The sequence below is a fragment of the Dendrobates tinctorius genome, unplaced genomic scaffold (genome assembly GCF_039654945.1).
Source record: "Dendrobates tinctorius isolate UK_male_01 unplaced genomic scaffold, ASM3965494v1 ptg000090l, whole genome shotgun sequence".
Lineage (NCBI taxonomy): Eukaryota > Metazoa > Chordata > Amphibia > Anura > Dendrobatidae > Dendrobates > Dendrobates tinctorius.
The window spans coordinates 9,403,016-9,475,104 of NW_027361758.1; the positions used below are offsets into that span (position 1 = coordinate 9,403,016).

The 72,089-nt window shown below is 43.4% G+C and overlaps 1 protein-coding gene across 2 annotated transcripts; it reads right to left on the reverse strand.

Annotated features, from left to right (window-relative positions):
• Positions 1–1,438: 1,438 nt before the first annotated feature.
• On the reverse strand, positions 1,439–40,535 carry CDK2AP1 (cyclin dependent kinase 2 associated protein 1). 2 transcript variants are annotated; one of them, XM_073586092.1, is made up of 4 exons: positions 40,243–40,535; positions 23,950–24,050; positions 18,208–18,334; positions 1,439–6,541 (listed from the first exon to the last, which is right to left on the reverse strand). In XM_073586092.1, the coding sequence occupies exons 1-4, from the start codon at positions 40,307–40,309 to the stop codon at positions 6,474–6,476; spliced, it is 363 nt and encodes a 120-aa protein (XP_073442193.1). In that variant the 5' UTR covers positions 40,310–40,535; the 3' UTR covers positions 1,439–6,473. The 2 variants fall into 2 exon arrangements, with proteins under 2 accessions (XP_073442193.1, XP_073442192.1); XM_073586091.1 differs by having other exon boundaries at positions 18,208–18,358.
• Positions 40,536–72,089: the final 31,554 nt, after the last annotated feature.

Consider the following 72,089-nt stretch of genomic DNA (forward strand, 5'->3'; position numbering starts at 1 on the left):
ATTAGGTTACTTGCAGCGTTTTTGTCTCCTTTTGGTATGTCATATTTTAAATAAAACTGCTTTGATTTGATACTTTTTACCTAGCTTTGATAACTTTTTATTGATAAAGTCATTTGCTGATTACATGTGCTTTACTGCTACAGAAGCTCACTAAAATACATAAGTTTTCTTTTCTGTGGATTTTCCTAATCTCCTTCAAGTCTATGGGGAAAATCTGCCTTAAAAAACCGCACAAGAGAAATTGAGGTTGCAGATTTTTTTTTTGTTTTTAAGGGGTAAAAACATGCGGGGAATTCCGCTGACGTCACTGAGGCTGCAGGAAGTCCCCGCAATTTTTTTACAACGAATTAACCCCTTAAATTAACACCTACAACTCCAAAATTTTACACAAAAACCCTCATCTAATTACTAGTGATAGACATAAGAAACAAACCATGAAATGGTTAATTATATGTAAAGCATGTGTCATTTCATGTCGGGTAGGGGAATGAATTTACAGAAGCCGGCAAATGTTACAGTGGCTACTCTGCTATGAAGAACTGCATGAATTATATATATATATATATATATATATATATATTCTATGTGTCTATATCTATTCTTTCCTTTGTGTTTGAAAACCTGTCATAGGGCTCCATTAGATGTCCATTTTGCAAGTCTGCGAGAAAATCTCGCCAGCCGGATGTCAAACGGATGGTTACATGCGATTAAAATCGGATGAATGAAGAAAAATCGCATAAAAAATGGATCACTGGTCAAGAAACATTTGTGCGATTTCAGACCGTTAAAATCGGACCGATTTTTTATTTGTTGTGTGTGACTCCAGCCTTACAGGCAACCCTGCATCTGTTTATTACCTTTCATATGGCACATTTGCTTTTTACTACTACACTACAATATTGATGCATAGCTGTCAGTTCAGTGTTTACATATTTATGTATTATTGCACACAGTTTGCATTATATGGTTTTTATCATTCTTTTGATATTTATATGTGTTGGGAGTTTTACAAAAATACTACAATCTTTGTATTAAGTTTGTTTGAGTACTTTGTACATATTACCTGGGTGGACCCACTCCATCTTCTTGTATACCTGTGGTGCCTTCCCTTTTTGATTATTGTTTTATATGTTGTTTTTAAAATGTTTGAATAAACTTTACATGTTTTAATTATTCATATAATTGGCCTCCTTGTAAAGCCTTCATTTGGTGTTCTTTACAAATACTGATCAAATACTGAATTTGTGAACGTGGCCTATTGGTGTAAATCTGGCATGGAGAAAGTCATTTAATAAAGTAGCTGATGAGGTTTGCAATAGAATGTAACTTTTTTTTTTTTCAATTCCAGCTATATATTGAGCACGTTTAAGTTTTTGATCATTTTTTTCTTATGGATATATGTTAATTAGTTGTAAAACAAGAGTACACCATACAGATCCTTAGTGAAAATAAGCTTTATTACACCAAGTAATAAATACATACAAAGATGCAAATTGTTAGACCTCATTGTTTTTTTCCTTTCATGGACACAGCCTAGTGTGAATCAGTAATAACTATTAGGCTATGTTCATATGTTGCGGTTTTGCTGCTTTTTTATGCAAATTTTCAGAGGTGTTTTACAGAACCAGCAAAGGCTATGAGATTTCAGAAATCTCATGCACACATATCGTTTTTTTTTCCTGACTGATATGGCAAATGCAAGTATCAGGTTTTATTGCATTTTTGGTGCAAGAACCTAAGGAAGTTGAATCATGTTTTTTTGTGCACTAAACTTTTTCAGCATATACAGGAGACAAATGCACCTGACAAAGACACAGTAAAAATACAGCAAAAAACTCAGCAAAACCTTTCTTTAAATGTCAAGAGACGCAACATGTGAACATAGCCTTAGATAGATTTTTAAATCTACCTATAGAAAAGTTTTTGTGCCCTCTTTCAGGTTAAAGCCGCATTCACATGTCCATGTGTCATAGTCCGAGTATGGACCGTGATTCACGCAGAGGCTGCGGGTCTCTAGACCTAAACTTGACAGCCTCACAGACATATATATGGCTGCTAAGCTCGAGTCAGGAGACTCGTAACCGCTCCTTGAATTATGGCCTGACACGGCAGTGTGAATGTGGCCTAAAGAACACATGAATGTTGAATGGTTAGCAAAGCGTTTACATGCAGGTGCATAGGTCATTGGTAGGAACCTATTAAGAAAAAATAGTATCAAGTGTATGCAATGACATTAATAATTACAGACTAAGAAAAAAATACAATGCATCAAAACGAAAAGTAACATACTTATCCTCATAGGTATCTTGCAATGGTTTGAAAGGAAAGCGATAATCAGAAAATGACCTATAGATTACATCAGTTTGTGTCAAATGCATTTATTTTTTAGGCAGTTTTTTTTCTTTTCCATGTTACAATCTGTATTAAAAATAAAAATCTTGCAATTTTCATACTAGTAACTGGGGACAAAACGTGTACATTACATACAATGAACAGACTCTGACCCGGTCTTTTAAGTTGAAGCATCCATTGAGCCTGTGCAAAGGTGATTGTGAAGGTAGGAGGAGCATGGTCAGCTGTGAAGTCGCCTATTGTGATTGGTGGATCCTGAAGTATCAACTGTGCATAGAGGTGTTACCTGTCACTATAATCCTGCCTCTGATGATAATGAAACTGCTGTAAACTATTCCTGAAAGAACAGGAAATAGGAGTCTAAAAAAGCCTCAGTGGCCAGTGTGAATATTGCAGGATTACCATTTTAGTTTTCTAATAATGATTGTGATTTGAGAAAATATTTTTTAACACAAGTAACAACACAAAAACCTGATTGAGGCAATATGGATTTTCTGATTATAGCTTGCTTTTAAAGCAGCTCTATGACTAGATTTTACTATGTAAACTTTATACATTATTAAATTGATCTCTTATGAGGCTGGTGTACTTCTTTTGAAAATTAATTTCAAAATGCCAGAACAATTCTGCTATTAAATTGAACATTTTATATAATATTCTCATTTTCATGTCAGAGGGAAGAACTTTGAATAAAAATTATAGATTCATTCTGACATGACTTTATAAAGGCAAGAACACCAGCCTCATCAGGTCCAAGAGGTATTTCTAATAATATATGCAGCTTGTGTTGTGAAATCTGGTGACAGACCTGCCCTGAAAGTAACTATTAGGTGATTCATGATGCCTAAACTAGGGCAGCATGAATCAAATACTGCTCCATCATTACACATGTCTAGGTGTCACTCATTTTTCATGTGGTATTCTTAAGTGCAAATACTTCTACAATAGTATACAAATATTTCACACCCCTTTTCCAATTTGTTTGGTCTGTTGATTTGCACTTTACGTAATAAAGCACTATTATAGTTAAGTTATTGAATTTATCATGGTTGACTTGTTGATCTATTAAAGAGATTTTCCTCTTTTAAAGGGGATCTGTCACCCCATTTTAGCCCTATCAGCTGCGGCCACCGCCATCAGGGGCTTATCTACAGCATTCTGTAATGCTGTAGATATGACCCTGATGAAACCTGAAAGATAAGAAAAAAGTTAGATTATACTCACCCCGGCGTTCGGTCCGGTCCGATGGGTGTCGCCGTCTCGTCCGGCGTCTCCCATCTTCATACAATGATGTCCTCCTCCTTGCTTCTCCCTCGGCTCCTGTGCAGGCGCACTTTATCTGCCCTGTTAAGGGCAGAGCAGAGTACTGCAGTGCGCAGGACCTCTCTGACCTTTCCCGGTGCCTGCGCACTGCAGTACTTTACTCTGCCCTCAACAGGGCAGATAAAATACACCTGCGCAGGAGCCGAGAGAGAAGCAAGGAGGAGGACATCATTGTATGAAGATGGGAGGCGCTGGACCGGACCGCAACACCCATCGCACCCGACCCTGCCCCCCGGTGAGTTGCCCCCTGGTGAGTATAATATAACTCTTTTTTCTTATCTTTCAGGTTTGCAGAATGCTGTAGATAAGCCCCTGATGGCGGTGGCCGCATCTTATAGGACTAAAATGGGGTGACAGATTCCCTTTAACTTTTATTCCCCCAAAGGCTCAGAACTATAAAAATACCAAACGGAGCTTCTCTGGTTGCACTGCGCCTATCCAACACGGTTATGGTCTTTGTTGATTGGCTGCAGCACTGTAAATAAGATGCCACTGCTGTAGTCACAAAGCCCATTGATTGGCTGCAGAAGGTACGAGCATGTAATTGCTGCAGGTGATCAATAAAGGCCAAAGCAACAGCGGATTTTCAATGGTGGACCTAGGGAGGGTGGTGTCCCACATACATGCTGGGATCGCTACATGATTGGCAAGTATCGTTCACTTTTTCTATTTATTAAAATATGACAAATGTATGACTGCATTTATTTTATCGTGTTGATGCCATGTCTGCTCCAAATGTCTCCCTGTCTACATATGTTAACAAAATAATATCACTTTCAATCCATGGTCGCATGCTGTACTGGTGATGGTTGTAGTACAGCACAAGACCATCAGAAGGTCAGAGCTGGATCTGCGAGGAAACCAAGAGAGGGGAGTATAGTTTTTTGTTTTCCAACATTTTCATCTGTTTTAAAACATTTTGGACAACCCCTTGAAAGCAAGGGTGTAATTCTGTTAGCCTTCAGAAAATACAACATTGGATAGATGACTACAAGAAATGTTTAGAGTCAAGAATTTTGGTCATAAGTTGTTGACTGACAGGCTGGCACTTTTTTTTTTTCTATTAAATTCAGCCAATAAACGATAATGCCACATTAAATGTTGAAGACTTGTTACACTTGTTCCAGCAAATTCTGCTGATTTTCAGTAGAAAATAAAAGAAAATAAGTAATGTAATTTGTCCAGGATGATGGTGAAAGTTTACTTTTGCAAACAACTCTATGTATCACTGTTAGGCTAAGTGCAGACGGACTTTTTAGCCCTGCGGATTTTTCCGCGCAGAATTGAAGAAATCCGCAGGTCAAATGACCTGCATTTCTCCTGCGGATTTCTTCCTGTTTTCTTGCGGTTTTCCCCTGCGGATTTGAAGAATGGAGCAGGTGGAAAACCGCACAAAAGAAGTGACATGCTGCATATTTTGAACCACAAGAAAACCGCGCGGAAAAATCTGCAGCGTCTGTACAGCGTTTTTTTTTTTTCTATTGACTAACATGCTACTGTACATCACAATGCGGATATGCAGCATTTCTGCGCAGTAAAATCCGCTGCGAATCCGCTGGATATCTGCATCGTGTGCACATGGCCTTAGGATTTGTTTGTGGTTGGGCTCAGTAGAGAATCGAGAATTGCGAACCACTTATACCCCAATGTGCCTACACACTGTAAGGCCAGATTCACACATCCTTGTTTCACTACTCGAGTATGGGCCATGATACACAGAGAGGCCGCAGGTTTCCCATACCTAACTTGACAGCCTCACATGCCTATGTAGCAGTTGATTTTGGATCAGGAGATCCGCGATTGGTCCTCTTGCAACGTGATTGGTAGTCGGACCACGAAACACGGTTGTGTGAATCCGGCCTAAAGGTCAAACAGGGCTAAAGAATACCCTTAGAAAATACCTTAAAGAAATTTGACTATGTTTTCTGACCATTTTGAAACCCAAACGGTTTGTATTGTCTTAATGAAGTTGCTCTCGTCTTTAAAATGTTGCCCCACAATCACAAAGTAGCACTTTTGAATTCTGATATGAAAATGTGAAAATCATAGGTAAAAAATGTCCTAACGCAGGGACCATTTATAGTCTCATGCCCCTTATTTGGATGAAGTGGCAGTCACACTCCTGTGTTGACACTCAATTCACTGTTTATGGGATTGATGACGATAGCGGAGAGAAGTTCTCGGCAACCTCAATCAGACCATAGAGCATGAACTGAGCTGCTGTGCATATAAGTGACCACCACTCCATTCAAACGGGATGCTGGACCTCCCTTCCTGTGAACGGTGGGGGTCCTAGTGATGGGACTCCCAGACATTTATCACCTATCCTGTTCATAGGGGATAAGTTGAGAATGTTGAGTGACTTTTTTAACAATTTTGATCACTACTGCAAACAAAATAAAAAGTATCAACAAAGAAAAACATGCGTTGTTCTTGTACGACCAGCAAAGGTAATAAGCATTAAATTAGAATGCAGAAAAGTTGTTAGAACCTGAATATCAATGTACAAGAAAGATAAACAAAATATATTGTTGCTTATGATGCAAGAAATCATCAATTTCCTTGGACTCTTAGAAAAAGAATCAGAGAGCCTTCAATACTTTACTACAAGTGGAAATTCTATTTGCTAGTAAAAATTGCATCTTGTGTTTAGCAGCTTTACAGTACATTAGAGGGATATCAAAAGTTAGTGAATCCCACTGGCTAAATATTCAGAAAGACTGCCCTGAAGTTTAAAAAAAAAAAAAAAAAATCCGGATTTAGCTTTGTATGCTTCAGAGAGGTTTCACTTGGCATGGCTAGGATCTGGCATTTCGCTCTGTCTCAGCCAAACATTCTCGTACTAAACCCCTTGCATGAATAATTCCTGAAGAAGAAAAAGAAGAAAAGTGTATTGTTATTATACAATGTATAAAGAAATCAGATTAGTGTTACACTTTACACATTTCTGCATAACATATACAAGCTAGGTACAGATTTTGCATGCAGTTTTGAATTGTAAATCTTCCTTAAATATTTTCAATCTATGAATATAAATACTAAATGCACCAAAAATGTATTGGAATAAGTCTTACAGTTTGATATAAGCATCATTTAAATGTCTTCAATGAATCACCAACAATCTAATGATTATTCGGCCTCCAAACAGAGGTCTCAGCTCACTTATTGTATAATAAAATAATTATATTGTTTAATATTGATTACGCTACTGCAATGTGTAGCGCTGACCTGAGAAAGATCACCAGAGTTCATAGCTGACCTCACTGACGTCATCGCTCGCTGCGCGATTACAGCTTATAATAGAAAGCTGATATCAACCCCGATACTATTACCCCACTTGCCACCACACCAAGGAAGTGGAAAGAGCAGAGGCCAAGCTCCAGAACTGGCGCACCTAAAGGATGCCCCATTTCTGGGGAGTCTGAAGGCTGTTTTTAGTCTGGGACGGGGCCAATATCCATGGCCCCTTCCTAGGCTATTAATATCAGCCCTTAGCTGTCTGCCTAGCCTTTGTTAGCTATTAAAAACAGGAGAACACTACGTCTTTTTTTTTGGGGGGGTCACCCCTTATTAACCCCTTTCCGACGTTGGGCGTAATAGTACGCCCACGTCGGAATCCCTCCCTTTGATGTGGGCTCCAGCGCTGAGCCCACATCTTTTGCGGCACATGTCAGCTGTGTTGCCCAGCTGACATGTCTCTAAAAGCTGCGGGTTGAATCGCAATCCACCCTCTGCTGTTAACCTTTTAAATACCGCTGTCAGAGACTGACAGCAGCATTTAACTAGCACTTACGGGAAGCGCACCGGAAATCCCGCCCATCAGTGACCTCTATGGTTGTCAGAGCTGGATTTATATGAGTGCTGCCCGGTGGTCAGCGGTCATAGCAAGTGAGCATTTAGATAGCCTGTGTGTAGCAGAAGCGATCGAAGTAGTGCAGCTTCTAGACTCCTATGGAGACTATTGAAGCATGCAAAATGTAAAAAAAAAATAATATAAAAAGTTCATATCACCCCCCCCTTTTGCCCTATTCAAAATAAAACAGTAAAACTAAAATCAAATATACACATATTTGGTATCGCTGCGTACAGAGTCGCCCGATCTATCAATATAAAAAATTAACCCAATAGCTATATGGTGTAATGAGAAAAAATTCAAAACGTCAGAATTACATTTTTTTTGGTCTCCGCAACATTGCAATAAAATGCAAAAACAGTCGATCAAAAGATCGTATCTACACCAAATGGAATCAATATGGAAACAATACAGGTCTCGGAAAATGGCGTCTTTTTTTTATTTTATCATTATTACCAAAGTTTGGGGGTTTTTTTCACCGCTTAAATAAAAAAGAACCTAGACATGTTTAGTGTCTATGAACTCATAATGACCTGGAGAATCATAATGGCAGGTCAGGTTTAGCATTTAGTGAACATGGTAAAAAAAAACAATTGTGGGATTGCACTTTTTTGCAGTTTCACTGCACTTGGAATTTTTTTTTCCCATTGTCCAGTACACAATATGGTGTCATTCAAAAGTACAACTCGTGACCAAAAATTAAAAAAGTTATATCTCTTGGAAGAAGGGGAGCAAAAAACGAAAACGCAAAAACGAAAATACATCTGGTCATGAAAGGGTTAATAACAAGTAAAGGCTAAGTAGACAGCTGTGAGTTGATTTAATAGCCTGGGAAGGCCTGTTTCACACATCTGTATTTTGGCATCCGCATGCATCCGTCAAAGTGTGAAAAAACGGATCCGTTTCCGTTTTGCCGCAAACTGATCCGTTTTTTTGACGGATCCGCGGTAGCCGCTAATGGAAGTCTATGAGACAAAAAACTGATCCTCCAAAAAAATGGCGGATCCGTTTTTTAACGGAAAACAACGGATTTAGACGGATTTTAAAAAACGGAAGTGTGATCCAGGCCTAAGCTCCATGTTTATTATCCCATTCCCAGACTAAAAAAAACAATAGCCCCCAGCTGTCTGCTTTCTCTCAGCTGGTTAAGAACAATATGGGGGACCCCACGCCATTTTTTCTTTTAATCCTTTAATATTTAGTTAATTACATGTACAGTAAACTATACACGTACTGCATTAATTATATATTTCACTGATATATTTTTATCTATGTATCTATCTGTATATAAAATTATTTTATTTGTTTGAAAACTAGCTTGAATTGACAGAATTACTGTATGTAAAAGCTGATGCTAAAAACGCATTGTATACGCATGTCATATGGATGCTAGGTGAGGGAAAAAAACATGCACTTGCATGGCATATGGATGCTAGGTGAGAAAAAAATGCATGACACTCCAACTTTTCTGGCTTAGAATCTCAGCTACTTTTTATATGCAGATTTGAGCATACCCTTAAATTTAGGCTCCCATAGGAACATTTAGACTTCCTGTTCCACACATCAGATGATTCAGCAAGTCTGAGTGAAGGTCACAAGATATAACAGCAGTCTTCTTTATGGAATTTCTCTACGTTCTAGGGGCAGTTTAATTTATTGGGATTTTCATTTCCTGCACATCATACTTGTACTTGATCAGATTATATATCATATTTCTCAAATCATCTTTAAGCTATGTGCCCACGTAGCATTTTTTAAACGCTCAGGAAACGGGTTCAACTTCCCAGAAAACGCGTATTTTTTCCCGCGCGTTTTTGCTGCGATTTTTGCGCAAAAAAATGCGCGTTTTTGATCCGCGCATCTTTTGGACTCTTGGAAATAGCCAAAAACGCGGACCTAAGCGGAAATAAATGAACATGCTGCGTTTTTGTACCGCTAAGCGTCTCCTTAGCGGTAAAAAACGCATCCATTGGCACAAAAAGGCCAAAATGCATTAAAATGAATGGGATGCTTTTTAGCGTTTTTGATGCGGTTTGACCCCGAAAAACGCATCAAAAACGCATAAAAAAAAGCTACGTGGGCACACAGCCTAATGAACATGTTGCGTTTTTTACCGCTAAGCGTTTCCTTAGCGGTAAAAAAACGTATCCATTGGCAAAAGAAGGCCAAAATGCATTTAAATGAATGGGATGCTTCTTTTAAGCGTTTTTGTTGTGGTTTGACCCCGAAAAACGCATCAAAAACGCTTAAAAAAAGCTACGTGGGCACACAGCCTTAAGTAATTTTTGCAAGGTTGTGTAACTTAAAGGTTAAGTTACAGAAATCAGAACTACTTAATATAAATTTACCGGATCAGGAGGTGGAGCAACTTAGGTCCAGTTTCTCTTTCCACTGGAACAAACATTCCATTAAATATTTGGGTGTCCGTATCCCAGCAGATCCTCAGAAATTATTTGAAATCAATTTTCTCCCGCTTAGGAGTTCGTTGGAGAAGGAGATGGGGGGCCTGGCAATGCTTACCACTGTCGTGGTTTGGGAGGATAAATGCCCTCAAGATGGATATCTTGCCTAAAATATTATACTTTTTTCAGACCATCCCATGGGACATAGAACGATCCTTTTTTTTGGGGTTTCGTAAAATGATGAGAAAATTTGTTTGGCATAACGGTAGCTCACGTATTAGTTATGCCCAACTGATTAGGCGTAAAGAAAATGGAGGAGCAGGTCTACCCGATTTACGCGCATATCATGCAGCAACCATTGGGAACTGTGTTCTAGACTTGTTCCATAAGGCTATGTGCACACGTAGTTTTAGGTGCTGCGGATTTTTCCGCGCGGATTTGGAAAAATCCGCAGGTAAATTCTCAGGTCAAAAGACCTGCGGTTTCACACCTCTACAATGGAGAAGGTGTGAAACCGCTGCGGATTCCGCACAAAGAATTGACATGCTGCGGATTTGAACCCGCAGCAAATCCGCACGGAAAAATCCGCAGCATGTGCACAGCGATTTTCAGTTTACCATTGAAAACAATGGTACTGTACAACGCAGCTAAATATGCTGCGGACCCGCAGAGCCTGAAACGCTGCGGATCCGCAGCAGAATCCGCAACGTGTGCACATGGCCTAATAGGGCATCTAAACTTTGGGTGGACACAACACGAGCTATCCCCGAACCTTTCTCGGGGAGTATTCTGGCTTCCGTACAATATTAACTTGGGGAAGATATCTATTTCCTATACACTGTATACTATTGCGTGGGCTTGGAGGCGATTTGCGAAACGTTTCTCAGTGGCAAATATACCGTTAACCGACCATTAACTCCTCTGGTTGGGAATCCTGGGCTCCCCACTGAATTGCAGCATCCAACTTCTATAATTCCCCCTGTTATTCAGGGATCTGTATCATGTATTAAGGATGTGACTAGCCAGACGGGCATCTTGTCTTTAGAAGTCATTTTAGGAGATAGGAGGCGGCCGCCAGAGCATTGGTTGCAATTTTTGTAGCTTCAGAGTTACATTAGGTCTTTAGCTTTGGAGGGGGGACTCGTACCACATGTCCACCTCTTTTGAAAGACTATGTTTCCTACCACAGGGGCCGGCACATGCTGTTTCTTTGATATACGGTATGATAGTGTCCGGGGGGATGGGGGTTGGGCCTCTCAGATGCACGATCCAGAGGCAGAAGGAATTAAACAGAGAAATTACATCTGAAATGTGGGCCAGGGTGTTCACCTCTGCACATAGGCTGTCGGTGTCCTGCAGAATCCAGGAGCTGAACTATAAAATATTGACACAATGGTACAGAACACCTGTTAAGTTGCACAGGATGTGTCCGACAGTCCCAGACTAATGTTGGAGGTGTAATGGGGCAGTGGGATCTATGCTACATATATGGTGGATCTGTCGGGGTGTCAGACCCCTATGGAATGAAATATTCGCACTCTATAATTATATTGCTAATAAACAAGTGGAGGCGACCCCAGAGATGGCATTGCTATCCATTTTCCCAGGCTCATTATCCAACATTAAGAAAAGTATGTTGCCATATTTCATGACTGCAATGCGTCAAATTATACCCAGGCTTTGGCGGTCTTCGTTTGTACAGGGGCGGACTGACTGGGTGGAGGCGGTGGATGTTCTATGTCGGATGGAGGAGATGGGGGCTTTTGATGAGAGGTCGGGTACCAGTTGGTTTGCGGTGTGGCATCCATGGATTCAATTTAAAGAGTCATGTCACTTTCAGTCCTGGCTAACACAAGGTACACTACCTCGTCTCCCATAGCGAACAACCATTAGTGGGGTGCTGGGCCTCAGGCATCTTATCAATATCTTTGTCTCGCTGTTCTCTTTTTTTTTTTCCCCCTATATTTTCTTCTAGTCTTTCCTTCTCATTTTCTTTTACCTAACTAGGTTTCTCTCCCTCTTCCCTTGATATAGCCATTTGAGATATATATGATGATGTAAATGGGATAGGTCAATCTTAATAGTGGCGAAACTGTTGACAAAGGTATCTCTACTCTATTAATGTGCGTTAAAAGTTGTAATGTTTGTTAATATTACCTGTTTAATAAAAATATATTTTTAACAATAAATTTTGCATTATCTTGAAGAAAAGCCCACTGTCAATATGGAATACCATCTCCATGAAGGGGTGTACTATGTCCTCAACAAGGTTTTTAAACACAAAAAAGCCAGAACCCTAGATTTCTAGAACAAGCCTAACGTATTACCCTGCGTCCTCTGGCTTGCCTTCTTCACATAGAGCATCCTGATTCTCTCTTTCTCAGATAAGTAAAGCATACTCTCCTAGCACCCTGGGCTGCTTCACAATCTTTGGCTAGCCTTGTGATGATTTGTAAATCAAATTGATTATCTTTGTTTTGTTCCTAGATAAACATAGTTTACTCTTAATAAATACATTTTTATTACAGATTTTAGTATACAAATACTAAACCACAATAAAAACCAAAGCAAGTGGGAAGAGCGAGGCTCAGCGCCAGATTTGGCGAATCTTATTGATGCGCCATTTCGGCAGAGGACTGATGTTATTAGTCCTTGAGGGGGCCAATACCCATGGACTGTTTCTAGCCTATTAATACCAGCTCACAGCTGTAAGCCTAGCCTTTGTTGATTATCATTTATAGGGAGAACCCCATGTCATTTTTTGGGGGGGATCCCCCATTTTAACAACCAATAAAGGCTAAGTAGACAGCTGTGAGCTCATATTAATAGCCTGGGAAGCTCCAGGGGTATTACCACCTTCCCAGGCTATAAAATATCAGACCCCAGATGTCGGCTTTCCCTCAGCTGGCTATTAAAAATTCAGCCATACATAGCATTCAGCAAATTTTTCTCCCCAATTCCAGGTGAGGAAAAACTTGCAGATGAGCACTGCCTCATTGACCAACATTGTAGCAATTGCAATGCAAGGTTTCCTCACATTGCACTCACCGAGTTTAAATGATGATTTGAGTGTACCCCAAGCCTCAGAATGGTCCAGGAACATAAGACCTGCATGTTGGCGTGCATGAGTTGTGAAGAGCAGAGAGAGGCAGAGTCACAAGAAGAATACGTAGAAACCTGCTCAATCTGGTGCATTGAGCAAAAAATGCATGTTTTTAATATGATACTAGTTCGATGTCTTTTTTGGGTAGAGAGAGGATGATGATCTGAGAATGGAGATTTTGAAGGTGAAGATGAGTGATGAGTGATAAGAGGTCAAAGTGGTGTATGTCATTATCTAAATAGAAGGCTTACTAATGATGTCTTTAAAGACTTTAGTCAATTCTTTTCGCAGTGGCCTAGCATCATAGAGATGAGTATGTCCACATAGGAGGACAGGATTACCTCGGGAGAAATGATTCACTGGAGTTGAAGCTGAAGGTGTCTGTAGATGATCCAAGCAGAAGTGAGTAATTGTTCAAAGGGGTGAGGGGGGGTTCTATTATGCAAAAGTGTTGGAAGTGGCCTGGTGCCCATGGCCCTGATTCCTTGATTTATTTTGTGAGGTGCTCAATGCTGAAGAGTGTTGGAAGGCAGGGAGACACTATACAGTTTGCTATTGCTCAATTTCAAAGGCTCACGCACTGCAGCCTATTGTTATTTGTACATTGTACAAGTTTGTTTGCTACTGCCAATAACTGTGTGTATATATAACAGGTAGTAGATTTATGGGCTAAAAATTGTAGTAATGGAAATCTGTCACCAGGTTTTTGTTTTTCCCATCTGAAAGCAACATAATGTAGGTTCAGCGACGCTTGTTTCAGTGATGTGTCACTTAGTGGGCTTTTTGCTGAGGTTTTGATAAAATCACAGTTTTCTCTGCTGCAGGTCACCCAGTTGTCTGAATGCTGAGCTGTGTATAACCCCACCCACACCACTGATTGGCAGCTTTCCGTGTACACAGTGCATAGGCAAAAAGCTGCCAACCAGTGGTGGGGATGTGGTTGGACTACACGGCAGCAGGTTTGCTAGTCAACTAGTGATAATCTCCTGCTGATGAAAGAGTGATTTTATATAAACTACAGCAGGCAGCCCAGTAAGTCACACATCACTGGAATCATTGTCTCTGTCTCTGTGAGATTAAGCTGCTCTTAGATTAGGTAGCAAAAACTTTTTGACAGACTGTTTTCTTCCTCAAATACAACTAGTAGACAAGTAACAGCTAACACCTTTACTATAAAGTGGCATCTAAATGTTTGGGCAGCCCTGGTGAAAATTACTGTTATTGTGAACAGTTAAGTAAGTTAAAGATTAAGTTATCTCTAAAGGGGCTAACGTTAAAGACGACATATTTCCTTTGTAATTTTAAGCAAAAAATATATACTGTTTTTTCGGACGCACTTTTTTTTCTCCAAAAATGGGTAGGAAAATAGGGGGTGCATCTTATAATCCGGATGTACCTGCTCTGGCTGTGGTGGAGAGGTGGGGGAGCAGCAACAGCAGAGCAGCGGGTCACAGGACGCAGGAGCCGGCGGCTGTTGTTATCTCCTGTGCCCGATAATAAAGAGACATGAATATAGGCGGGGGGGGGGGGGGGCAGTGATAATTAACCCCTTGCTGACTTTGTACGGTTTAGTATGTCCGATGTCAGTATCCCACGCTTTGATGTGGGCTCCGGCGGTGAACAGCTGACATGTGCCCACAATAGCTGCGGGCGGAATAGCGATCTGCCCACGACTAATAACTAGTTAAATGCCGCTGTCAAACTCTGACAGAGGCATTTAACAAGCACTTCCGGCCATTCAGCCGGAAATATGCTCACCAGTGACCCGTGTCACGTGATCGCGGGTCACCGGTGTGTCGACATGACAACCAGAGGTCTCCTTGAGACCTCTATGGTTGTTGATGCCGGATTGCTATGAGCGCCATCCGGTGGTCGGCACTCATAGCAAGTCTGTAATTCTGCTACATATATTTGATCTGAGCATCGCCTATATGTAGCAGAGCCGATCAAGCTATGGCAGCTTCTATCTTCCCATGGAGGCTATTGAAGAATGCCAATAGTTAAAGAAAAAAGTTCAAATCACCCCCCTGTCTCCCCATTCAAAATAACACAATAATAATAAAAAAAAAAAAAAATCACACATGCACATATTAGCTATCGCCGCGTTCAGAATTGCCCAATCTATCAATAAAAAAAGGATTAACCTGATCGCTAAACAGCATAGCGGGGAAAAAAATCAAAACGCCAGAATTACGGTCATTTAATCGCCACGACATTGCATTAAAATGTAATAACGGGAGATCAAAAGAACATATCTGCAAAAAAATGGTATCATTAAAAACGCCAGCTCGGCGCGTAAAAAATAAGCCCTCACCCAACCCAAGACCATGAAAAATGGAGACACTATGCGTCTTGGAAAATGGCACAATTTTTTTTTTCTTTTTTTTTTTTTTTAGCAAAGTTTGGAATTTTTTTTTACCACTTAGATAAAAAAGAACCTAGACATGTTTGGTGTCTATGAACTCATAATGACCTGGAGAATCATATTGGCAGGTCAGTTTTAGCATTTAGTGAACATGGTAAAAAAACAAACAAACTGCAGTTGGAATTTTTTTTTCTGTTTTCTAGTATACGACATGGTAAAACCAATTGTGTTGTTCAAAAGTACAACTCGTCCCGCAAAAAATAAACCCTCACATGGCCATATTGACGGAAAAATAAAAAAAGTTATGGCTCTGGGAAGAAGGGGAGTGAAAAATGAAAACGCAAAACCGAAAAAAGCTCCGGTCATTAAGGGGTTAATTTCTATTTAATCGCAGACACGCTGATATCCGCAGCCGCCGACTTCCAGCAGCTGCTGGGTGTTCACCTGTCCGCGCTACTTAAGGCAATGAATATTCACTGCTTTCCACTCCCACAGGCGTGGAATGCAATGAATATTCATTTTCTTTAGTAGCGACACGTGTGAATGCCCGGGGCAATGGTATGGTATGGGGCCATGCATACCAGGACGGAGATGGTGACCCTGCATACCAGGATAGGGATGGTGGCCAATCATAACAGAATAAGGATGGGCCATGCATAACAGGACGGAGATGGGGCCCTGCATACCAGGATAGGTATGAAGAGGCCATGCATACCAGGATTGGGATGAGGGGGCCATGCATACCAGGATTGGGATGAGGGGGCCATGCATACCAGGATTGGGATGAGGGGGCCATGCATACCAGGATTGGGATGAGGGGGCCATGCATACCAGGATAAAGATGAGGGGGCCATGCATACCAGGATAGGGATGAGGGGGCCATGCATACCAGGATAGGGATGAGGGGGCCATGCATACCAGGATTGGGATGAGGGGGCCATGCATACCAGGATAGGGATGAGGGGGCCATGCATACCAGGATAGGGATGAGGGGGCCATGCATACCAGGATAGGGATGAGGGGGCCATGCATACCAGGATAGGGATGAGGGGGCCATGCACACCAGGATTGGGATGAGGGAGTCATGCATACCAGGATTGGGATAAGGGGGCCATGCATACCAGGACGGAGATGGTGACCCTGCATACCAGGATAGGGATGGTGGCCAATCATAACAGGATAAGGATGGTCCACGCATAACAGGACGGAGATGGTGACCCTGCATACCAGGATCGGTATTAGGAGGCCATGCATACCAGGACTAGGATGAGAGGGCCATGCATACCAGGATTAGGATTAGAGGGCCATGCATACCAGGATAGGGATGAGGGGGCCATGCATACCAGGATCGGTATTAGGAGGCCATGCATACCAGGACTAGGATGAGAGGGCCATGCATACCAGGATAGGGATGAGGGGGCCATGCATACCAGGATAGGGATGAGGGGGCCATGCATACCAGGATAGGGATGAGGGGGCCATGCATACCAGGATAGGGATGAGGGGGCCATGCATACCAGGATAGGGATGAGGGGGCCATGCATACCAGGATAGGGATGAGGGGGCCATGCATACCAGGATAGGGATGAGGGGGCCATGCATACCAGGATAGGGATGAGGGGGCCATGCATACCAGGATTGGGATGAGGGGGGCCATGCATACCAGGATAGGGATGAGGGGGCCATGCATACCAGGATTGGGATGAGGGAGTCATGCATACCAGGATAGGGATGAGGGGGCCATGCATACCAGGATAGGGATGAGGGGGCCATGCATACCAGGATTGGGATGAGGGGGGCCATGCATACCAGGATAGGGATGAGGGGGCCATGCATACCAGGATTGGGATGAGGGAGTCATGCATACCAGGATAGGGATGAGGGGGCCATGCATACCAGGATTAGGATGAGGGGGATATGCATACCAGGACGGAGATGGTGACCCTGCATACCAGGATAGGGATGGTGGCCAATCATAACAGGATAAGGATGGGCCACGCATAACAGGACCGGTATTAGGAGGCCATGCATACCAGGATTAGGATGAGGGGGCCATGCATACCAGGATAGGGATGAGGGGGCCATGCATACCAGGATAGGGATGAGGGGGCCATGCATACCGGGATAGGGATGAGGGGGCCATGCATAACGGGATAGGGATGAGGGGGCCATGCATACCGGGATAGGGATGAGGGGGCCATGCATACCAGGATAGGGATGAGGGGGCCATGCATACCAGGATAGGGATGAGGGGGCCATGCATACCAGGATTGGGATGAGGAGGCCATGCATACCAGGATTGGGATGAGGGGGCCATGCATACCAGGATAGGGATGAGGGGGCCATGCACACCAGGATAGGGATGAGGGGACCATATATATCAGGATAGGGGATATTAAGTACAGAATTTACTATATTTTCTGTTTCAAAATTTTTTCTTATTTCCTCCTCTAAAAACTAGGTGCGTCTTATAGTCCGAAAAATACGGTATATTTTCATCTTTTCCATTTTAAAAATTACAAAAAGAAAAATGGGTCCATGCAAATTTTGTGTGCTCCGATAACTTTGACCAAGGTTTCACACCTTAGTGAGCCTGTTAGGGTTATGGCTTGTTCCTTATCATTATTTGGAAAGGCCAGGTGGTGCAAATTTCCCTACTTTATAAAAACCCGCCTCTTCTAAACTTGTGCCAAAAACTTGAGGCCTTTTAGAGATCATTTAATCTTCACCTTGCTTAACACAATAACAGTAATTTTTACCAGGGGTATCCAAACATTTACTTGACACTGTCAGTGAAACACATTCTTACCTCGTTTTAGTCTCTCCATTGCACTTTTACTGCCAGCATAGGTTGGTCTAATTTCTTTACCCAGTTCTTCTATGATGAGGAGGAGTTCTGCATACTTGCTTTGGGGTACCTGATTACTAGACGTGCCCTGCAATAGCATAGGAGATGGAAGCTGAACAAAATTCAGGATGATTTTAATACAAATGTAAAAAATAGGCAGATCATTGCATACAATTACAATAGAAACAACAATACTAATGTTTTAACTCAGGAAGAGTTCAGAAATCAATATTTTGTGGAATAACCAGGATTTTTAATTACAGCTATCATGTGTCTTGGCATGCTTTCCACCGGTCTCTCACACTGCTTCTGGAGCAAAAATGTAACCAGTTCTTCTTTGTTTGATGGCTTGGGACTATCCATCTTTCTCTTGATTACATTCCATAGGTTTTCAATGGGGTTCAGGTCTGGAGAATGGGTTGCCCATGACAGGGTTTTGATGTGGTGGTCTCTTAACCCCTTTCTGCCAGCTGACGCAGTATCCCCCGCTTTGATGAGGGCGTCGCATCAAAGCTGGGACATGTCAGCTGTTTTGAACAGCTGACATGTGCCCGCAATAGGTGCGAGTGCGCCTATTAACTAGTTAAATGCCACTGTCAAACGCTGACAGCGGCATTTAACAAGCGCTTCTGGCCGCCGGGCCGGAAATACGCGCATCGCTGACCCTCGTCATGTAATCGGGGAGTCAACGATGCGTTGGCATAACAACCAGAGGTTTCCTTGAGACCTCTATGGTTGTTGATGCCGGATTGCTATGAGCGCCACCCTGTGATCTGCGCTCATAGCAATGCTGTAATTCTGCTATGGCGCAATTTTTAATTTTTTTTTTTTTAGCAAACTTTGGATTTTTTTTTCACCACTTAGATAAAAAAAGAACCTAGACATGTTTGGTGTCTATGAACTCGCAATGAAGTGGAGAATCATAATGGCAGGTCAGTTTTAGCATTTAGTGAACCTAGCAAAAAAGCCAAACAGAAAAGTGTTGGATTGCACTTTTTTTGCAAAAAGCTCCGGTCATTAAGGGGTTAGTTTTTGCCACAGCTGTACATGTTGAACAATGGATTACAAGCCCAATTTGTTGGATCACTCATTATTAACAGAGGATGCAACAAATGGGAAACACCAATGGATCCACATTTTGCATAGCGGCTGCTGTGTTTTTTTAATCTACCATAATGTATTAACACTATTAGGTTCCAATTCATAAAAACATTTTTGCCAAAATTCTTTTGTAAAACAGTTTGAAATGTTGCTTTTTTTGCACATCTCAGAGTTGCAAAAATACTTGCAACTTTTGGGAACTTTACAGGAAATATGTAAAAAAATGTGAATTGATCAGTTGATTGGACCTATATTACAACTAGATAAATAGAAGAACGGGGGCGGACATATTGGTGCAAGAGGTAAGTGGGCCCATCTCCAATGCAGGTGGAAATGTACATTATGATGAGATATTGCCCTGCAAAGGGCTGATAAGCTGTTCTGACACAGGGTCCTCTTTAAAGAATCACTCTTCCTCCCATCATTTTTTCCCTCCTAATATATCGCAGACATCATTTTATATAGCACTGTGTACTTACAATTGTCCATTTTGCCCTTCCACTCAGTTAATTTTTATGCTTTAAATTAGGTCTATGACATCACAATATTAAAAATTGGCTAGGTGAATCCTTCTAAGCTCTATGTAGAAACAGGAGGTCATTTTTCCCTGTATGACTCATAGGTCACGGCAAAAGTCAATGGCAAAGGGAGGAGGAGCAGCTGGGTCAGAAGTTGAAGAGGGGGAATGATTTTTGCAGGGACAAGAGCATTCCTGTTTCTGCATAGAGCAAAGAAAAGAATAAACTGGGTAGGAAGCCACAGAGGAAAAAACTTTGATGGGAGTGCTTCTTTAATGATACTGTTGAGCTGTTTTTGGTGCACTTTTCGCCATAGGTTTCTATGGGAAACCTGAAAAAAATGTAAAAATGTAAAAAAACAAACAAAAAAAAACACTGTTGAAGTGCAGAATCTGACTAAGTGGTTTTGCATAAAAATAAATGGCATTAAAAATGCTGCTTCAAATCTGTACTTAAAGGACAAGTTCACACTAAGCATTTGTTCAGCTTTTTTATCTTGCGTTTTTTGTGGCAGTTTTGGCATGCTAGATTTGTCTCTTGTGCATGCTGATAGAGTTTAGTGTTGAAAAAAAGGCCCATTCCACAAAATCAAGGTTTTGGCACAAAAAGCGCACCACTCATGATGAGAAAATGCTGAAAAAATGCTGAAAGTGACATGCTCTACACTGTGTTCCAAATTATTATGCAAAAAATATTTCCTCATATTTTCTCTAAATTACCTATATGAATTGCAGTCATTGTTATTTTCCAACAAATATGAACCTAGCACTCAACTTAAAGGTATTTGTAAGGCAGTTTATTGTAGTACACGAAAAAAGACGTTTCGGTCAGTGTGACGATGGTGCTTTAGGCATTGAGGAGAATGATCTCTCTAAGGTAATGAGCTTGTCAGTATATAGGAGAGGGGCAAACGTGCCTCCAGATGCGGTGACCACCGGCACCATCGTCCTTTCTGATAGATGCCTATAAGCTCTACACAATCTATATACCACACGTAACTGAAGAAGGTCACATTGACCGAAACGTCTTTTTTCGTGTACTACAATAAACCGCTTCTGAACTCTCTCGTCCATTGAATTTGTCAGTTTTTGGATGGTTTGTGCTTCAATTGTTTTACATGTGGACAGAATACCCTCCCAGAGCTGTTGCTTAGATGTGAACTGCCTCCCGCCATCATAGACACTCCTTTTGATGATGCTCCAGAGGTTTTCAATGGGGTTGAGGTCAGGGGAAGATGGTGACCACACCATAAGTTTGTCCTCCCATAGCAGCCAGAGATGCAGATGTGTTATTTGCAGCATGAGACGGTGCATTATCATGCATGAAAATGATCTTGCTGCGTAAAGCACGGTTCTTCCTCTTGAACCATGGCAGGAAGTGCTGTTTTAGAAACTCCACATAGATTATGGAGTTCATCTTTACCCCTTCAGGGATCCTAAAGGGGCCGACAATCTCTCTCCCCATGATTCCAGCCCAAAACATTACTCCACCTCCTCCTTGTTGGCGCCTTAGCCGTATTTTCATGGGGTGTCCATCAACCAGCCATCCTCCACTCCATCCATCTGGACCATCGAGCGTTGCACGGCACTCATCGGTGAACAAAACAGTTTGGAAGTCAGTCTTCATGTATCATTTGGCCCACTGGAGCCGTTTCTGCTTGTGTGCAGTGGATAGAGGTGGTCGACAGGATGGCTTACGCACAGCTGCAAACCTCTGAAGGACCCTGCATCTTGTTGTTCGGGGGACGTTGGAGGCACCAGCAGCTTCAAAAACTTGTCTGCTGCTATGACAAGGCATTTTTGCAGCTGCTCTTTTAACCTGACGCAAAGAGTCCTCAATTTTTCCTTATCAGCACGCACACGTGTGTGCTGGGAATCAGCTACATACTTCTTGATTGTGCGATGATCACGATGAAGTGTCTTGGCAATGTTGATTGTAGTCATGCCTTGACCTAAATACTCCACAATTTGTTGCTTCCGACACATCCTTTTTCTTTCCCATTTTGGCAAAAAATGTAGGCTGCTTAATAATGTGGAACAGGCTTCTTAAGTAGTCTTGCCTTTATTTGGACACACCTGCCAAACTAATTTGCACAGGTATCTGCAATTGCTTTCAGTGATATAAAGAGCCCTGACACACATCACCATCAATGAGTTTAAATGACAAACACAAAAAATTCTAACCTTATCACTCCTAAACTCTTTTTGCATAATAATTTGGAACACAGTTTATTGTAGAGGAGAATACTGGGCTGTGGATGCTGACAGGGCACCAGGTCTGGAACTGCTGGGGTCGAACCTACTGTTGCAGGGGGGAAGGAGATTGGAGACAGAGCAGACCCTTGACATGTGTAGAAGGGGCGTGGTGAGCCAGGGAGGTATAAAAGGGTTTGCGCAGGAAAAGAAGGGGGCTTCCCGTCAGAGAGAGGAGTCAATGAGGATCGGCGCTGGGCTGCGGGGAAAGATAGGCCGCATAGCAGCAAGTACGGCTGTGTGCGGCAAGGACTCTGAGGCTTCAGAGGTTGTGCGAAGGAACGCACACCGAGTGGAAGATCGCAGTGAATTCCTCTTTGCGGCACTGCAGCATAACGGACTAGGGGCCCAGCAGGTAAGACAGGTGACAGCCCACTGCCACCAGAAGTGAGACCGACTTTTTAGGCTGGGAAACCGGAAGAACTCAGCACCGGCCTCAGCCAGCAACCAGCCATCCAACTCAGGAACAGAGAAGGACAACTGAGTCACGCTAATTGAAGTGGATATATATATATACGCTAAGTGAAGTGGAGAGATATATATATATATATACTGCCATTTTGAGTTACCATTTCCCTTTGTACCCCTCAGCCTCTACATGTTTATTCCCTGTTGCTCCCCGCAAGGAGATTATCCCTGTACTTATAAAATGAGTAATTGTTAACCCCTGCTCTGTGCTTCTGTGTCACTGCATCCCGAATACCTGTGTTACACTATTTCCAAAAAACCATGCAAAGCACAAAATACTGATGACAAAAAAAAAAAACAGTGTGTGTGCATGAGATTTTTTAAATCTAATAAGCTTTGCTGAAACTGTAAAAAGCAGCTGAAAATGTGCATAAAAAATGCAGCAAAAGCGCTCAGTGTGAACTTAGCCTTAATGTGTTAAAAAAGAATACGTATTTAAAAAAGGCACAGAAAAAAATGGAATAATCACAGCAGATTTGTGATTGAATGTTTTGGTGTGGCCGCCTGCAGATAAAATAGAACAGGAGTAAAAAGCAGTGTTTTTGGATGTGGGAATGTGGGAACATGGTCTTAGTGCTTAGTAATTCAGTAGGCAGATCTTCCCTGTGATTGTGAAACATTGCTGAATTACCTGAAATAGAAATCCTTTGGGAGGAAATAGTCAAGAATAGGGAGCGGTTGAAAAATTAGTCAGGAAGGTGGGAAACTCTGTAGAATGTAACTTTCCATTCCTGATTTACACTCCACGCTTGGGTGCTAAATTGCTTATTGTGAAGGCTTGCTCTATTATGTACAAATACAGAGGTCTACATGCAAAGGTCCTTTGAAGCGGATCTCCAGTTCAAGCAAAAAGGAAACAATGTCTAATCTATTGTTTTATTACAAAAAAAAAAATATCTTGCGACACAACAGAATAAAACTGAATGTGAACTAAACAAGTTGTCTCCTCTCAATAAATCCTTTTTCTAAAAAAGACCCCTGAATATAAATGGCACCACTGCTGTAATCCGGAGGGAGATTGGATGATGAGCCCAGATGGAAACAGAGGTTGATTCAAGGGTTTTCTGTGTTTTTCTAAAGCTGACAATACATATTAGCTATCTCTTCCAACCCTTCACAACCACAGCCAAGAGATTTTTGTTGGCAGATCCTAACAATTACATGTCTATAGTGACCAGCAGAATTCCCCCCTTACGGCCATAGAGGAAAGAGCAATGGGATGTTCTGGATTTAATTTTGTCTCATCTAATAGATTTTTTTTGTTTTTATTTTTATATCACAATAGATGGTGCCAAAAATTGAACAATATAGTTGAAACATAGAATATATGTATTGTGTCAAATAGCCAATGTTTTCCATTTTACCTGTGTATATCCTAGGGATGGAGGTCCATAATCATTCAGCAGCTGTCTGTATTGTGCAGAGGATGCCATGCTAGTAGAAGGAGAATGTGCACTTACAGCTACTGCAAAACATACAGAACATAGTAACATGTGAGCAAACACCTAGCAATCAGAATAAAGCACAATAAGCAGAAAAGAAAAAAAATAATAACTTGTACTGCGAATACTAAAAACTGATAAACTATATCTGCTCAAGACCAAAACTTCCTGTAGTCATTGAGGACTTTAAAGGAAATGGTCCCTTCACAAAATCAAGCTACGCAGACAGTGGGTTCTGAAAACCTTAGCAGTGCTTCACATGGTCACATGCAGTGATTACTACATGCCGAGACACAGGCGTAATCATGAAATTTGTAGCAGCTTTCAACTTGATTATTAAAAATCCCATGTACACTTCTATCCTATTTTTAATGGTCATACAGTGGAGAAAATAAGTATTTGATACACTGCCGATTTTGCAAGTTTCCCCACCTACAAAGAATGGAGAGATCGGTAATTTTTATGTAGGTACACTTCAACTGTGAGAGACAGAAAAGAGGGAGGGATTCTCATATTAGGGTTATACTGAGGGTAAGGTCAGTAATCTGGCCCTATATGACTATAATAGCAATAGTAACAAGAAAAAATGGCAAGGGAATACGGACAGAATTCTAGCATCTACGGTATTTGGACTGGATTTTGCGGCCTTATCATCTTACCTTAGGGACACAACAGATCTGCTGACCAAATTGGATGGTATGACCATAGATGACAACATGATTCTGGCATTGATAGATGAAGAAGTGCTGTATGGCAGCATCCCCCATACGGTGGGTATCTCTGCTACAAAATTCTATCTTAAAAACAGGCATACATTTTACATCACATAATACCTTTGTTTTGGAATTGATTGACTACATCCTTAGCCACAATTTCTTTAAGTTTAACAACAAGTATTACCACCGACTCAGTGGCACTGCTATGGGGAGCCCCCTAAGCCCCACCAATGCAAATCTGCTCCTGGGTTGGAGGGAGGACATAATTGCGTTCCGTGAGGAGGACAATATGTGGCGCCCCCTTGATCATTTATTGAGGCTGGTATATAGATGATGTCATAGTAATTTGGTCAGGAGATAAGTCATATTTTGAAGCCTTTGTAGCATACCTCAATACTAACAATGTGGGTATGGCATTTACCTGTGAGGGAGTGGGAGACAGGAATGCATTTTTGGATTTCTTGATATCAAAAGAAAAAAAATGGCTCCTTAATGACGTCCATTTTCAACAAACAAACAATCTGCTTAGATAGGAGAGCCATCATCCCACGAGTCTAAGGAAAGGGATACCTAAGGGTCAATTCGTTAGACTCAGGCGGAATTGTGCAAATTTCACACATTTCTGTAAACAAGGGAACAACCTAAAAAAGAGATTCAAGAGAAGGGGGTACCCTGGTAATACTGTGAGTGCAGCCTATTATCATGCAATGTCAGTAGACAGGAGTACTCTATTATCACCCCGACATAAACAAGAAAATGAGATTACCCGCCTTATTGGCACTCTGGACAAACGGATAAATTTATGGGCATTTTGAGAAGGTTGTGAGGTCTTTTGAGAGCAGACCCTTATATTGGATGCTGCATCTCATCCCTGCCTTCTGTTACCTTCAGAAGAGGGAAATCTTTGAAAGGCAATCTGGTGAACAGCCACTTTACACCACCTACACCAACTGGTACATGGCTTGACTGAAAACCACTGGGTACATTTAGGTGTGGCTCCTGCAGTTTCTGCCTGTATATTATCCCGAGCAAATTGTTTAAAAGGTCAGTGACTGATACAATATGAAACATTTTGCCAATTGCAGAACAGCAGAAGTAGTCTATTTGTGTACATGTTCTTGCCCCACTGATTATGTAGGAAGGCAAAAAGACAGCTCAGGGTACGCATATGCATGGTGGGACGTCAGTGCAATCTCTTAGGGTCATTGAGGTCATCCCCCCCCTGTGAGAGTAGGGGACTGGGACAAGAGAATCTTGCAGTGTAAGGCCTCTTTCACACTTCAGTCAAAATCCGCCAAAAGGACGGATGGCGGATCCGTTTTAGTACTGATGACAACGGATGCCACCTGTCCGTTTTTTGACGGATCCGACAAATGAAGAATTTTAAAGGAATCACAGCCTGGAAAAGGGGAGAGAGAGAGAGAGAGAGAGAATGAGAGAGAGAGAGAGAGAGAATGAGAGAGAGAGAGAGAATTGTTTTTTTTTTTGTCCGGCACCCAGAAAGAATTTCGGGTTAAATCTGTGTCTGGAGGATCCGCCAGAGAAAAAAACGTTGCAAGCTCCGTTTTGAAATCTTTGAGGATGGTGACGGACAGTAACTTTTGGCGGATCCTCAAAAAAAACGGATGCAACAGACGGCAATCCGTCACAATCCGCCATTAATGGAAGTTAATGGGGAAAAAAAACGGATCCTCAAAAGAAAATTGAGGATCCGCTTTTTTCAAAACCTGGCGGATTGTGACTGATTGTAAAAAACTGAAGTGTGAAAGAGGCCTAAGGCCAGATGGACCTTTTGGTTGGAATCTGCAGTTGAAGTTCAGACTTTCAGCTTTCATTTGAGGGTATCCAAATTAAAATTGGATGAAGGGTTTAGGAGTTTCAGCTCCTTAACATGTGCCACCCTGTTTTTAAAGAGATCAAAAGTAATTGGACAATTGACTCCAAGGCTATTTCATGGACAGGTGTGGGCAATCCCTTCATTATGTCATTCTCAATTAAGCAGATAAAGGCCTGGAGTTGATTTGAGGTGTGGTGCTTGCATTTGGAAGGTTTATGTCATGATCCCAGTGCAGGTTTTTGAGCTGCACGTCAGGGGTTAATGTCTGGAGCTCAGTGCAGGTTTTGACCTGCACACCTGGGGTTAATGATTGTGGCCTCTTTGGTTCTGGGAGAGCTTCTTAAACCCCTGGGAAGCTCCAATCCCTGTCAGTTATACTTTTGCCTTTGGCAGAGTGTGGTGACCTCTGTGTGCCTGTTCGTTGTTATAGCTTGTTTATATGGTTCTGACCCAGTTCTGTTTCCCGCTGTGAGTTGCCTGTTGATTCTGTACTGCACTACCCTCTCTGTGTATGACTCGTTGCCTGTTATCTGACTACTCTCTGCTCGCCCCTCTTGTACCTTGCAGCTATCTCTGTGTATGACTCATTGGCTACGTCCTGACTATCCTCCATCTATGCCCCTTGGTAACTATGTCTCGCAGTTACCCTGCTAGGAGTTCTCTTGCAGCTCCTAGCTCTCTGGAGTTTAGGCCACGCCCCTAGCAGTCACGTGCTTCAGGTCCTGTTGTTCTGAAGTACGCACCTACTCGGCTGCTGCCCGCTCCACAGGTATCTTTGAGCACAGTTTGCTTTACTCGTGACACACGCACTGGCTCAGTGAGCAAGTTCAGTGCAGTGTTCCTGACATTAAAACTGACCTTTGAATTTTTTTTTCTCTCCTCACTTCTGCAGCATGGACCCAATGTGTGCTTTATCTGAGCAGGTGAAATGCTTGTCGCTGCAGAAGCTTAGTTTGGAACACCAAGCTCCGGCCCAGTCCCAACGGCGGGTTGAGGACTCAGTTCAGGGGGTGCTTTTCGCAGGCTTTCAGCAGGTGGGGAAGAGATGTCATTTTAGTCCCACCCGAATCCCCAGTTAAACTGCCAGATACGTTTTCTGGTAACAAAGATGAATTCAGAGCATTTAAGGAGGGCTGTAAGCTCTTTTTCTCTTTGAGACCCCGCTCCTCTGGGGATGAGAAACAGAGGGTGGGGGTGGTTATGTCCCTTAGGGGGTCCCCACAAGCCTGGGCATTTTCGCTTTCCTCTTCTGCCCCGGAGAGAATGTCTGTGGATGCATTTTTTGAAGCCTTAGGGCTTATTTATGATGAGCCTGACAGAGTGCGTTTGGCTGAGGACAAGGTGATGAGTGTCTGTCAGGGGAAGCACTCGGCCGAATGGTTCTGTACTGAATTCAGACGTTGGGCAGCCGAGATTTCTTGGAGTGATGCCGCCCTTCCGGGGCTGTTCCGTAGAGGCCTGTGTGAACGTCTGAAGGATGCCTTGGCACTCCATCCTCCACCTGACTCCCTGGAGGATGCCATGACCCAAGCGGTTCGCATGGATTGCAGACTACGGGCTAGAGGCGTTATGCAACTCGAAACACCATTTTTAATTGGAGATGAGACCTGGATTCTTCCTGTGGCTATGGAGGTGAGCGCTGTCACCTGTGAGGAAAAGGAAAGAAGACGCCACCGGGAGAAGCAGTTGTGCTTCTATTGTGGGGAATCTGGACACTGGAAGAAGGACTGCCCCTCCTGTCCATCATCCTCCAAGAGGGCGGGAAATGACTAGGTCTGGATAGTAGTCGAGGAGGCTACCCAGACCTTCAGGTACAATTTTCCTCACGTGCAAAAATGGTGCTGCAGGTGGAACTGGAACTTGGTAATGGTACAGTTCAGACTACTGCTTTTGTTGACTGTGTTTCTGCTGTGAACCTGATTGATACCAAAATTATGACTCTTAATAAGATAGGGACAGTCAGGTTTCAGGATCCTGTTAAACTTGTGGCAATTAACTCGTCCCCTCTTACCCAGGACGGTATCTGTTGCAGGTCTGAGCTTTTTTCTCTGAAAGAGGGTTCCACTCATGTGGAAAAACTAAGTTGTCTTGTGCTAGATAACTTGCCTGCAGGACTGGTACTGGGGATGCCTTGGCTTCAATGCCATAATCCTACCATTGATTGGGTTACAGGGGAGATCACTCAATGGGGATGCAAGGATAAATGTGGTAACCTGGGACAACTTGTTAAATCCGTATCTGTATCGTCTGTCGGTCTGGAAGGTATTCCGGAGTACCTGAAGGATTTCGAAGACGTTTTTTCCGAAAGTGAGGCTGAGGCGCTGCCACCACATAGACCCTACGATTGAGCCATTGATTAAGTACCCGGAGCCAAGTTACCTAAGGCTCGATTGTTCAATTTGTCTGGGCCTGAGCACCAAGCCATGAAGGAGTACATAGCTGAGAGTCTCCGCAAGGGCATATCAGGCCTTCTGTGTCACCTGTGGCAGCAGGATTCTTCTTTGTGAAGAAAGATGGTGGTTTGCGGCCGTGCCTCGACTTTCGGGAACTGAACAAGATAACTGTTAGGAATACTTACCTGCTTCCCCTCATCCCAGACTTATGTAACCAGTTAGCTGGGGCCAATGGTTCTCCAAGTTATATCTCCAGGGGGCCTACAATCTGATAAGGGTTCGGGAAGGGGACGAGTGGAAAACTGCGTTCCTCACATCAGAAGTACTCTTTGAAAACCTGGTAATGCCGTTTGGGTTAACTAATGCGCCCGCTATTTTCCAGAATTTCATCATTGTGGTGTTTTCTGACCAGATAGGCCGTTTTGTTATTATTTATTTGGATAACATTTTGGTGTATTCCCCAGACAGCCAATCTCACTTGTAACATTTACTGTACAGACAGTTCTCCAGAAACTCAGGGAGAACCAATTGTTCGCTAAATTGGAAAAATGTTCGTTTTTTTGTACAGGAACTGTCTTTTTTGGGGTTGATTGTGTCCTGTGAGGGGTTTCGTATGGATCCTAAGAAGGTGCTGGCGATCGCTGACTGGGTTCGGCCTCGAGATCTCAAGGGGCTCCAGCGCTTCTTAGGATTTGCGAACTATTATCGGAGATTCATTAAAGGTTTCTCACAAGTGGTTAAACCACTCACGGATCTTACCCAGAAGGGCGCTGATGTAAAAAACTGGTCTGTACTCACTAAGGAGTCCTTCTCAGCTATTAAATGTTTCATGTCCGCCCCGGTGTTGGTCCAACCAGACCCGTCCAAACCATTAATTGTGGAAATGGATGCTTCTGAAGTAGGGGTGGGGGCAGTGCTGTCCCAGGGTCCGGCCACCCTTACCAATCTCAGACCCTGTGACTTCTTCTCCAAGTAGTTCTCTTCAGCCGAGAGAAACTATGATGTAGGCAATAGAGAACTTCTTGCGGTCAAGCTGGCGTTTGAGGAATGGAGGCACTTTTTGGAAGGGGCGGCTCACCCTATCACGGATCACAAAAATTTGGCATACCTTGAATCTGCTAAGAGGCTTACTCCTAGACAAGCCCATTGGTCACTTTTTTTTTCACGATTTCAGTTCTCCATTACTTTTCGACCGGGGTCCAAAAATGTTAAAGCAGATGCCCTGTCCAGAAGTTTTGACCCAGTGTCTCCCCCCGAGCAGCCATCCTCCATTCTTCCCCCAGGGGTGGTAGCGGCGGGGGGTCTCATCTGAGTTGGAACAAGAAATTCTAAGGGCTCAGGCCCTAACTCTGGCAACCAGGCCAGGGGATAAATTGTTTGTTCCAGATTTATTGCGGCCTAGACTTATGCAGGAGTTTCATGAGTCTAGGCTAAGTGCTCATCCAGGTATCACGGCCACTAGAGAGGCAGTAGCCAGGGGTTTTTGGTGTCTTTCACTAAGGTCCGAAGTCAAGAAATTTGTTTCTGCTTGTGGTGTGTGTGTGTTCCAAAAGCTCGCATGACTGGCCGGCTGGGGAACGCATACCTTTACCGGTTCCTGATAGGCCATGGACTCATCTTTCCATGGATTTTACTACCGGCCTTCCACCTTCCAGGGGAAATACCGTGATCTGGGTGGTTGATAGGTTTTCTAAACCTGCCCATTTCATTCCCTTGGCAGCATTACCCTCAGCAGAGACATTGTCAAGGTTGTTTGTGCAGCATGTGGTCCGATTGCATGGGGTACCTGTTATAATTGAGTCACCGTAGGAGTCAAAAACAGAAATGCTAGCTAAGTCCAGAAAACCAGAGAGGTTGGCAGCTATCGGATTGCAGACCCCTGATCCTATCCACAACAACTAACAGTAGCCGCGGGGGATTCCTACGATGCCCTAGACCCCTCGATCACAGCCGGAGAATTAAATAGGCCTAAAGAAAGAAAGGGGAAATCTAAACTGCCCCAGAGCAGACCCCAAAGCAATAGGCAGCCCCCAACATATAATGACGGTGAAGCAAGATGAAAACACTAACACAGACAGATAGACTGAGCAAAGACGGGGCCCAAGCTAACTAGATAGGAAAGGACAGGAAGGCTGCTGTCTGCAATCCGTGAAAAACCCTATGAAAATAAGAGCCAACAGACTGACAGTGAAAAAGGCCCTGAAGACGCTAGGCTTCAAAAAAGTTATGTCAGTACTCAGGAATATTCTGAAGACAGAGCAACCGGCAAAAGGAGATTCAGCTCACCCCAGCAGGGAATGGCAGAATCCATAAAAGCAAGGCAAACTAAAACAAAACACAAAAGCTAACAGGCAAAGCAGAAAACTTAGCTTTAGAGGAGCAGGAATCAGACTGGTGTCCTAGAAGTCCACAGAGAAATCACCCGCAGGGCAGAAGGGCGTCGGCAGCCTTATATCCAGTCTGTGACTCCACTCAACCAGTCATCCTCATTAGGCTCAGGTGCCTGATAATCAGGCTCATTACCTTCCTTTACCAGAATAGGGAGTTCACCAGACCTCAGTGACGAAGGGGAAAATGAACTCACAACAGGTACCCCTGAATGTGGTGTCTGACAGAGGTGTGAAGTTTGTGGCCAAATTTTGGAGGGCGTTCTGTATGAAATTGGGCATCTCGCTCTCCTTCTCGTCGGCATATCACCCGGAGCATAATGGTCAGACAGAACGCAACAATCAATCCCTGGAACAAATTCTCAGGTGTCTAACCTCCGCCAGACAGGAGGATTGGTGTGATGCGCTACCGTTGGCGGAATTTGCTTTTAACAACCGGGTGAGTCAGTCCACCAACATGTCCCCATTCCTGATTAACTATGGGTTTAATCCGCATTTTGGGGAGTTTTCATGGGTGGATTCCGGTTGTCCAGGGGTAGAGGGGTCCATTCAACGGTTAAAAAACCTCTGGGCTGAAGTCCAGCGTAATATCTCTCGGGCCCAGGGGAGGTACAAATATTTTGCTGACAAAAAGAGAGCCTCGGGAGACATGTTTCAGGTGGGAGAGAAGGTTTAGCTTTCCACACATAACATCAACTTAAAGGTACCATTAGCTAAGTTGGGACCAAAGTTCATTGGTCCGTACGAGATTATGGAGATAGTCAACCAAGTGGCATATAGGTTGCGTCTCCCCACCTCCTTAAAAATATCCAATGTGTTCCACAATTCTCTGTTGAAATTCGTAGGGTCTGTCAAAGAGGACACCGAGCCTGTTGTTCCTCCAGTGCTGGTGGAGAGTCAATTGAAGTATGAGGTCGGACATATTGTGGACTCTCGGCGGGTGTGCCGCTCTTTGCAGTACCTGGTCCACTGGAAGGGATATGGACCAGAGGAGCGCTCATGGGTCCCTGCTCGCTCTGTACATGCAGATCGCCTCGTTCGGGCTTTCCATGCCAAGTACCCGGCGAAGTCTGGGGGTCCAGAGGCCCCCCGTTGAGAGGGGGGTACTGTCATGATCCCAGTGCAGGTTTTTGAGCTGCACGTCAGAGGTTAATGTCTGGGGCTCAGTGCAGGTTTTGACCTGCACACCTGGGGTTAATGATTGTGGCCTCTCTTTGGTCCTGGGAGAGCTTCTTAAACCCCTGGGAAGCTCCAATCCCTGTCAGTTATACTTTTGCATTTGGACGAGTGTGGTGACCTCTGTGTGCCTGTTCGTTGTTATAGCTTGTTTATATGGTTCTTACCCAGTTCTATTCCCCGTTGTGAGTTTGCCTGTTGATTCTGTACTGCGCTTCCCTCTCTGTGTATGACTCATTGCCTGTGATCTGACTACTCTCTGCTCGCCCCTCTTGTACCTTGTAGCTATCTCTGTGTATGACTCACTGGCTACGTCCTGACTATCCTACCTGTCTATGCCCCTTGGTAACTTTGTCTCGCAGTTACCCTGCTAGGAGTTCTCTTGCAACTCCTAGTGCTCTGGAGTTTAGGCCATGCCCCCAGCAGTCACGTGCTTCAGGTCCTGCTGTTCTGAAGTACGCACCTACTCGGCTGCTGCCCACTCCACAGGTATCTTTGAGCACAGTTTGCTTTACTCAGGACACGCGCACTGGCTCAGTGAGCAAGTTCAGTGCGGTGTTCCTGACAGTTTAGCTGTGAAGGAAACATGCTGTCAAAGGAGCTCCCCATGCAGGTGAAACAAGCCATCCTTAAGCTGCAAAAACAGAAAAAGCCCATCCGAGAAATTGCTACAACATTAGAAGTGGCAAAATATACAGTTTGGTACATGCTGAGAAAGAAAGCACTGGTGAACTCATCAATGCAAAAAGACCTGGGCGCCCACAGAAGACAACAGTGGTGGATGATCGCAGAATAATCTCCATGGTGAAGAGAAACCCCTTCACAACAGCCAACCAAGTGAACAACACTCTCCAGGAGGTAGGTGTATCAATATCCAAATCTACCATAAAGAGAAAACTGCATGAAAGTAAATACAGAGGGTTCACTGCATGGTGCAAGCCACTCATAAGCATCAAGAATCAAAAGGCTAGACTGGACTTTGCTAAAAAACATCTAAAAAAGCCAGCACAGTTCTGGAAGAACATTCTTTGGACAGATGAAACCAAGATCAACCTCTACCAGAATGATGGAAAGAGAAAAGTATGGCGAAGGTGTGGTACAGCTCATGATCCAAAGCATACCACATCATCTGTAAAACACGGCGGAGGCAATGTGATGGCTTGGGCATGCATGGCTGCCAGTGGTACTGGGTCACTAGTGGTTATTGATGATGTGACACAGGACAGAAGCAGCCAAATGAATTCTGAGGTATTCAGAGCCATACTGTGTGCTCAGATCCAGTCAAATGCAGCCAAACTGATTGGTCGTCGTTTCATACTACAGATGGACAATGACCCAAAACATAAAGCCAAAGCAACCCAGGAGTTTATTAAAGCAAAGAAGTGGAATATTCTTGAATGGCCAAGTCAGTCACTGATCTCAACCCAATTGAGCATGCATTTCACTTGTTAAAGACTAAACTTCAGACAGAAAGGCCCACAAACAAACAGCAACTGAAAACCACCACAGTGAAGGCCTGGCAGAACATCAAAAAGGAGGAAACACAGCGTCTGGTGATGTCCATGAGTTCAAGACTTCAGGCAGTCATTGCCAACAAAGGGTTTTCAACCAAGTACTAGAAATGAACATTTTATTTCCAATTATTTAATCTGTCCAATTACTTTGCTTAATTGAGAATGACATAACGAAGGGATTGCCCACACCTGTCCATGAAATAGCCTTGGAGTCAATTGTCCAATTACTTTTGGTCCCTTTAAAAACAGGGTGGCACATGTTAAGGAGCTGAAACTCCTAAACCCTTCATCCAATTTTAATGTGGATACCCTCAAATGAAAGCTGAAAGTCTGAACTTCAACCGCATCTGAATTGTTTTGTTTAAAATTTATTGTGGTAAGGTCTAAAACCAAAATTAGAAAAATGTTGGCTCGGTCCAAATATATATGGACCTAACTGTATTTCTTTAAATTTTTAATATTTCTTGCTTTATATTGTTGGGGCACATTTAACCCTTTATATCAACTGTATACCTGGGGCCATAGAATTCTTGCCCCCCCCCCCATGCACCTAAGTAGTACGCCACATAAACACATTGTGCAGAAGATCCTTCCTGCTTTGGAACATAGTTCTTGTTCCATGATGTAGACATACAATATAGTGAGTGCTGGGGATGATACCGGCATAATAGAGCGCATTTGTGTTCCAGCAAGACCGGCATCTTCTGGCCATGTGTGTTTATTTTTAGGTGGCGTGCATGATAGGACACTTTTGCGTTCCAGCGGGACCGATATCTTCCAGTCACGTGAAGGTCTGGGTGGCCATGTCACATCTGATCACGTGCCCGCTGGAGCGCATTTGCGGCCTACCGCCTCATTAAGAGAACTGTCACTTGGACAATGGCGTATCTGACCTCGATAAGGTGGACCTCAACTTGACCCCTACACTCCTATATACAGGAGATAGCTAACTAATGAGCATTTAGTGCGGTCCAGACTATGAAGGCTGCTATATTGTTCATAAACCTGTCCACTAATGAACTTCTATAACGAGAGGAGGGATACGTAATGGGAGTGGGAATGTATATCCTAACATAAACACACAATGAGTATCATTTCTATTTATACTTTTATTAACCAGTGTATAAGTGCTATACACATGACAATTACCGTTTACATGTGTTATGCAGTAATCTGGGGAGTTCTTCTTGAGCAGTGGAAATGTCTGATGTCGCTGGACACAGACATGGGAATGATATATTGGAAGGATGACTTCATGTATACACTATAAACATCCACTTAAGGAATCCCTTCAAACTCTATTGGGTCTGAATATGTGACTCTACTGGTTGCAGACATCTGTCGGCTGCAGTGGAGAATCATAGGAAGGCCTGTGTAGTAGAAGCGCTCTCATAATGCTTCTATATATATACAATTGCTTATGATTACATTATTTAAACCAGCGAGTGGATATTTAGTTTGGCACTCATTCCAATGGCCTTTTCTGATGTAAAACTACATTTTTTGAATGTTTTTTAACCATTTTTGCACATTTACAATGTTTAGTGTGATATTTAGGGCATAACAGAGTAACTGAGGAAGTGCCGACAATAAGCAGGGGAGTCATATTGCAATCTTAGGGTGTCAACCTCTATGGCAAGTCATAGGCCTTGATAGGGCCAGATTACCAACCTTACCCTCAGTATAACTCTTTTATTGGTATTAAATTGTTGTAAATAGGAGGGTCTTTTTTAGCTGTGATTTCACAATTTGGGACCTGTTAATAATTGTTTGTTTTACTTTCTGCTACTATTTGTTGACCCAGAACAATTCTGAAGGACTGCACAGGGGGGATCTCGAGCCACGCTCTCTGCGGTCTCCCATTCCTCTGCAGCCGCAGAGATTCTTGCTCAGCAGGGTCATCACTCCAGGAATCTTGCCCTGGCTGATGCTAGGTGACTGGTTGCTCCTTCTGGGTCTGCTATAACTTCATGCCTGAGTCAGCAGCAAGCAGATGCTTCTGGGATTAAGTCCTATCTTTTGGGTACTGAGCATGCCCGTGGGACGACCTCTCATTGGAGGTCGGAGGTCACATGCGCAGGTCCCGCTCCTGCTCGGATTGGTCCATCACTGGGAAGGTCCCGGAAGGACGCCGCTATAAAAGAGTCGCATGGCCACTCAGCCATGTGCTAGTATAGACTCTTATGCTCATTTGTGTGTATGATGATGGATGCATGTATCTGGTGACTGACTCATTAAACTCCCCTCTCTTTGATACGCATGTTGGTTAGGGATTCAGAGTGAGAGTCAGCGCCAATGGGTGGCTATGCTCAAGCCACCGTGCTCCCAGTACTCTACGCACACTAGCGTCCGACTGTGCCTCCCTGCTAAGGGCACTGTCGTACCGCACCAGGTAGCTGTGACCGCCGTGCGCACCCCTAGCACTTTCCTCCCCGTCCTGGGAGGTTAGTGGCGTCCGCTGAAGCGGCACTGTGTCCACATGGTGTGAATCTATAATATATATATTCTTTTACCTTTTGCTGGCACCGCAGCCGTGGTGCCGAGCACTGATGGTCTAGAGGAGCTCAAGTCCGGTGTCTCTAGGACAGGGCTCTGTGAGCCCTAATTAGCGCTCACTCAGCCTAGCTCTGTGAGTTCAACAGGCTCCGGCGTTTGTTTCAGAGGCTCTGTGGAGCAACAGAGTTTGCCTCTATTCACACTGGGTGTAGTCAACCCACGTGTGAGCAAGCGTTTACCCACCATCTAGTTCCGCCATTACCTAGCAGCTGCATTCCACCTCTGCACGGTGGACCCCGGGTTGCGATCGCACTTTCTCATATTTTATATTTAGTGCGATCCGCAACCCTAACACAGATTATTCCAGACTGAGTTTCTACTTATAGTCCGAAAATGTGTAGCCAGACATAGGATGTCATCAACAGTACCAACCATCACACCAATTAATATCAGTGGAAAACCTCTCCCTCGTTTTTAAAGCAAATGATCTATATACACCGGAGCTGTCCTGGCAAATTCCAAAAAATTTGGGGTAGATGGATTGATTTCTCCCATCTAACCAGTGGGAAAATCAGGACAATTTTTGAATATGAAAAAATGCATTGGCATCTGAATGAAACCTAAGTAGCGACTGTGCCTGGCATTAGACCTTAAAGGAATTGTCCACTACTAGGACAACCCCTTCTTGATCAAAATGTTTGACCCCCATAAAATAAGCCTATACTCAACTCCCGTCCCCGTTACTGCAGTGTCAGTACTCGCAGTCCTGGGGCTCGCGTGCGGTTGTTGTGACACGTGACGGTGGCACGACTGTCTCTGCCTTTGGACAAAACGAACATGAAGAGGAAGTCCGGGCTGCAGTTGATCTCTGACTTCCTCTTTCTGCTCAATTTGGCAGGAGGCGGGGACAGTGATGCCGATGCTGATTGCGTGCCTGTGTCACGTGTCACAACAACAGCACAGGAGCCCCGGGAGATGGAGTTCCGACACCACGGGAATGGCGCTGGCACAGGACGTGAGTATAAGCTTTATTATTTTATGGGGGCCAAGCGAGGGGTATGAGAATAAGTTGTCCAAATAGTGGAAGTAAATGGGACTAAGTTTCAATACAAGCTACCAAAAAAAAGGAACTGTAACTGAGGGGAATGTTCTTGGTGGGGGTGCGGAGAGTGGAATCCCCAACAATACCCAAAGATGGGCCATCAACTTCAAAAATTGATAAATCCTTTAAATGTTACAAGAATAAAAGCTTTCATCAAATATTCTTCAAAAGCAAGACGTTTTTCTAAAGCACTTAAAGATTGACATGTTTGGTCAAAACAGTGCATTGAAAAAACCTTAACTTTGTGGACATGACCTCACACACATATGCAATAATCCAATGAGCATGGATAGTGCTGAAGGTTTTTTTCATGTTATGTTTAAGCTGTAGGGTTATCATACCCATCAGGAAGTGCTCCTGCCCTATACACTCTGTGCGCCTATTGTGCTCTAATGGTCACACATATGCCAAAAAGTGTATTTCTGGCATATACTGTACTTGGCCAGGGGTGGGCATAACATTGATGTATCCTGTGCTGCCTCACAGGGGACCAAGAGGTAAAGGGGCCCCTTCTAGCTCCAAAGCAGGTGGAAGTGTGCATTATAATAAGCTATTGGACTGCAAGGGACCCGTATATTGTTCTTACTTAGGGGCCCTCTTCTGTCCGTGTCCACTCACGTGTTGGCCATTAGATGTCTGTATAAGATTTTTCAACTGTATTCAAGAGTATTGCCCTTTATACTTTTCAATATGAGGCGCAAAAATAACATATTGTGCATTTTTTCCATTGGGAGATTATGGCAGATGCAAGCTACTGCAACTACGGCCTTGTTCAAACAATGCATCAAATCTAGACCCCAAAATTGGAGCTGTATAGGGCCAAAAATAGATACTGAATGGTTTCTGTGAGACCCCCTTCTATCTTTTTGCTGTGAAACCCCCCCCTTTTCTTTTTGCTGTGAGACCCCCTTCTTTCTTTTTTTTTGAGACCACCTTCTTTCTTTTTTTCTGTGACACCCTTTTTTTTCTGTGAGACCCCCCCTTCTTTTTCTGTGAGATCCCCTTCTATCTTTTTGCTGTGAGACCCCCCTTCTTTCTTTTTGCTGTGAGACCCCCCTTCTTTCTTTTTTTTGAGACCACCTTCTTTCTGAGACCCCCTTCTTTCTTTTTTCTGTGAGACTCACATTTTCTTTTTTCTGTGAGACCCCTTCTTTCTTTTTTCTGTGAGACCCCTTCTTTCTTTTTTCTGTGAGACCCCCTTCTCTTTTTTCTGTGAGGCCCCCCGACTTTCTTTTTTCTGTGAGACCCCCTTCTTTCTTTTTTCTGAGACCCCCTTCTTTCTTTTTTCTGTGAGACCCCCCGACTTTCTTTTTTCTGTGAGACCCCTTCTTTCTTTCTTCTGTGAGATCCCGCGACTTTCTTTTTTCTGTGAGACCCCTTCTTTCTTTCTTCTGTGAGATCCCGCGACTTTCTTTTTTCTGTGAGACCCCTTCTTTCTTTCTTCTGTGAGATCCCGCGACTTTCTTTTTTCTGTGAGATCCCGCGACTTTCTTTTTTCTGTGAGACCCCCTTCTTACTCACTTTTGGCCAATAAAAAAATATACAACCTGTGATTGTGCAGATTTATCATCCTCCCCAAACAGTAATGGATTCTCTGAAAGTTACTAATAGTGTTTTTCTCTTTTTGCAGACACTTTGCCAGCCTGCCTCCTGTTGGTCCTGATCCTGAACCCCCCTGGTCATTCCATAGACCCCTGGACAGTGTGCGGGATAGCAGACACGAGCGCACAAGCCCTGCCTAGAATACAACCATACACAGGTGTGGTATCACCGCCATCGTACTGCCCTGCAGACTCTAAACGCCGGGTCATTTCTCCCTAAACAATCAACGCCGTAATAACGGCATCTAAAATATGACGGAAATATTGCTTTTTGATTTTTCACATTTTCTCCCCCCCACTTTTCAGTTTATTATACGGTAGAGTAGATTGTATTATGTGAAACGACTTGTTCCGCAACAAAATAATAAATTATGGTTCTTGGAACAAAGGTAGGAAAAAAAATTTAAATTCTAAAAAATAGAAATTTAAGAAAAAAGTCAGGTTCCTAAAATTTTTAAACAGCTTTCCTGCTGACTTGTGATAAAATACCCATGTAATATGAATGATGTGATGTGACGCGTCCAGAGCCAGAAAGGATGAGGCTGAGGGTCCAGAGGACAGTGTGGGGGGCAGGACTGGCTCCGCTCCCCCCCCCCCTCCCTCCCTCCATGGCATGAGCTGCAATACCAAGAGCGGCCAGCAGAGGTCTCAGCGGCGCTCGCTTGTTTCAGATCAATCAGCAGCCCTGGGGAGCCGATCATGGAGACGCTGAATCGGACTTGATCAAAGGGCTCCTGCTGATCCGTGCATGCCGCGCTTGTCACCGGGGCCACGGACTGGCCGTCTGCCTCCCCCCGGAGCCGCTCCGGGACTCCCGCGCTCTCCGGCCTGTGCACCAGCCGGCGAGGCAGCACCCCAGTGACAGGATGTGACCTTATTCCACCGGCCAGCACATCAGCTCCAGGCTGGGGCTCTCCCCAGGTATCTCCATCCACCTCGCTCCTCCTCAGCCGCCCGGGCCCGAGCCCCTGACTAACTTGCCCGGTCACTTACCCGGAGCCCCGTGGTTGCCGTGGAGCTGTGCGTTCCCGGTGGGCTTGTAAGACATTCCCAGAGACATGAGTGCGGAGAGAGTCCCCAGCACAACAAACAATGTCCTGAAATCCGGCGGAGCGTCTCCTGTCTGTCTCCTCAGACACTTTTTGTTGTTTACAGCGGCGGCACCGGCAAATATGGCGTCACTGTACTGACACCCACAATGCAATGAAGCCCGCAGACGCCGTGTCCCCGCACAGACCCCCAGTCCCGCACCCTGGGGGGCTCCAGCCCAAAATGCAATGCACAGAGGTGGTTTTTGTGTGTTTTTTTTTTTTTTTTTTTCTTTTCAGACATTTTCCCATTGCAAGTCTAATAATGCTGCCAGCTTCTTCTTCATCCCCCTGATTGTGCCCAAACTTACACACCCTGGCAGGGCATTTGTTGGGGTTCTTTCTTCTTTTTTTTTTTTTTTTTTTTCAACTTTTCACAACTTTTTTTTTTTTTTTTCTTTCATGACATTACGTAAAAATGTTTGGAAGAAAAAAAACTTAAGTTGAGTTTTTTTTCCCCACTTTAAATCAAACAAATTTTTTTTTTTTTTATAACGTTGCCATTTTTATCATTAAGGCCTTGTTTATTTGATTAAAAAAAAAAAAAAGTGTTTGTTTACAAATATTGGTAAATATTTAGATTTTTAGTTCTTTTGTGTCTTTTTTTTTTTTTTTTTATTATTTGTGGATGGAATGTACCCATTACTAATATTTTGAGAATGCTGGAGAATTTAGTTCCAGAAAGTATCAAATTATTTCTTAGTGGTAGATGAATTTTATATATTTTTTTAATTGTGTGTATATAGAATATTTTTTTTATTGCTGTCATCTTAGTTTCTCTGTAATCTCTCTCCTGCCAGTGTAAATAAGATGGTGACCGTTCTCTGTGCCCTGGAGGACCCCGCGTCTCTGGGGATCGTCGGATATAATCGTTGCATGAGAATTGCAGAATCTACGACGTGTAAATCTTAATTTCCCGTGATCTCATGTCATTCATTGTGGTGAAACGGCACATTATAGCGAGGCAGTAAAATGCCTGCTCCTTTATGCAGGAGGTGCTTTGTATACAGTGTGAACTAGGTTTATGTCTCGGATGAATGATTTTGTCAGTATTAACAGCCATTTTGTGACGTATGGGCTCAGAGCAGCTAATGTGACTGCAAGAGAATAAAAGAGAGCAGAAGATGGATGTCAGCAAAGAGCAATCACTGCATAATCTTCTCTTTATGTAACCTGTATGGTGGGGCATTCACATGCATCACATTCAGCTGCTCGCCTGACTTCTAGAGCAGCAAATAGGGCAATGCTAATCTCAGAATTTCTTTCACATGTTCACCCATGTTGGATCAGGACATGGATATAGATATTTACATGTATAAATTTATGAATAATTGAAAAAAAAATCATTGTTTTCAGTGTTACATTATCTGAGCAGTTCTACCAGCATCACAGTATAACAAGTAACATTTTACTTTGTTATATTTTGTGCAAATATTTGTCCATCAGTATATTTTAAGATATTCAGATCTTTATTGATTTTAGTCTGCTGGTCATGTAAATGCTTAATGTGGACCATTCAGGTTCAAGATACTTTTTTTTTTTTTTTTTCTAAGTTGTCCTACCTTGGACATATAGCATATTCATGATGGATACAGGCCACCTCATGAGTCACATACGTATTATGTCTGTGATTTTTCGCTTAGGGTGTGTGCAGACACTGCGGAATCCTCTGCGGATTAATCCGCACGGATTTTGCAAAAACCGCAGGTCAAAAGACCTGCGGATTATCTGCGGTTTTGCCTGCGGTTTGGTCCTGCGGATTCACCATCTCCACAATGGTGGAGATAGGAACCCGCTGCGGATTCCGCAGAAAGAATTGACATGTCAATTCTTTCTGCGGTTTCAAAACCGCAGCAAATCCGCGCAGATTTTTCTGCAACGTCTACACAGCGGGTTTTTTTTTACCATTCATTTGAATGGTACTGTACACCGCAGCTAAAACTGCTGCGGGTCCGCAGCAGCCAAAACCGCTGCGGAAACGCAGCGGAATCCGCAGCGTGTGCACATACCCTTATATTCTATGGGGCTCTTCTCGTGTCTGTGATTTAATAAAATTGCCATCAATGCAGAAATATTGATCATTTAATGGACACAGAATGGTCAGATTTTGGCAAGACAAAAAGTTTTTGTCGGCCACAGAAAGTAATGTGATATTCAAACAAATAATTAACTTAAAATACAAATATTTGGTGCATAACATTGGTGAATGAAGTTGTGGTGCTATTAGTCATATTTAATATTTTGTGTGACTTCCATGATCTTGAAGGACTGCATCCATGTGATTCAACAATGATTCATACAATTTAATAATGAAGTCATCAGGAATAGCAAAGAATGCAGTCTTACATGCCTCCCAGAGTTCATCTAGATTCTTTGGTTTTGTCTTCCAAGCTTCCTCTTTCATCCTACCCCAAACATTCTCAATGATGTTCATGTCTGGTGACTGGGCTGGCCAGTCCTTGAGCACCTTGATCTTTTTTTGCCTGGAGGAACTTTGTAGAGATGGATGTATGAGATGGAGCACCATCCTGCTGCAGAATTTGACCCCTTTTATGATTTGGAATATAAGAGGTAGCTAATACTTCTTGATGTTTTAGGCTATTGATATTGCCTTCCACCTTGCAAATGTTTCGTACACCCCCATACTGAATGTAACCCCAGACCATGAGCTTTCCACCACCAAATGTAACTGTTTTCTGGGTGTATTTTGGATCCATACGGGCTCCAGTAGGTCTCCTGCAGTATTTGCGGCAGCTGTGGTATAATTCTACTGAAGATTCATCAGACAAATCCACCTTCTGCCACTTTTCCAGCGTCCATCTCTTTAGCAGGATGTGGGACTTTGCAAATGCCACAGGGTTTTTTTATTTGCCTTTTGTTTAGTGCTGGCTTCTGGGCACTGATTTGACCATGGAGGTCATTTCGAGACAGAATCCTACAAACTGTTCTAGTTGACACAGGGATTTGAGGTGACCAGGCCTGTTGGAGCTCTGCTGCAGTGGAAGAGGGGCTTGCGTTGAATTTTCTAACCAACAAACGTTCCTCCTGAGCAGTTATCTTGTGGGGTCTGCTGGACCTGGTCTTGTCAAACACATCTCCAGTCTCTTCCAATCTTTTTTTAATTCTTTGTACTTGACGTTGAGACACATTAAAAGTGCCAGCCACCTCTGCAGTGGATCTGGTCTTCAACCTCTTGATAATCCATGCTTTGGTTGCAGGGTGGATTTTTGGCATGTTGTCAGAGCTCAAGTTGCAGCTCAAGTGAAGGTCTGGGGTGCTGGGTTTCTTTTTATTCACACCCACTAATTAACCGATCATTTACTGAGCTCAGGTGAGGATGTAAACTAGGATTGGGTGCATTATATGACCAGGCGACAAAACTTTTATCTTGCCAAAATCTGACCATTCCATTAAATGATCAATATTTCTGCATTGATGCCAATTTATTTTCTTAACCTAAACCACATTTCGGAGGGTTTCAGCTTTCAAAAGAATAATTTATTCAACCCATGGATGAATTTAACGTCAGGTTATAAGATTTATTTACATAACATGGATAAGCGACATAACTTCTGTCAGGGAGTGTATATTTGTATAGAATTGCAATAAGATGTTTGTCAATAAAAGTTGAAAAACTTGTGAAATGCTTATAATTGTACTTCAGTAACAATGGAGGATGCACAATTTGAGGATTCTGAGTGCTGCCAGGAGAGATTATATTGATCTCATATATGGTTCACAAGAAATCAGGGATCAACTTCCTGTCTGGACATTAGTTCATGAGCTGGTGATCTCCCCTAAAATGAAGAGAGAGAAGTATAGATAAAACAGAGGTGGGATGATATACATTAGACAATTAGAATAGTGATGTTAAGTAAGCAACACATGTGCAAAATAATGCTGGATTGCTTTAAACTTCTTTTTGCTGAGGCTGAATTCACTTGTGTAGTTTTTGTTCAAAGCGTTTCACCATACAATGGAGTGTACAAGTTTGGGCACCCCTGGTCAAATTTACTGTTATTGCGAACAGTTTAGCAAGTTGAAGATGCAATGATCTCTAAAAGGCCTGAAGTTAAAGATAACACATTTCCTTTGTATTTTACGCCCCCCCAAAAAAATTGTCCTTTTTTTACATGTTAACAATTACAAAGAGGAAAATGAGCAAATTCTAAAGTTTGGGCACCCCGTTTTGCAAGTATCACAGCCTGAAAATGATTTTTGTAGCCAGCCAAGAGTCTTTCAATTCTTGTTTGAGGGATTTTCATCCATTCTTCCTTGGAAAATTCTTCCAGTTCTGAGAGATTCCTGGGTCATCTTGCATGTACTGCTATTTTGAGGTAGGTCTTACCACAGATTTGTGGATTTTGACGTTTGTTTAGGATCATTATCTATTTGTAGAAGCCATCCTCTCTGCAACTTCAGCTTTTTTACAGATGGTGTTATGTTTGCATCAACAATTTGTTGAAATTTCATTGAATCCATTCTTCCTTCTACCCGTGCAATATTTCATGTGCCATTGACTGCAATACAACCCCAAAACATGATTGATCCACCCACATGTTTAATGGTTGGCGAGATGTTCTTTTCCTGAAATTTTGTGCCCTTTTTGCTACACACAAACTTTTGATAATTGTGGCCAAAGATTTCTATTTTAACCCCATCAGTGCACAGGACTTGTTTCCAAAATGTATCAGGCTAGTTTATATGTTCTTTGGCATACTTCTGACATGGAATTTTATGGTGAGGACACAGGACGGGTTTTCTTTTGCTGACTCTTCAATGAAGGCCATATTTGTGCAGGTGTCTCTGAACAGTAGAACAATGTACCACAACTCCAGAGTCTGCTAAATCTTTCTGGAGGTCTTTTGCAGTCAAGAGGGGGTTCTGATTTGCCTCTTTTGCAATCCGACGAGCAGCTCTCGTCTCATAAAATTTGCTTGGTCTTCCAGAACCTTATCTTGAACTCCATTGTTCCTCTTAACTGCCCATTTCTTAATTACATTTCAAACTGAGGAAGAAAGGGCAACTTGAAAATATTTTCTCATGTCCTACTACTTTGTGGGCCTCCACCATTTTAATTTTCAGAGTGCTAGGCAAATGTTTAGAACCAATGGCTGCTGTTTTTTGGCACAAGGTTAGGGGTGACTTGCACCCTAAGGCAGGACAACCCCTTTTTAAATTTCCTTATACAAGCAATATACAGTTGCTTGTATATTGCTGTAGTTACAAAATAACTTTAGTCCCTTGGCTTCATGTATAAGTGGTATAACTGTAACTTTCACAAAGACATGAGGCCATGAGCCCTAACTAAGGAGTTCAGAACTAGTGTGTGAGCAGCAAAAAATTGTTGTTAGTCAACTGAGCTTTATGAGCCTTTTTATACAGAACCAATAACACTTTTTACTGGCTTGTCCCACAATTAAATGGTACATTTTCATGTTAGATTCTGCAATAAATATCTTTCAATTTAAATAATAAGAAAATTCTCCTTTGTCTAAATATTGCTGTTCTTTGTTACGTTGCCCCCCTGCTGTTCTGTTTTCTCCCAAAGTCCTCTTTTGTGGCTAAGGCCGGGATCACACGTTAGGAATACAGCCGAGTCTCGCATGTTAATACCCGGCAATGCCGCCGGCACTCCGGAGCGGAGCGTGCATCTCCATGTATTGCAATGTGGCCGCACGCTCTGATCTGAGTGCCGGCGGCAGTGCAGGGTATTAACATGCAAGACTCGGCCATATTCCTCACATGTGTGATCCCGGCCTAATACTGGTGAAAAGAAGTGAAATGTAATATTTAGAGGAGTACTTCAGGACAAAAATGAAAAACTAAACTAATAAACGTGAGGTACATAGTAACTTTTTTCCTTAATACAAAAAGCTTAACCACAGAACCACGGCAAGGTGTACCTCATATGGATGGTCTTAAATGAAATGGGGAAGAGATATGAACCAGGCTTAGCTCTTATTGAAACCATTCTGTTAAAGATTGCTTGGACAAGTAGGCACAGCCCAATGGAAACCACAAAGAGGACTCGCACACCTTTAGTACTAATCCATACGAGGTACACTTAAGATGGCTTTTACGCTTTTTGTATAAAAATGTTACCCAAGTACCTGATTTTTTTTTTAATATATAGCAGTAGTGGAGTTCAAGTAATAATCAGTGTACTGACACACATGGCCTGATTCATCAATAATTACCGGTCTTGGGGGCTTGCTAGGGTCAGACCCTCTTGATTCATGAAGAGGCATACACCTCTTCATGAATCGGAGCCCTAGACAAGTGGAGTGTGCCTCAGTGTGCGCCTCACCACAAATCATACTCCAGTGACTGCTGGAGTAAGATTTGTGCTGTAGCGAATGCTGCTACTGGTGATGAATTTGTGGTAATTGCTATATACCTTTCATGCCCCAGCTCCACCCATTTTGTCAGAGGTGTGAGAAATTGTAAAAATGCGAGAAGTCACAAAATATAGGCTCAGCTCCAAGTTGCGGCTACATTTTGCGACTTTTAAAAGTTTTTATGCCCGAGTTCTAGCATCAAAGCTTTGATGAATCCCGTGCATAGTGTGTGTATATGTTTGTGCATTGGACACAGCATATTATTGCACCTGTACATTAATACTAGGTGTATGGGTTTGTTTTTTTAATTGCAGTCCATAATTTAACATTGTTGAGGCTCTATGATTTGTGCATTGGGGCTAAAGCAACATTTTATTTAAAAGAAAAAATATAGATATAAATTTTCCCTCCATTTTGCATTAATTACTGTGGAGCACCTTGAAGGGTTAACAAACTTTCAGAATGCGGCTTTTTGAATACCTTGAGGGGTTCAGTTTTTAAAATGGGTTCTGGTTTGATGTTTACTGAAATAGACGCTAAAGTTCTTTGTAAATACATTTCTTTAAAAATTTCCATTAAACCTCTAACTCATCTAGCATACTAACAAAAAAGCAGTTTCCAAAATGATGCTGACGTACAGTAGACATATGGTAAATGTTATTTATTAATTATTTTGTGCAGTATGACATATTTAAGTGGATAATAATTCAAAGTTCGGAAATTGTGAATTTTTATTGCAAATCATCCTGACCTAAATTTAGAAATAGCATAAAGTACAATATGTCATGAAAAAAAACACTCAATCACTGGGATATGAAGAAGTGTTCTAGAGTTATTGCCACATAAAGTGACAGGTCAGATTTGTGAAACTTGACCTTGTTCGGAAAGTGAAAACCGGCTTTGTAGGGAAGGGTTAATTAGGTCACTAGATAAATATCAGTGGTGGGTGTATATAACTAGGCCTCTCCCACAGAAGTAAATATTTATAACTGGCTGTTAAACATGATGTGGCTGAAGCTAAGATATTTAATTATCTTTTTATCCAGGCCTCATCACTAGTGTCCTAAAAGTATCCAGCAATTAGTCATCCTTGTAATTTGCGATCTTGTTCTGTCTCATATTTCTCAGGGCTCGCTCACACTGGCGTATAACTTGGTTGAGTGCTATATGATGTTTTACCGGATAGCACTCGACCCAATGTTATACTATGGGACAGTGCAGATTAGCAATTTTGTTTTTCTTATGCTGATTTGGCATGAGAAAAAACTTTTAGCATGATGCAGGTGCATCCAATAACATCACAATCACCCCTAGAAGTTTAATCATGCGAGTGAAACATTGGACTACACTTGGATGTCATGTTATGCACACAGAGACAATGGAGAAATTCATTTCTTCATCTTCTCGGCGCCTGTGCTGCAATTTTCTCATGCGAGAAAAGCGGATCAAACTCAGACAGCGTAATTTCCCCAATTCTCTCGCATTGGAGAGAATATATGGCCGTATGACCCCAGCCTCGTGCTGATTCCCAAGTGGCTCAGGACAACACTGTACTATTACAGCAGCGCGTGTCTTCCCATATTATGATAGTCTTCTACCTCTTCAATTAATTGGCTCCTTCATCAATGCTTGCAGCATGAAAAGACATCAAAAGCAACAATTGGGGCATGAAAAAATTAGCCTTCGATAGCCAAAAAGAAACAACAAAATAATGCCGCCGCAAAATGTCTATTTGTTGTGACTTGGGGATTTTGTTTGAGATTTTCCCCTATTTAACATTTTTCAAAGGACCCAGAATAGGGAAAAAAATCTTATATTTTCCTCCTCCACATTGTATACACTGTCTGTCTCATTGGTCTCCTTACATCAACATCCTGATGGGTTGTGAAGTAACCGCTCCAACCTTTAGATTCCATCCAAATGGATGAAGCCAGCTTAGATGGAATGTGAAGACTGCATCCAATCAGGAGGTGCTGATTGGCTGCATTGTTTCCGTCACGCCTCCCTCTGAATGTTGAAGGTCTAAGTCCAGTTGGGATCCAGTAGAGCGTGTATAGCACCCATTGACTGTGGCCTTTAAGTTAAATTCCATTAATGTACAAATGTCTCTTTTTGACTAGACTTCACATTATTTCTTCTTCCATATACGGTATTTTAAAAAGGTTCTTGCTTATATCTGTAATGTAGCCTACGTGCTAAAACAACACAATCAGTTAGAACATATCTCCCTATGCTCTAAGGCCACGTACACATGTTGAGTTCTTGGTCAGTATTTGTGAGCCAAAACCAGGAGTGGAACGATCAGATGAAAAATATAATAGAAACACGTCACCACTTCTGCATTTATCACCCACTCCTGGTTTTGGCTTACAAATATTAAAGTAAAATACTGATCAAATACTGAATGTGGCCTAATGCAATTCTATGGGGAAAATCTGCACATAACTCTGTGTACTTGAAGGAGAAATTGAAATGTTGTGGATATGAAACACGCATCGCAGATCAGTTTACACAGCGTAAAAAAGGACAGTGGGCATGAGATTCCTATAAATCCCATCCACTTTGCTGAAACTGTAAGATGGTGCGTTTCTGATGCAATGAAACTATGCACCAACAAAAACTTCGATCGTGTGAGTATAGATTAATGGCTGATCTGATCCAAACCTGACAGCCTATTGGGTCTGCATGTTGACTATGAACGTTGGGCGTGAAGCTGGCGTTCAACAGATTATGTATGTGCAGATCTCATACATGCCACGTAAGCTAGTTTCACACATTCGCGTGATTATTCCCATCTAAGAGAAATTGACCAAATTTTTTGGTATCCTAGTTGCTTCTGTTTTTTTCTTTTTTTTTTTTTTCTATTTTTCACCTAAAGGTGTGCTTGTTTCCAAGCCAGTAAAAAACCCTTGGAAGGTCACAAGCTTTTATTCAACTTTATCCCTAACCAAAGGTTCATGAAATTTGAATGTAAAATTGAAGCAAATCGGAAACCTGATCTGCATCAGTGTCTCACGGATTCCCATAGACTTGAATTGCTGAGTCTGATCCGCTAATTGGATTACGACAGTATCTGCTCTGAGTGTTAGGGCGGTTTCACATGTCCAGATAATTCCAGTACCAGAAAAACCGGTACCGGAGCTGTCCGTGTGGATACGTAGGCCATCCGTGTGTGATCCGTATGATGTCCGTGTAGTGAAATAATTGGTTTCAATATTAACCCTATGACTTCTAAAAACGTACACGGATGGCCCACGGACGCCATCCGTGTGCGGTGCGTGTTTACACGGACCCATTGACTTGTATGGGTCCGTGTGATCCGTGCTGTTGCACAAAAACAGGCATGTCAGCGTATTTTGCACACGGACACACGGTCTGTGAAAACACGCTGACATCTGCATAGACACATTCATTAGAATGTGTCTACATGTGTCAGTGTCTCCGGTACGTGAGAAAACTGTCACTACACGTACCGGAGCCACTGACGTGTGAAACTGGCCTTAAGGAACTCACTCTAGGATCCCTGATTTTAACAGATGTGAGAATGTCCATTCTACTCTGTGAGTCCGTGTGATATTCAAGAAAAAAACAGACAGCACTTGGATCTGTCAATGTAGCCTAAGAATTATGTTTACATGCACATATTTTCATAAAATTAACAGAAATAGAGAAATAAGTCAATAAGTTTCAAGCTTGAAATGTTTAATAGGTAACATCAATACAGGGATTAAAGACATTAATAAAAATGTATATTTTCTGACGTTGAGATAGCTTATGAATTACTGTTTTAACCTCCATTGACAGCCATGCCTACTATCACATAATAAATATTTAAAATATACATTTGTGCCAAAATCTCACATAAAATAAAGGGTTTATTTAAAAACAATTAGATCAAGGGTTATACAATCATCAACAAGTACGTCAAAAATATATACTGCACTCTGGAAACTGCTGTCGTTGCAACCTAGTTCTACACTTTTATGAAAGCGCTCAGCATAACATGCTGTATATACATACAACTTAACGTAATTATTTTTTAGGTGATTGTTACAGAATAAAATTATCATGCATGTTTACATGAGGAATATTACTATTTCCGGCCATTATAAGACTTGTATCTTGCATGTTTAATACTTTCTTCACATTTGGAGCCTTAGAGCATTTTCTCTTTGTGTATCTTCTTTTTCCTCCATCCAGCTTCTTCCCCCTCCCCTCTGAATTAGGCTTTTCACGGCACTGCATACAGGTTTGCTAACAGATTTAGGCCTCATTCATGTCAGTGACTTTTTACATATGCAAAAACAACCAAAAAACAGTGTTAGTGTTGTCAGACTTTTTCATTTGAGTTATTAGTCATTATTACTTGGTCGGTCTTGCATCTGTGATTTTCACGTATGCATTGCATTGTTAATCACAGAAAGCACGCTGACGTCATCCGTCTGCTGTCTTTGATTTTCACGGACCCATAGACTTGTATAGGTAACTTTGACCTGAAATTAGCAAAATGCCATGTGTCCAGGATTTTTTTTTATGGACATACGATCTGCAAAAAAACAGACATGTGAGTAGCTCCATAGATAATAATGGGTAGGTGTTCGGTCTCTGACAATCACTGATAAAACCTGTACGTGAAAAACTGAACGAGGCTTTAGACTGTGTCCACACAATGTCTTTTTAAGGTAGATTCTGCTTTGGAAACCTGAAAAACCTATGAAAAATGTTCATAAGAATGAACATAAGCAATTCTTTGTAAAAATGACTTGCTGTGCATATGTTCAGGCTTTTGAATGTATTTAAACCACTTCAGGTTTCTAAAAACACCTAGTGGTTAAAAGAAGCAACATGTCCATTCTTTCGGCGTTTTTCTGCTCAAGAATGGGATGGCTCATAAGATCTCCAGAAGATGATCCTATTACTTTTGGAGCGGTTTCTTCATTATTAATTGGAGTGAAAAAAATTACAGTAAAAAAAGACTTCAAGGCTCTCCAAATATCTTTCAAAACCATATGAAAAACACTCGGGGAACTACCAAGAAAAAAACAAAAATTCATCAGGGACAAAAACTCCAGAATTTCCTGCAGCATCTTCTGCTTGAAAAACTCATTGGGTTCACCTGACTTTAACCCCTTAGTGAATAAGCTAATTTTGACCTTAATGATCAGGCCAATTGTTTTTAAATCTGACCAGTGTTACTTTTGAGGTATTAACTCTGGAATGCTTCAATGTATCCTAATGAGTCTGAGATTTGTTTCTTTCGTGACATATTGTATTCATTTTAGGTCTCTTTCACACGTCCTGACATTTCCAGTATTGAAAAAAACAGTACCGGAGATGTTTGTGTATACGTGTGTTTAATACATGTAGCAACTGTGTGCCGCATCAGTATCGCACATCCCGACGCCTGGGATTCAGCAGTAATGTTTGCTCCAGCGCTGGGTGCTGAAGGCAGTTCACACCATTGCCCCCTGCACTTGCTGCAATCAGCACTAGCAGGGGGCAATGTTGAGAGTTGTATTCAACTGTTAAACAATGAGAGCAGTCATTAAATAATTTAAAAATACGGCGTGGGGACCCCTCTATTCTTGATAACCAGCCTTGCTAAAGCTGGCTGCTGAGGATTGCAGCCCACAGCTGTCAGTATTGACTGGCTAGTTATCAACAATACAGGGGAACCCCATATCATTTTTTAAAAAGTGTATTTATTTTTAGTGGAAGCGGCGGCTAATGAATGCTCCCATAAGTCTCCACCTGCTCATGCTGTTAACAGTTGAATACAACTCTCAACATTGTGCCCTGCTAGCGCTGATTGCAGGCAGGGCAGAGGACAATGATTCGAGCTGTCTTCAGCATCGGGGAACAGCGCAAATAGTACTGTGGATTCCCAGGCGCCGGTACGTGTCACATTGATGATACACGGATGTCATCAGTGTGCACATGTGCGGGATGTCCGGTAGGCGTGAAAACTGTCATCACACGTACCAGAAACACTGACATGTGGAAGAGCCCTTAGTGGTAAATTTTAGTTGAAATGATTTGCGTATATTTATGAAAATATTTAAAATTTAACAAAAAAAATGTGAAAAGTTTGCAATTTTCAAACTTTAAATTTTATGCCCTTTAATCAGATAAGTTATACCACATCAAATAATTAACGTTTCCCATATGTCTACTTTACAAGTGAATCATTTTTTAAATATCATTTTTTAGTTAGAATGTTAGAGGGGTTAAAACTTTAGCAGCAATTTCTAATTTTTTTCAACAAATTTACAAAACCTGTTTCTTTGGAGACCTAGTCAGATTTAAATTGACTTTGGAGGAGCCTATATATTGGAAACTCCTCAAAAATGAGGCTATTTTAAAAACCGCACCCCTCAAATAGTTCAAATTTGTTGGCAGAAAATTTTTTAACCCTTCAAACGCTACACAGAAATTAATGCAAAGTGAAATAAAAAAAGTAAATTTAAATTTTTACCTCTAAAATCTTGTTTTAGCTCTAAAAAGCAGACTCTACAGTTTTTTTAACCAATTTCTTACGAGCTCGGTGATACCCCACATGTAGTATAAAAGTTCTGTTTGGATAAACAGTAGGACTCGGAATGGAAGGAGCAATATTTGAATTTTGGAACACATTTGACTTAACCCCTTCATGACCCAGCCTATTTTGACCTTAATGACCTGGCCATTTTTTGCAATTCTGACCAGTGTCCCTTATGAGATAATAACTCAGGAATGCTTCAACGGATCCTAGTTATTCTGAGATTGATTGTTCGTGAATTATTGGGCTTCGTGTTAGTGGTAAATTTAGGTCAATAATTTTTGCATTTATTTGTGAAAATTTTGCAATTTTCAAATTTTGAATTTTTATTCTGTTAAACCAGAGAGTTATGTGACACAAAATAGTTAATAAATAATATTTCCCACATGTCTACTTTACATCAGTACAATTTTGGAAACAAAAATTTTTTTTTGTTAGGAAGTTATAAGGGTTAAAATTTGACCAGCGAGTTCTCATTTTTACAACAAAATTTACAAAACCATTTTTTTAGGGGCCACCTCACATTTGAAGTCAGTTTAAGGGGTCTATATGGCTGAAAATACCCAAGAGTGACACCATTCTAAAAACTGCACCCCTCAAGTTGATCAAAATCACATTCAAGAAGTTTATTAATCCTTGAGGTGTTTCACAGCAGCAAAAGCAACATGGAAGGAAAAAATTAACATTTAACGTTTTAGTCACAAATATTATCTTTCAGCAACAATTTTTTTATTTTCCCAAGGGTAAAAGGAGAAAGTGGAACCCAAAAGTTGTCCAATTTGTCCTCAGTACGCTGAAGCCCCATATGTGGGGCGGAACCACTGTTTGGGCGCACAACAGGACTCGGACGGGAAGGAGCGCCATTTGACTTTTTGAAAGGAAAATTAGCTCCAATCGTTAGTGGACACCGTGTCGGGTTTGGAGAGCCCCAGTGTACCTAAACTTTGGAGCTCCCCCACAAGTGACCCAATTTTGGAAACTAGACCCCCAAGAAACTTATCTAGATGCATAGTGAGCACTTTGAACCCCCAGGTACTTCACAAATTGATCCATAAAAATGAAAAAGTAATTTTTTTTACAAAAATTTTCTTCTAGCCTCAATTTTTTCATTTTCACATGGGCAACAGGATAAAATGGATCCTAAAATTTATTGGGCAATTTCTCCTGAGTACACCGATACCTCATATGTAGTCATAAACCACTGTTTGGGCACACGGCAGGGCTCGGAAGGGAAGGAGCGCCAATTGACTTTTTGAATGGAAAATTAGCTCCAATTGTTAGCAGACACCATGTCGCATATGGAGAGCCCATGTATGCCTAAACATTGGAGCTCCCCCACAAGTGACCCCCATTTTGGAAACTAGACCCCCCAGGGAACTTATCTAGATGTGTGGTGAGCACTTTGAACCCCTTAAGTGCTTCATAGAAGTTTATAACGCAGAGCCGTGAAAATAAAAAAAATCATTTTTTTCCTCAAAAAAATGATTTTTTAAGCCCACAAATTTTTATTTTCACAAGGGTAACTGGAGAAATTGGACCCCAAAAGTTGTTCTCCAGTTTGTTCTGAGTACGCTGGTACCCCATATGAGAGGAGAATCACTGTTTGGGCACATGTTGGGGCTCGGAAGGGAAGTAGTAAAGTTTTGAAATGCAGACTTTGATGGAATGGTCTGCGGGCGTCTTGTTACGTTTGCAGAGCCCCTGATGTGGCTAAACAGTAGAAACCCCCCACAAGTGACCCCATTTTGGAAACTAGACCCCCAAGGAACTTATCTAGATGTGTGGTGAGCACTTTGAACCCCCAAGTGCTTCACAAGTTTATAACGCAGAGCCATGAAAATAAAAAATCATTTTTTTCCACAAAAATAATTTTTTAGCCCCAAATTTTTTATTTTCCCAAGGGTAACAGGAGAAATTAGACCCTCAAAGTTGTTGTGCAATTTTTCCATATTTTGGGGTAAACCACTGTTTGGGCACACGTCAGGGCTCGGAAGCGAGGGAGCACCGTTTGACTTTTTGAACACAAAATTGGCTGGAATCAATGGTGGCGCCATGTCGCATTTGAAGAGCCCCTAATGTGCCTAAATAGTGGAAATCTCTCAATTCTAACTCCAACCCTAACCCCAACACACCCCTAACCCTAATCTCATCCCCAACCATTACCCTAATCACAAGCCTAACCCTTATACCAACCCTAACACGAATTCCAATCCTAAACCCGAATTCCAACCCTAAGGCTACGGCCACACTATCAGTATTTAGTCAGTATTTCACATCAATATTTGTAAGCCAAAACCCGGAGTGGGTAAAACATGCAGAACTGGTGCACTTGTTTCTATTATACCTTGTCCTCTGATTGTTCCTCACTTGGTTTTGGCTTACAAATGCTGAGGAAATATACTGAACAAATACTGATAGTGTGGTCGTAGCCTAACCCTAATTCTAACCCTAACTCTAACCCTAGTGGAAAAATAAAAATAAATATATTTTCTTTATTTTATTATTTTTCCCTAACTAAGGGGGTGATAAAAGGGGGTTTATTTACTATTTTTTTTATTTTGATCATTGTGATAGACCCTATCTCAGTGATCAAAATGTATCTGGAATGAATGAATCTACCGGCCGATTCGGCGGGCGCACTGCGCATGCGCCTGCCATTTTAGAAGATGGCGGCGCCCATGGGAGAAGACGGAGGGATACCGGGACTCGGAAGGTACCGGGGGGGAGGGGGTGGTATTGGACCGCGGGGGCGGAGGGCACAGGAGGACTGGACGGAGGGGAGGAAAGACTGACGGTGGCGGTAGACCACCGCCGTCAGTTGTGGGAGGGAGATTGCAGTCTCCAGCCATGGCTGATGATATTGCAGATTCATGGGTTAAATATTACAATTGCTCTGATTGGTTATTTCACTTTCAATAGCCAATCAGAGCAATCATAGCCATGGGGGGGTTCAAAGCCAACCCCCTGGGGTGAAGTACAAGTCCTCCTGAGCCTGCGGGTTGGGTGACCTTTCAGCAAACGCGATCTCCCCATGACACCACATAGGCGTCATAGGTAGGATTGGCACCGACTTTCATGACGTCTACGTGGCGTCACAGGTTGGGAAGGGGTTAAAGGGACGGCGAGTACCATGTCGCATTTGCAGTGCCCCTAAGGTGCCTAAACGTCAGGAACCCCCTACAACTGACTCCATTTTGGAACCTACACCCCTCAATGATTTTATTTAGCGGTATAGTGAGCATTTGGAACCCACAGGTATGATACAGAATTTGATAACATCAGGTCTTCATATTGAAAAGGTTTATTTTTTTCACAAAAATCTTCTTTAGCCCAACATGTCGCACTTTTGCAAGGAATAACACCAAAAAGTGGACCCCACAGTTTGTTACCCACATTTTTATGAGCACTGCATTACCCCAAATGTACTCAAAAAGTTTCCGTTTAGACAAACGGCAGGGCTCGGAATGGAACGGGCACAATGTGAATTTTGGAACACAATCTGTCACATTTGCAGAGCCTGTGTGGTTCAAGAACAACCGGAAACCCATATAAATATATTTTTTTTGTAAATTATACCCTCTAATGTATCTATCTAGAGAGGCAGTGAATAGTTTGGTACCACACTTTTTTTATGCAGTTGATACAACACAAGCTTGAAATTGTACAATTTGCATTTATTTTACTTTTATGAATTTTTTTTGTACACCTCAAAATTTATTGCTCTAGTTTTTCAATGATCAGTAATACATACAGTACTGTACACACGACTTTGCTTATAATAGATGGTGCACCATTTGGTCTTTAGGGTAAAATTGTCGGAATTTCAGGACTCTTCAAAGCTTACAGAGACATTCAGCTACCAAACGAGAAAATCCTTCCAGGAATTATTACTCAAAGTGAGGCATGCTCCTAAAACACTTGTGGATTATAAAACTTGATCTTGCTAACAAAACAGTGCAATTGCATATATTGTAGCAGGAAAAATAAACTGCACTGGAGTGAAGGGTAAAATGTGGAGAAAAATGCCGCCAACTACGGTATGTGGCAAACCTGAGCTTGTTCTAAAAATGAAAGAACGTCAGCAGGGCTAGAATAACAGGTTTATCTTTCAGAGAGCGGGTCGTACAACATAAGTTTAACTAGCCTCCATCAATCCCTATATGAGAGACAAATGTACTAGAGTTGAGCGAAACGGGTCGGTCAAATTCATAAGTCGCCGACTTATGAAACGAAAACCGACCATAGCGTGAGGTCGGCCACGAGGCGACCAGAGCGCCAAAGTCGCGTTTCAAATGATGCTTCCAGCGCCCTTATTCAGCCAATGATGGAGGACGCACACTGTGGGCAATGCGATGACATGGGCAGCGGTCACCACCATCTTTGAGAAGGGCATGCAAGTGATTGGCTTGCTTTGTGCGGCGTCACAGGGGCTGTAAAAGGGCGTGCACGACGACCGCCATCTTCTGCCGATCTTAGCATTAGGGAGAGGTTGCAGCTGCTGATTCTGAATAAGGGAGAACATTAGGAAGGGAAGAAGAACAAAAAAACTGCATCTGCTGGTAGCGATTTCCACTGTACAACACATCAGTTTGTGTGCAGTGACAGGGGAGGCTATATTTTAGTGCATTAGCTCTGTTGGTTATTAGGCTGCCTTATAAGACTCCCTGATAGCTGCATTGCTGTTTGCACACTGCTGTGCAAACTGCTTTTTTAAAAGCAAAAATACTTTTCCTCTTTTCTGCACAGTTACCAAGCGTTCATTTTTCCACACTTTTGTGTGCAGCAGTCCCGCTTATTAGGTTGCCTGCTGCCATACTTGGACTGAGAGCATCATTGTCAGCCTCCTAAAATCTCTAGGGAGCTTCCAATTCTCCCCAATACTATAGACACACCTTGTGCCTGGTCATACACCTGCCTATTTCAGCCTGTTAAATTGAGGTGTAATCTATAGTGGGCCTGAGATAATAGTTTAGCCTCCTAAAATCTCTAGGGAGCCTCCAATTCTCCCCAATACTATATACACCTTGTACCTTGTTTTACAGTACCATATAGCTGGTGGTATTTTGGGTACATTTTTCCAAAAATGAGGAAGTATGGTGGAAGAGGCCGTGGAAGTGGGCGGGCGTTGCCAGCTGGTACTGATGGTGGTGGTGGTGCATCTACTGGTAGTGGCAAAAGCACAATAGCACCTAAGGCAGGAGGTGTTGAGCATGCGTCATCGTCTGGCTCCACAAGGCCTCGAAGGCTCCCTTTTCTGGGAGTAGGTAAACCACTTTTAAAGCTGGAGCTTCAGGAACAAGTTTTGGCTTACATTGCTGACACAGCCTCTAGCTCTCTCGCCTCCTCTTCTGAAGTTTCAAAAAATAAAAGCACTCAGTCGTCAGTGGAGGCTCCTGGTCAGGCACAACACCTTTCCTTGTGTCCTTCACCCCTACCAAAAGTGAAGGATGCGGCAGGCCACACTACAGATTACTCCATGGAGCTCTTTTCACATACCATGCCTGGGTTATCAAGTCAAATCCTGAATTCCCCAGTCCAAGATGAATCTGACATGGAGTGCACTGATGCACAGCCACTGCTAGATTTTTCAGCTGATACATTCACTCAGAGCACTACATTGTCCTCGCAGTGTACTGAGCCAGAATCTGACCATGATGAAACTCAGGTGCCCCTTCCCGCATACTATAGCACCTTACACAGAGGAAGGTGCACATGAAATTGAAGAGGAGGTGATGGATGACCCAGTTGTTGACCCAGATTGGCATCCATTGGGGGAAGAGGGTGCCGCTGCCAATAGCTCAGAAGAGGAGGAGGAGGATCCACAGCAGGCATCGACATCACAACAGCTGTTATCTGGCAGGCCTGTAACAGTCCAAAAACGGTTTACAAAAACCAAAAGAGTTGCAGGACAGCTTGGCCAGACGGTCAAATTAGCAAAGCGTGCAAGGCCTCAAAATGTCTTCCATAGTAGGAAGAGTGCAGTGTGGCACTTTTTTGAACAAAATCCTAATGATCAGGCAAAGGTTATCTGTGAGAAGTGCGCAAAGACCTTTAGCTGAGAGAAAAATCTGAAAAATTTGAATACCAGTTGCATGCTTAGACATTTAACCACCATGCACTTGCAAGCGTGGACGGACTACCAAACCTCACGTACCACATGTGCACCTGCTCCGAATGAAGGTAGTCAGCAATGCTACATCGCTTCCCCCACTGTAAGCCCACCGGTTAGCACACAACCAGCAGCAAATGTTGAGGTGTCGTCGCAAGGCCAAAGCAGTCAGGGAATCACAATGTTATTGCTACGAAAGACTGAATCTAGGCCATCAGCAAGACCACCAACACCATCACCAACCCTCTCTCAGTCCGCCATGTCCACCGCTAGTTCCACCATATGCAGCTCTCAAGTCCCGCTCACCCTACCAGAGACTCTCAGTAGGACAAGAAAGTACTCATCCTCTCATCCGCGTACACTGTGTTTGAAGGCCCACATTGCCAAACTAATCTCGTAAGAGATGATGCCCTACCGGTTAGTTGAAAGCGAAGCTTTCCGCGAGCTCATGGCCTACGCAGTACCACGCTATGACCTACCCAGTCAGCACTTCTTTTCTCAAAAAGCCATCCCAGCCCTCCACCTGCATGTGAAAGGCCGCATTGTCCATGCACTCAAGCAATCAGTGAGTGGAAAGGTACACCTCACAACAGATGCATGGTCCAGCAGGCATGACCAGGGCCGTTACGTGTCCATCACTGCGCACTGGGTTAATGTGGTGGATGCAGGGTCCACAGGGGACAGCGGCGGTGGGACAGTGCTGCCTAGCCCACGGTATAGGAAACAGTTGGCTGTAGGCGTTCGACCCTCCTCCAGAAGTGAAAGCTCGTCCACAGAGCGCAGTCGCACGAGCACTCCATCTGCATTTGCCAGTTTTGCACACGAGGTGTCCCACTATCGAACAGCTAGTGGTAAGCGTCAGCAGGCTGTGTTGAAGATGATGTGTTTGGGCGACAACAGACACACCGCGGAGGTACTGGCCGACTACTTGCAGCGACAAACTGAGTCATGGCTGGGCAGTCTACATCTTGAGGCAGGCAAGGTAGTTAGTGATAACGGCTGGAATTTTGCGGCAGTCATAGCCCTTTCAAAACTCAGACACATACCTTGCCTGGCTCACACCTTGAACCTGGTGGTGCAGTGCTTCCTCAATAATTATCCAGAGTTAACAGCCCTGCTCCATAAGGTGCGAAGACTGTGCTCGCACATCCGCCGGTCGCCTGTACACTCCAGTCGTATGCAGAAGCTGCAGCGATTGCTCCACCTTCCCAAGCACCGCCTAATTATCGACGTTGCAACAAGGTGGAACTCCACTCTGCACATGGTTCAGAGGCTGTGCGAACTGAGGCAGGCTGTAATGCATTTGTGGGAGGATACATGGGCAGGCAGATTGAGGGCAGGCATGGAGTTGTCTGGTGTGCAGTGGTCGAAGCTGAAAGACCTCTGTAAAGTCCTTCAGTGTTTTGAGGAATGCACACGGCTGGTAAGCGCAGATGACGCCATCATAAGCATGAGCATCCCACTTATGCGTCTGCTCATGCAAACTTTGACGCACATTAAGGAGCAGGCGTCTGCAGCTGAGGAGGAGGGAAGCCTTGGTGACAGTCAGCCATTGTCTGCTCAGGGAACTCTCCTGGACGAGGTGGAGGAAGAAGAGGAGGAGGATGATGTGGATGATTATTTAGGGGAGGAGGATGCTTAGGGGGCAAGAGAAAATGTTGGTGTGGCAAGGTCAGGTACAGGGTTTGTGCGTGACTAGAGGGATGTTGATTTGCCAGAAAGTGCTCCTCCACCCAGCACTCGCAGTGCAGCATTGACACCTGGAACATTGGCCCACATGTGTGATTATGCCTTGCAGATCCTAAAAAGGGACCCCCGCATTGCCAAACTGATGAACGATGACGACTACAGGTTGGCCAGCATCCTGGATCCACGCTATAAAGGCAAATTCCAAAACATCATGCCACAGGAGAACCTAGAGCTAATATTGGCTAACAGACAAGCAACTCTGGTAAACTGTTTGTTTGAGGCAGTCCCAGCTCACAGCGGTGGTGATGGTTCTCCCACGAGCTGTAGGGGGCAGCATGGAAGAGGTGTTCGTGGTGCACACAGCCGAAGTGGCGTTGGACACAGGGGCTTCATGACCATGTTGTGGACTGATTTTTCAAGTACCGCTCAGACGACTGGTAATACTGCATCGATTGAAAGTGACAGGAGACAGCAGTTGTCAACTATGGTTACAAACTACTCCCATATCGATGTTCTCCCTCACAGGTCATTCCCCTTTGACTATTGGACCTGTAAACTGGACACCAAGCCTGAATTGACACAATATGCCTTACAGGAGCTCGCTTGCCCTGCTGCTAGTGTGCTATCCGAAAGAGTTCAGTGCTGCTGGATCAATCCTGACAGAAAAAAGGACCCGTCTGTCGACCCAAAATGTTGATGATCTAACCTTCATTAAAATGAACCATGCATGGGTTTCAAAGGATTTTGTCCCACCTTCCCCTGCTGACACGTAGGTTGCCAGAAAAATGGCTCGCTTTTGTCCTCCTCTTCCTCGGACTTCTCCAATTCCTCCATTTGCAGCTGCTGAATGTCCAACATCAACATATGCCATTTTTTCAACCTCCCTAACAGGGCTGCCTCCCCCCCCAGAGCCGGGGTCACCACCTGGTGCACGCACCCGTTCGAGTGCCGTTGCCCTGGACAGGTGAGTGGGCCCACTCTTGGGCGACGGCACAAGCACAGGGTCCCTCATAGTGCAATCAAGTGTCTCTGATGGTGGGGGTGCACACCCGCCGTCAGACACACCGGCATACTATGAGGGGCCCTGTGCCAGTACCGCCGCTCACGAGTGGGCCCCCCCTGCTTGCTCAGGGCCCCAGCACTTGCAGTACTTACCTCTCCCTGCTCCACCGCTGTGTAGTCTGGGCTGTTAAATACTTCACTGGGACTGCCAATACAAATTTGGTGAAATGATAGATGTTGGTTATGACGTAGCTATGCCCTGTCCTGCTGGGCTCTATCTTCAGATGATCAATGGCTTCCATTTGTTATGGACATCGACTCACAGCGAGATGCAGTGGTGGTTTATCATCAGCTTTCACGGTTTTCCAATTCACAGACGTGTGACATTCCTGCCCACATTTTTAAATGTGTCCTCTCATGCCAATCCAATAGAATCGCCTACGGCCTGTGGCTTCTGTCTTTTGAACTCCAAAGTTACCTGACAGATCATGTTAGGCAATGAGGACAATGTCTACATCTCTCCCTGTGTTCACAATTTGCTGGAGATGAGTAACGGTGATGGGATCCACGGTACTGCGATACAGCAAACCTTTCTTCACAAGAACTGTTTTCGCTGTCTCCACAGACAAAGTAATTGAGGGTCAGCATCGCCTCTGAGAATTCTCCCGGGAGTTTTTCCCGTGATTAGTAATTCCAAAATTTCTGCAATCACTCGACTTTCCGTCTGTACTTGTATCCATCTTGTTTCCTCTTGCGGAGAGTCTGGACTGTCTTACTGAGACTGAAATATATATGAAGATTGAAAAATACCCCAACAGTGTATACTGGTGTATGCTTCGAATACATTACCCTTTTTCTACTTTTTAGATTCTTGTCTAATCCATACTGAGGCTGTGAGTGTCTTTGTCGAACTCCGGAAATATACATGGAGATTTTTAATGTTTAAACTATGCTATATATACCTGGTATCCAGTGATACTGTACCCTTTCTCAACTTTCTACAATCTTGTCGAATCCATACTGGGCCTGAGATCGTCTGAGTCTGCCTCCTGATATATAGACATAGATTTTTAATGTGTAAACTATGCTACATATATACCTGTTATCCAGTGATACTGTACCCTTTCTCAACTTTCTACTATCTTGTCGAATCCATACTGGGCCTGAGACCGTCTGAGTCTGCCTCCTGATTAGAGATGAGCGGTGTTCGAGTCGATCTGTTCGCGCAGTTCAAATTTGAGCTGTTTTGGGCGGTGTTCGAGCCGTTCGTTGAACTCGAACACTTTGCTTAAAATTTGGCTGTTCGAGGTTCCATTCGAGAACGGTTCGTTCACCAAAAGCGTAACTTTATTTTCACATTAACAATGGTTTTCAATGTTAATAGACAGTTTCATGGCATAGTAGCGGTGTCTGGTAGCCAGCAGTGTAGTACACCTGTCAAGGAGCTACACCGTGTGTGTTTCTAATAATTTTTTACCACATCTTGTCCAGAAAATCCTTTTGGGCCTTGTAGCACTGTCTGCTAATCAGCAGAGGAGCCCACCCATGAACCTAGCTATGCCGCCTGTTTATGAAAGAACCAGTTTTTGACTGCATTTAGCCCAGTTAATACTTTGGGCCTAGTAACTGTGTCTGCTACTCAGCAGAGGAGCCCACCCGTGAACCAAGCTGTGCCGCCTGTTTATGTAAGAACCATTTTTAAACTCCATTTAGCCCAGTGAATACTTTGGGCCTAGTACCTGTGTCTACTGCTCAGCAGAGTTGCCCACCCGTGAACCAAGCTATGCCGCCTGTTTATGTAAGAACTGCGTGCTACTCAGCAGAAGAGCCCAGCTGCTAAGCAAGCTACAGCACCTGTGGTTTGGACACTTAATTTTTTTCACATTCTTTCTGGAATGCCGGTTAGGCCTAATTCCGGAATTCCGGTTGACCTGCACTTACTGGGAAATCCACGTTCGCGGGGAAGAATTGGAATCCCAGATCCCCATCACTAACGGGGTTCAGCGGGTTATCCGCACCTGTAAGCGACACACGCTGGTCCTTTCAGTGTAGCGCGCATGCAGCCCCAGACATGTAAGGGCATGACAGACCTGTTATTGCTCGATCTCGCGTGCCAGAGCCTCGCGTGTCCCTCTAGTAAGCTGGACGCGGACCGCGAGGGCATGCCGGAGTCTCGTACGTTAACGGATTTAAGCTGACAAATCGCTAGCACAACTAAAAACGGCCATGCACCACCACCCACAGAATCGACAAAGCTTGCAATCTGTCCATCCTTTCCGTGGCTGGCATTGTTGAGGTTGCCCGTGTGGAGTCCAATTAAGCCACAGGCTCCACTCCTGGTGGTGCCCTTCTGGACATTCCTTTAAGGTTCAGCTTTGCAACCATACTGCCCCCGGAAACCAAACACTTCGCCTTCATGGACGCTGTTCGGAGGGTCGTGGGAATAACGCCTCCCGATCGGCAGTTGTCATAATTTATGGTGGGAAGTCCGACGGTATATGATCGTCTTCGATTTTAGAATTTTAGATTTTTTTTTTTATTTTAGATTTTCATTCCAGCCTTTCTTGTCTTTATAAGGGCATGACATGCCTATATCTGTGTCTCCTCCTCCTCCTTTTACTCCTCCACCTCTTTTCTATATGTAGTTGCCCTTTTCCATATGTTATTTGTGTCTTCTAAGCATTTTGTCTGCTTTGGGATACCTTTTAAGGTGTTTTGTAATTGTTTTCTATGTGTTTGTATGTGTTTGTGTTTGCCTGCCATTGTTTTCAATGGGGTTCTACAGTGTTCGTCGAACTTTCGACGAACATTAGACGAACTTGCCTCCTGTTCGACGAACCAAACCGAACTCGAACACTAGCGGGGTGGCTCAACACTACTCCTGATATAAAGACGTACATTTTTAATGTTTAAACTATGCTATATATACCTGGTATCTGGTGATACTGTACCCTTTCTGCCAGGAAGTCCTCCTCCACCCACCACTCTAAGTGTATCATTGACACCTGGAACATTGGCCCACGTGTGTGATTATTTCTTGCGGATCTTTTTATATTGTGGTGTGATCCATCCTGAGCGTGTGAGAGTCTGTGGGTTACTCCTGCAATTTATATGTAGATTTAAAAATTACCCCAACACTGTATACAGCTCTACGCTTGTGATACATTACCCATTTACTGCTTTTTATATTCTGGTCTAATCCAAACTGACCAAGTGAGAGTCTGTTTCTGACTGTGGAAATAAATACTGAGATTGACAATGACCCCTACACTGTATACAGCTGTACGCTTCAGATCCATTACCGGTTCTGCAAACTTGTGGCCTCTGTTCACACGGGATGCATTCTAGTTGGCACTGGGCAGCCCCCCTATATGGTGTTACTAAGAGGTTGTTAGCCAGAAGCACTGCATTCCCTGTGTGAACACTGCCACATGCAGATTATTTTTTCTGCACTGGTGTACCACACGGCCAATCCCTGATTTTAGGCTGGCTGTTTCATCTGGTATTTATGCACCTGTGCAGCTGCCATTTTACTTGGGTCTGCTGCACCCTGGATTAGTGCAGATGCATTTGGGACTGTCTGGTTTGTAACTGAATTTTTTGGAGGATTTTTTTTTCCTCTTTCTGAGGTTTTCTAATCCAAACTGACAAAGTGAGAGTCTGTTTCTGACTGTGGAAATAAATACTGAGATTGACAATGACCCCTACACTGTATACAGCTGTACGCTTCAGATCCATTACCGTTTTACGGCTTTTTATATTGTGTTGCAATCCATACTGAGCCTGAGAGCGTCTGTGTCTGCCTCCTGAAATATATACGGAGATTTAGAATGTTTAAACTTTACTATATATATCTGCTATCTGATGATACTGTACCCTTTTTCTACTTTTTATATTCTTGTCTAATCCTTACTGAGCCTGTGAGTGTCTCTGTGTGACTCATGAAATATATAGGGAGATTGACAATTATCCTTTGACTGTATAGAGCTGCATGCTTCTGATACAGTACCATATATCTGATGTTATTTTGGGTACATTTTCTTCAAAATTTGGAAGCATGGTGGAAGGGCCGTGGGTGTGGGGGGGCAGCTGGTACTGATGGTGGTGGTGCATCTGCTGGTAGTGGCATAAGCACAATAGCAGCTAAGGCAGGAGATGTTGAGCCTGCATCATGGTCTGGCTCCGGAACGCCTGGAAGGCTACCTTTTCTGGGAGTAGGTTAACTGCTTTTAAAGCCGGAGCATCAGGAACTGATTTTGGCTTACATTGCCGAAACAGACTCCAGCTAATATGCCCTGCTCTTCTGAAGTTTCAAGTGCTGGCTCCTGGTCAGGAAGAACCCCTTTCCTTGTGTCCTTCACCCCACCAAAAGTGAATGATGCAGCAGGCCACACTTCACATTAGTCCATGTAGCTCTTTCTCACATATAAAAATTATATAAAAATTACAGATCTCTCCATTCTTTGTAGGTGGGAAAATTTGCAAAATCGGCAGTGTACCAAATACTTATTTTCCCCCACTGTATGTGAGTGATCAAGTTCTGGAATTAATTGTGAAATGGAGTAAAATATGTTTTACTGATAAAAATCATTTTTTATTACTTGTCCAATAAAAATTCCTCTCTACTGGAGCCCACTAAACTGAAAATATCGATTATTTGAAAAAAAAAAAAAAAAAAAGACACTGCCACACAATTTGGTCTTATTCATAATACTAGGATTCAATCTTTCTATCATCCTTCCTACAAATCGGGCATGTTTTTGGGGGGCGATTTTGAGTGGGAGCACCTGGTCCGTCGACTCAGCGCCTCCCATGTATTTATTATAGTCTGTTTTTTGCTTGTCCTTGGTGGTGCCCCTGTCTATGAACGTCACAGTAGTGACCGCATGCAGTGTGGCCAGCATGTACACATACTTCTTGTCAGCATCGGACTGGAGCACCTTGGGCCCACTAGAGAAAATCATTCTTGGGGCCCACTATGTAGCTACATAGAAATAAATTCAAGACCACCAATTGTGTGTAAAACGCTCTAATATCAGGGTATAATGTAAGGTAGTACATGTCTTAATTAGGTAACAGGGGTTGGGGTAGCCCCCTCAGAATATAAAGTAGCCCCCCTCATATACTGTAGTATAATGCAGCCCCTCCACGGAATATAATGTAGCCCCCTCAGAGTATAATGCAACCCCCTCATAAGGCAGTCCCCCATAGAATATACTGTAGCCCCCTCATAGGGCATAATGCCGCTCCCCTCATATAGTATGATGTAGCCCACTGAGAGAATAATGCAGCCCGCCACAGAATATAAAGTAGCCCCCTCATAGGGTATAATGCTGCCCGCTGAAAAGGTATAATGCAGTCCCCCTCCACCTCCATCATGGTTCTCTCCCTCCACCCCCATCATTGTCCTCATCGCCACCTTCATCATTGCCTTCTCATCCACCACCTCCATCATTGCTTCCTCCCCCACCACCATTATCATTGTCCTTTACATCACAACCATCATTGCTTTCTCCCCACCACCCCTATCATTGCCCATCCCAACACCTCCATCATTGCCTCCCCCCACCACCATCATTTTCCTTTGCACCACAACTATCATTGCCTCCCCCCACCACCACCATTGCCTTCTCCCCATCATCAGAAATTGTTAAAGGTAAAGAGGCTCAAGAGCCTAACAATTTCTGTGGTTTTAGGGACGCCCCGCTCTCCAGGCATAGATGTCATGCACGGGGCTATTATGCATCTATGTCACGCTCACAGTGACAGGAGTCAGGGACAGCGTGACTGCCAGGTGTCCAGCGATCCCTGTTCGGGACAGTGAGAGTTAAGTACGCTCTGACCAGGTGATCTGCGTGCACCAACCTGGCCGGTACCCATGACCGATCCTCCAGACCATACCCCTTCCAATGGACGAGATACTACAGTGAACCGCGAACCCATCGAGACTGCACAATGTTTTGAATTTCAAATTCGATATGACCGTGCACCGATACCGGAGGCGGTAAAGGTGTGGGTTCCTCTACCACCGAGCCTACAGGTTTGAGTAAGGACCTATGGAAAACGTTATGCAATTTCAAAGATGATGGGAGGAGTAAGCGATAAGCCACCGGCTTAACCACTTCAGTTATCACATAGGGACCAATGAATTTGGGACCCAACTTGGCGGAAGGCAGTTTTAAACTTATGTTTCGTGTCGAGAGCCATACCTTATCCCCACAATGTAGAGTCTGACCCGGGTCCCTCTTATTATCTGCAAAGTGTTTGTATTTTTCTTGTGCCTTGCGAATGTTTGCCCGAACCTTTGACCAAAGATCACTTATCCTGCCGACCGAATCTTCGGCCCCCGGACAGTTTGAATCCAGGCGTGAAAACTCACCAAAATGCGGGTTTAATCCGAGATTAATAAAAAAGGTGACCAACCAGTGAATTGGTTAACTCGGTTGTTGAAAGCGAATTCCGCCAACGGCAACGCGTCGCACCAGTCATCCTGTAATGTCGAAGTCAAGCACCGGAGGATCTGTTCCAATGACTGGTTGGTGCTCTCCATTTGTCCATTGCTCTCTGGGTGGTAGGCTGAGGAAAAAGATAGAGATATCCCCAACTTCCTGCAAAAAGCTTGCCAAAATTTTGCTACAAACTGCGTCCCCCTATCAGACACAATATTCGTAGGTACACCATGGAGATGAACGATTTGGGAAAGAAAATGTTTTGAAAGAACCTCAGCTGACGGTAACTTGGCCATGGGTACGAAATGAGCCATCTTAGAAAACCTATCCACAATTACCCAAACCACCGTGTTACCCCGGGATGGAGGGAGATTGGTGATGAAGTCCATGGACAGATGAGTCCAAGGTCTTCTCGTAATTGGCAAAGGTACCAATTCCCCGGTCGGCTGGCAATGAGAGCTCTTTGAACGGGCGCAAACCCCACAGGCTGTGACATGTTCCTTAATCTCTGCAGACATTAATGGCCACCAAAAAACTCTCTTTACTGCCTCACATGTGGCTGCAATACCTGGGTGAGCACCCAACTTAGAGTTGTGAAATTCTCGTAGGAGATCAGAATGTAAGTGTTGTGGTACAAACAATTTATGAGCAGGTTTGGATCTTGGAGCTAAAGATTGAGCCCCCACAATCTCCCGCTCCAATTACGATGATGGCTCTGCTATAGCCACCCCGGGTTGAAGAATGGATAACGGTGGATCGGGGGCAGACAATTGTTCAAAGCTTCGTGATAAAGCATCTGCTTTCACGTTCTTAGACCCAGGCCGGAAGGTAATAGAGAATTGAAACCGAGAAAAAAAAAGTGACCACCGAGCCCGTCTGGGAGTCAATCTTTTCGCTGTCTTAATGTACTCCAGATTTTTGTGGTCCGTGATGACCGTAATCGGATGCTCTGCCCCTTCCAAAAAATGCCTCCATTCTTCAAACCCCAGTTTAATTGCCAGGAGCTCTCTATTCCCAACATCGTAATTTCTCTCTGCCAGAGAGAATTTTTGGAAAAAAATTCACAAGGTCTAAGATTAGGCAGGGTAGATGGCCCTTGAGACAAAACGGCCCCCACCCCCACCTCGGAAGCATCGACCTCCATAACAAATGGTAAGGATGGGTCAGGTTGCACCAGTATCGGAGCAGACATAAAACAATTCTTCAAGACCAAAAAGGATTGTTTAGCTGGGAGAGACCAATTTTTGATATCGGCCCCTTTACACGTGAGGTCGGTGAGGGGCTTCACTATCTGTGAGAAGCCCTTGATAAACCTCCGATAATAATTTGCGAACCCCAAGAAGCGTTGAAGAAGACCTTTTAGGTCCTGAGGTTGAACCCACTCCGCAATAGCTTGCACTTTCTTGGGATCCATCCGAAACCCCTGTGGAGAAATTATGAGTCCTAAAAAGGTTAGCTCCTGGACAAAAATGTACATTTTTCCAATTTGACAAATAATTGATTTTCACTGAGTTTCTGAAGAACGGTTTTCACATGTAACAAATGAGAGTGCTCGTCAGTTGAGTAAATCAAAATATCGTCCAAGTAAATGACAACGAAGTGACCAATTAGGTCTGCAAATACCACATTGATGAAGTTCTGGAAAACTGCTGATGCATTAGCGAGGCCAAATGGAATCACTAGGTTTTCAAATAACCCCTCAGTAGTGAGAAAAGCAGTTTTCCATTCATCCCCCTCTTTAATTCTTATCAAATTATAAGCCCCCCTGAGATCCAATTTAGAGAACCATTTTGCCCCCGAGAGTTGGTTACACAAATCTGGGATCAAGGGTAAGGGATATGCATTCTTGACGGTAATTCTGTTGAGTTCTCGGAAGTCGAGGCAGGGACGCAGGCCACCATCTTTCTTTTTGACAGAAAAACCCCACTGCTATAGGAGAAACTGAAGGTCTTATATGCCCCTTACGGAGACTTTCCATTATATATTCTTTCATTGCCATACGCTCAGGTCCAGACAAATTAAACAAGCGGGCTTTGGGCAATTTGGCCCCTGGAATCAGGTCAATGGTGCAGTCGAAAGGCCTATGTGGGGGTAATGCCTCGGCCTCGCTTTCGGAGAACACGTCCTTAAAGTCCTTAAGGTATTGTATTCCGGAATACCCTCCAGACAAACAGAAGACTCAGAGACAGGTTTTGCGGGTGAAACACAGAACACAGGTTTATAGAAACAGTCAATACATTTTGGGCCCCACTTAACAATTACTCTTCTCTCCCAATCAATAACTGGGTTATGCTGTTGCAGCCATGGCATGCCCAACACCAGCCCTTCGGGCAGGTTGTCCATAACAAAACATCTCATCTCCTCAACATGGGAGGAACCAACATGCAAAACAAAACTAGTTCAACATTAAGCAAAAACTTAGGGCATGAGGAAAAAAGTACCTGAGGGTCTGGGCAGCCTCCTCGATCACTACCCAGACCTAGTAGTTTCCCGACGGCTTGGAAGACACAGGACAAGATGGACAGTCTCTCCTCCAGCATCCTGATTCCCCACAGTAGAAGCACAGTTGTTTTTCACGGCGGCGTCTCCTCTCTTTCTCTCTGATCGAGGTGGCGCCAATTTCCATAGGCATAGGACTGGCCTCCACCTCTTTACTACCAGGGAACAAGGACGTTTTGGAATGCATCACTCCCCTGGCTCTCAGCCGGCAATCCATTCGCACCGCTTGGGTCACGGCTTCCTCCAAAGTATCAGGAGGCGGGTGCAGGGCCAAAGCGTCCTGAAGGCATTCCGACAGGCCCCTACGGAATAGTCCCCGGAGGGCAGCATCATCCCAGGAGACTTCGGCTGACCATCGCCGAAACTCCGAACAAAACCACTCCGCAGAGTGCCGACCCTGACGTGCACTCATCACCATGTTCTCCGCCAGGCGAACCCTGTCGGGTTTGCCGTAAATGTGGCCCAAGGCCTCAAAAAATGCATCCACAGTCATACGTTCTGAGGCAGTAGGTGCTAGAGAAAATGCCCAGGCTTGTGGGGCACCCCACAGTAGGGAAATAACTACGCCTACCCTTTGAAATTCTCACCCAGAAGAACGGAGCCTCAGGGAAAAGAACAATTTACATCCCTCCCGAAAAGCCCTGAACTCCCTTTTGTCCCCAGAAAAGGAGTCGGGTAATTTAACCAGAGATTCTGGAGAAGTAAGCGACACGTCCCTATTCTCGGGACCCATAGCCCCTTGTCCAGTATTGACCAGCTGCTGCTGGGTGTTAGCCATAGAACGTTGTTCCACGTTTAGTTTTTGGAACATCTGTGAGAGCTGCTTTACCTGCTCTGACAATGCCTGCATGGGGTCCATAATTACAGCGAAACCTCCCTCACTCACAACCTTTCGATCCAAGGGAGAAGGGGGGGAGTAAGAAGGGAAAAAAAAAGAACTGTATGGTCGTTCATAATGTCACACTCACAGTGACAGTAGTCAGGGACAGCGTGACTGCCAGGTATCCAGCGATCCCTGTTCGGGACAGTGAGAGTTAAGTAGCTTATACTCACAGCGTGGCCGGGCAGGAGCGCTGCGTTATGTGACAAATCTTGCTCTAGGACCTGCGGGAGGGGAGGAGCGAC

What these genes read in the sequence shown, in the direction of transcription:
- CDK2AP1 (XM_073586091.1), bottom strand. Translation starts at nt 40,309, where the DNA reads ATGTCTCTGGGAATGTCTTACAAGCCCACCGGGAACGCACAGCTCCAC. An exon ending in CATCCCTAGGATATACACAG is followed by an intron (nt 18,359 to 23,949) that starts GTAAAATGGAAA and finishes AATTTTGTTCAG; the next exon opens with CTTCCATCTCCTATGCTATT. An exon ending in AATGGAGAGACTAAAACGAG is followed by an intron (nt 6,542 to 18,207) that starts GTAAGAATGTGT and finishes TTTCTTCTTCAG; the next exon opens with GAATTATTCATGCAAGGGGT.